Source organism: Glycine max, chromosome 4, assembly GCF_000004515.6.
Source record: "Glycine max cultivar Williams 82 chromosome 4, Glycine_max_v4.0, whole genome shotgun sequence".
Taxonomy (NCBI): domain Eukaryota; kingdom Viridiplantae; phylum Streptophyta; class Magnoliopsida; order Fabales; family Fabaceae; genus Glycine; species Glycine max.
This window is the reverse complement of record NC_016091.4, coordinates 24,649,390-24,721,478: the sequence shown is the minus strand read 5'-3', so window position 1 is coordinate 24,721,478 and position 72,089 is coordinate 24,649,390. Positions and strand designations below refer to the sequence as shown.

Genomic DNA, 72,089 nt, shown 5'->3' with positions numbered 1-72,089 from the left:
TTTTACAAAAGGTTTGTCCCATATTTTTCTATACTTGTAGCACCACTCATTGAGTTGGTGAGAAACCATGTTCCTTCATGGGAAGATGCCCAGGAAATGGGTTTTCAGACCTTACCTTACTTCAACATACCAAACACCACTAATACATATGTTTTTGTTCTTTTTACAGGTGTCGAGGGAAGGAGCCCAGAGTATGAAGAACCTCAAGATTTGAGGTCAAATCCTTTCCAAGGTGGAGGGAATGATGCAATCCTACCTCACAAGGGCATTGGATAAAAGACTCCAAGTAGATTGGGCCAGAGATCCAAGGGAAGGCCCTAGGGTTCTCATGAGCCTTAGGGTAGATTTTGAGCCCATGGGCTAAGTATGAACCCTCTTATCTTTGTAAATATTAGAATAGGTTTTTCCTTCGTTTGGGCCTTGTATTTTGGCCATTCTAGTAGTATGGGGTTTTAGCCTTGTATTTCGAGGCATTTTGAGTAGTCTTTGTAGTAGGGATTTTTTTTGTATTTTCATGTATTTTGTCATGGGGATGAGCTTAGCTATTATAGGGGGTGTGTAGCTAAGCTCCAGCTTCTCATCTCAAGGAGGTGAGCTTAGCTATTAGAGAGGTGTGTGTAGCTAAGCTCTAGCTTCTTAAGGAATCTTCTTAAGGAAGCTTGTCAAGGAGGTTAGCTTAGTTATGAGAGGGGTGTGTGTAGCTAAGCTCTAGCTTCTCAAGGAAGTTTTCTAGAAAGCTTCTCAAGGAAGCTACCTAGTCTATAAATAGAAGCATGTGTAACACTTGTTGTAACTTTGATGAATGAGAGTCTTGTGAGACACAACTCAAAGTTCAACTTCTTTCCTCTTTTCTTCCTTCAATTTCGTGCTCCCCCCTCTCTTTCTCTCTCTCTTTCTTTTCCTCCATTGAAGCATCCTCTCCAAGCTTCTTATCCAAGGCTCATCTTGGTGGTGAAGCTCCTTCTTCCATGGCTTATTCCCTAGTGGATGGCGCCTCCTCTCACCTCTTCTCCTTTGTCTTCCACTGCATCTCCATGGTGGAAAATCACCATTAAAGGACCTCATTGAAGCTCAAAGATCCAGCCTCCATAGAAGCTCCACAAGCAAGCTCTGATACCACTTGATGGAAGCTGAAAGGGAAAACAAACTAGAGTTTCATTCAAATCCAAAAACATTGTTTCAACTACTCAACCTTTACAATTACTACACATGGATTTGTTTGGCCCTTCTAGAATCATGAGTCTTGGAGGAAGTTACTATGCCCTTGTTATAGTTGATGACTATTCTAGATACACTTGGTCATTATTTATCACTCATAAGAATGATGCATTTCAAGCATTTAGAAAACTTGCAAAAATGATTCAAAACAAGAAAAATCTCAAAATTATATCTATTAGGAGTGATCATGGGGGTGAATTTGAAAATAAAGAATTTGAATTATTTTGTGATAAGCATGGCATTGAACATAACTTTTCTGCACCTAGAACCCCTCAACAAAATGGAGTTGTTGAAAGGAAAAATAGATCTTTGGAAGAAATTGCTAGAACCTTATTAAATGACACTCCTCTTCCAAAATATTTTTGGGCTGAAGTCGTTAATACTGCATGCTATATCATGAATAGGGCTTCAATAAGACCCATTCTAAAGAAAACTCCATATGAAGTATTTAATGGTAGAAAACCTAACATTTCGCACCTTCATGTTTTTGGTTGCAAATGCTTTGTATTAAACAATGGAAAAGAAAACTTAGGAAAGTTTGATGCTAAGTCAGATGAAGGAATTTTCCTTGGTTATTCCTTGCATAGTAAAGCTTATAGAATAAATAATAAGAGAACTATGACTATTGAAGAATCTATTCATGTTTCCTTTGATGAGTCTAATGCTATTCCTCAAAGAAAGGATATTCTAGATGATATTGCAGAATCTTTAGAACAAATACATATTTATGGACAAGATTCTAAAGGAAAAGGGAAAGGAGGCAATGAAGATCCTCCAGAAGAAGCCAAATCAAATTATGAACTTCCAAGAGAATGGAAAGCTTCAAGAGATCATCCCCTTGACAACATTATTGGTGATATCTCTAAAGGGGTAACAACTAGACATTCTCTTAAAGATTTATGCAATAATATGGCTTTTGTGTCTATAATTGAACCTAAAAATTTAAATGAAGCCATAGTAGATGATCATTGGATAGTTGCTATGCAAGAAGAACTAAATCAATTTGAGAGAAACAATGTGTGGGAACTAGTAGAGAAACCTGAAAACTATCCCATCATAGAAACAAAATGGGTATTTAGGAATAAGTTAGATGAACATGGCATAATCATTAGAAATAAGGCTAGATTAGTTGCAAAAGGATATAATCAAGAAGAGGGAATAGATTACGAAGAAACATATGCTCCAGTTGCAAGATTAGAAGCAATTAGAATGCTTTTAGCTTATGCATCCATAATGAATTTTAAGCCTTATCAAATGGATGATAAAAGTGCTTTTCTAAATGGCTTAATTCAAGAAGACGTATATGTTGAACAACCCCCAGGTTTTGAAATGTCAGATAAGCCAAATCATGTTTATAGATTGAAAAAGGCTTTATATGGTTTGAAACAAGCCCCTAGGGCATGGTATGAACGTCTAAGCAAATTTCTTTTGGAGAAAGATTTTTCTAGAGGAAAAGTGGATACCACACTGTTCATAAAGAGAAAGCATGATGATATTCAGTTGGTTCAAATATATGTTGATGATATAATCTTTGGATCTACTAATGATTCATTTTGCAAGGAGTCCTCTCTTGATATGCAAAGCGAATTTGAGATGTCGATGATGGGAGAACTAAATTACTTCCTGGGGTTACAAATCAAGCAAACTGAAGAAGGTATATTCGTCAACCAAGCAAAATACTGCAAAGAATTAATCAAAAGATTTGGGATGGAAAGTGCAAAGCACATGGCTACACCTATGAGTACTGGTTGTTACTTAGATAAAGTTGAATCTGGTCAGTCTATAGACATGAAACAATATTGAGGTATGATTGGATCTCTTCTCTATTTATCTACTAGTAGACCGGATATCATGTTTAGTGTATGCATGTGTGCTAGGTTCCAATCCAACCCCAAACAATCACATTTGAGTGCAGTAAAAAGGATCATAAGATACCTATTAGGAACAATCAATTTAGGATTATGGCATCCTAAGAACTCAACATGTAACTTAATAGGATACTCTGATTTTGACTTTGCTGGATCCAAAACTGATAGAAAGAGCACAAGTGGGGCATGTCAATTTATTGGATCTGCTCTTGTATCATGGCATAGTAAGAAACAAAATAGTGTTGCTTTATCTACTGCTGAAGCGGAATATATTTCTGCTGGCAGTTGCTGTGCTCAAATTTTATGGATGAAGCAACAACTATCTGACAATGGAATCCTTCTTGATCATATACCCATTAGGTGTGACAATACAAGTGCAATCAATCTATCCAAAAATCCAATTCAACACTCTAGAACCAAACATATAGAAATTAGACACCATTTCTTAAGAGATCATGTTCTGAAGGGAGATTGTGTTCTAGAATTTGTTGATACAAAGAATCAGCTTGCTGATATCTTTACAAAACCTCTCCCTAAGGAAACATTCTTTGTCATTAGGAGAGAATTAGGCCTCTTAGATGTTAGTGATTTGGATAAATAAGGGTTGATTGGTTGATTGAAACATTCGTGTTTGCTGGGTGCTTGGGTTTGATGTTGCCCCGCACTTTGGCTTTTTTATGTTGCCAAAGGGGGAGAAAAATTCAAGAACTTAGAAATCAAGAGAACTTAAAGAAAGGGGGAGTATAATCTCCAAAAGAAAAGGGGAGTATTTGTATATACTACTATCTTGATTTCAAGACTTGTCATCATAAAAAAGGGGGAGATTGTAGAAGCAAAGCTTCAAGAATTATTTTGATGATGCCAAGGAATTTCAAAGATCATTAAAGATGAATTTCAATGATGAAGAAAGCAAGTTGTCAAGCAAAGCAAAGATCTCAAGATAAGAATTAAGATAGACTCTTAGAAAAGTTTTTGAAAAGCACAACTGATTGCCCAAGTGAGTTTCTATCTAAACAAAAACTTTTCCAAGTATTTTACTCTCTAGTAATTGATTACCAGAGGTTGTAATCGATTACTAGTGGCCACAAAGCTTTTTGGAAATGTTTTCAAAGTTATTTTCAAGTTTTCAAAGATGTAATCAATTACCAGAGCTTTTGAATGTTGGACATTTGAATTTTGAATAAAATTAACTGTGTAATCGATTACGCCAATGCTGTAATCGATTACCAGAGAGGATTTTTGAGAAAATCTGCTAAGAGTCACAATTTTTCATTGGATTTTTGAATGGCCATCAAAGGCATTTAAATACGTGACTTGGGCACAAATTTTCTTCAGTTTTCACTGTTCATAAAAGACATAATCCTCTCAAACAAAAATCTTTTATCTTCAAAAATTCCTTGGCTAAACACTTGTGCTATTCAATAAGGAATTAAGGTCTTCATTGTAACATCTATCTCTTTTAAGAGAGATAATTTCTTCTTCTACTGCTTACTTCTGAAAAGGGGCTAAGAGACTGTAAGTCTCTTGTTGTAAAGCATCTTAGCACAATGGAAGGGTTGTCCTTGTGTGTTTCAGAAGGTGTAAAGGATTTGTGAGATAGGGGAACTCCCAAGTGGATTTCTTGGGGACTGGACATAGGCAACGAACTTTGCTGAACCAGTATAAAAACTATGATTGCACTTTCTCTTCCCTTAAACTCTTTTATTTATTGTTGCTTATTGTTTCCATTCAGTAAGTTTAATTTGAATTATTATTTAGGAATTCATTTTAAAAGGAATCTTGGGACTTGGGTTAAAATCAAAGTAGAATTTTTAATTAGGGAATAGTTTGTGATATCTTAATTCAACCCCCCCTTCTTAAGATATCTGAGGCCACTTGTCCAACACAATCATGGATCAATAGGAATTTTTTGGGAATGGTTTGTTTGGTGGGAAGTTTGGCTTTGGGCATTTCGGCCTTTTCCTTTCCTGTTTATTTTTTCGTTTAGCGCAGCGCGAAAGAGATGCGGGCACAAAGACTTGGTTGGTAACCAAGAAGGGGAGCTTCATGTGTTTCAAATCATGGTTTCTTTTGTTTTCTTTCTTGCTTGTGACAACTTTGTACATTATTCACACATTGTCTGGTCCAACGGCCTTTCTGTATATTTCTCTTTTGCTTTCTTTCGATCTTTGATCGGGAATTTTTTCTTTTTCTTGTTTTCCTCCAATCTTTGATCGGGGATTTTCTCTTTTTCTTTTGCTTTTTGAAGCACATTCATAACATAACAGTAAATGAAACTTCTTTTTTGGGAGATCCTTCTATTCTTTCTTCTGAGGGTAAGGGTAAAAATTCCTATCCTGGGTCAAGGTTTATGGTCGAAGGGTTGGGGTTTTGGCTAAAGCTTGCGGAAGTCAAGACATGGCATATGTCAGGGTATTTGCTTGGCAAGCGGTTCAGAGATAAGGTAATTCCCCACATTATTTCCATGACACACATATAACAATGATGATTTAGAAATTCATGCAAAACTGATCATACATGCACCTGTGTGGACACTCAAGCATCAAGTTTTGTGGTCATGTAACACTAAGGCTTAGGGTTCATTTTCCCTTTTCAAAATCAACCTAGTGTTTCCAAAAGATGCTCTTTTATCAATTTATGCACACATCCGAGTCCATTTAGGCATTCGGGAAAACTTTCATAGCATTCACCCTTCTAGTGTACACACATTTTTTTTTTTCAAAATCCACTTGTGTTTTGACCGGTGAATTTTTCCAAAGAAAAATTGGCAATTATTTCTTTTCAAAAACGTGTTGGCCTTTTCTATTTTTTTTGGTTGATTGATTAATTATTTTTTTTCTTTTTAGCTATTTCTTTCAATCAACTTTCCTCAAGCAAAGAAAAGATTAAAAACAGTTTACAATTCGGGCATAGTTGGTATCCGAGATTACACTTTATCGAAAAAAGCATGCGAATGAAAGTACACAAGACCTCTATTTTTGGTGTTTCAGAAAAACCATCGCAAAGTACATACAACAATATGCTAGATGTGGTAAAATTACTCACAATGAGCAACATATAATTGAAAGCAATAATGGCATGTTCAGTTGAATCACAATGGACATAATAACTGGAAGCAGATAACATCAAATCACAACGGAAATAACAAAATAATCGAAAGCAATAATGTCAAATCACAACGGAAATAAAAAAATAACCGAAAGCAATAATGTCAAATCACAACAGAAATAACAAAATAACCAAAAGCAATAATGTCCAAATGAAAACAAATCACAAATTTGGCGACTCAGCCATATAGCTGTTAGTCCTCTTATACGACTAACTTTTGTATAGAAAACTTTTACAAAATGTATATATTTTTCCCAATTTATGGTTCTTTTTGTAGGATTGCAAATAAATTTTGCTTTGTTTTTATCTGTGCTTAGTAGAAGCCTTGTGTATGGAATTAATGTCAATTTCTCAACAATTTCAGGCAAAAAGGAGTTATTTTGAAGAAGTGCTAAAGTTGATGTCTTGCTAAGCGAGCTCAATGCGCTTAGCGAGTGTCATCTACTAAGTGAGGCATCAACACGCTTAGCAGATAGGAGGAATTTGGAAGGGAATCTGTTAGGCAGGCACGCGCTCAGCGCGTTATCAGCTCGCTCAACAAGTCGTTTGTCACCTTCTAGGCTTAGCGCGAGTTTGGCGCTGACCGAAAATTCACTTACTCGCGCTAAGCGCAAGAATGGTGCTAAGTGGGATGTTGAGGTCAGTGAGCCCTTTTGAAGCCTGGAATAGCAAAAAAGAGAGAGAGAGCGCTGAATAGCCATAAGAGATTGAAGAGTGAAATACACAAAGGCAAAGAATAGAGCAAAGTAGCCAAGTTTTGATCTTTTAGAAAGATTTGTGAGTTTTTTGAGTGATTATGAGATTCCTAGAGGTGGAGGAGACATCCCCACTCCTTTGTAAGCAAGCAATTTCTCTTAATTCCTCTTCTTCAGTGTAAAAGGAGATTCCTTGCTATGGAAGGCTAAATCCTCAGTTAGGGATTCTTGTTGAGTAATTGATGTAAACTCTTTCCCTATCTAATTAAGGTTGTTTTTATATGTTCATTGTTTCTATCAGTACTTTATTATTGCATACTTGTGGCTTGATCACCCTTATGTGTGTACTGTTAGGGGCTTTGGCATTGAAAGATGTACTATCTCCTTAGAACTTGATAGAGTAGGATTAGGTTACCGTATGTCTGGACATGGAGTGCAGTAATTAAGTTTTTATTATGCTGTGATCATAAAGTTGTTCAATTAAGCTAAGTTCAACAAGAGACATCTACGAACGAAATTTAATTAGAATTAGGCTAAACTCACGAGACATCGTGTTTAGTACTTGAGCCTTCAGCATAGAACACAAAAACATCTTTAATTAGAGAAACATCCTTAATTGCATCAATTTGCTCAGTAAGAGGACCCAACACCTTTAGATATCTGCTTTCACACTTACTTGCTCACATTTATTGCTTTGTAATTAGAATAGAACATACTTTTACTTTCATTCACAATCATGATTTCTGTTTGCAAATGCATGCTTATTGAACAAACCTTTACCAAATGAACAAGTTCCTTGAGTTCGATACTCGGTTCACACCGTTTAATTATTTACTTGACGACCTGGTGCACTTGTTGGTAGATTTTGCATCCACACAAACAAGTAGTATCCCGGAGTGCGAACAACAGCTCTGACTCCTCACAGGAGGAAGTCCACCATGTCGGCCATGTCCTCATCCTCTTGGGCTTCATCTCCACCTCCGGAGGTCCCCGCGGGCCCCGCTTATGTCTCAAAATCGGTCTCATCCCCAGGCCAAGCCAGGCCACCATGGCCTCGAACTGCTCGGGGGTGGGCCAAGGGAAAGGACTGGGGTCCTGACTCTACTGGTGCATGTTGTAACGATAGAATGTCTCGTTTAGTTGCCTCTGCCCTCTATGATTAGCCACTTGCTGGCTAGTCACGTGATGCATATACCTGTGCATATGGAGTTCTATCCTTTGCAAGCGATCAAAGATGGACCTCAGAGACGGTACCTCATCTTGAGGCGGTGGTGGTGCATCTGCAGCTGGCTGTAGGTCCTCCTCTAGCTGTTGCAGCGCCTGGCCCTACGCCTACCTGGGGTGCAGTATTTCTCGATGAAGGCCTTGTTAATAGGCGGCTGGATGACCTTGTTGGGGGCAACAGACACTTTGTAGAACTGACAGAGGCCCGTAATCAGAGCGGGAAACCCTAAGGCCTTGTTGGACTTCTCCGGGTCCACGGGGTGTCTTGTAGGTGCAATCCCTACAAACTAATAAATAGCATCAGATATAAGTTGGGCCACGTGCACACTCACCTGTGTCATGATGGCATAAACCAACTGACACTTCGGTAGGGGGAGGTTAGAGTTGTGGTCACTGGGCACGATGTTGCTAAGTAGCAACATCATCTATATCTGTGTGAGGGTGGTCATGCTGGTGCGCATGATCTGCACCCGTCTCCCTGCGGTGGTCCATAGCAGCTAGGCGATATCCTTCTCATCAAAGCCAGAGGCCTGACTCCTCCTTTAGTTGTACTCGCATTGTTGGCCTTCTCCCAAGATCAGTGGGTGTCTCAGGAACTGACTGAGGGCATCTCCATCGAAAGGAATCCATTGGCCCCTCACCCAGGAGCTCATATTTTGGACCCCCTCCTCGGTAGGCTAGGCATTAGCATTGAACTCCATGACTATCTCCGGATCAAATTTAGCCATGGGTGTCACAAGCGGTGCCCAGTGCCTGCAGGCTATCTCTCCCTGAAAGTCAGGAAACTCATCGTCCCTCAACTGGACATGTCTCTCTCTGAGGAATGACCATCCCTTGATGGTCTCCAAAAGTTGCTGGTGTTCCACACTTCGGAACCTGTGCCTGTCGAAGTCCCTGTCAGCTTATGAGGCCGGATTGGAACCCTCTCCAGTAGTGTCCTTCTTGGACCTCTTCACGGGGAGCTTTCTCGGGGCCATCTCCTGTGAAGACACATTTGTAAAGTCAGTTTACAAGGAAATACCATTTTAAATAATGGTAGCTATCCCTAAGCACATATTCGAGCACCTATCCTAGCTTTTACAAGCTATCTCTAAGCTCAACAATGGTAGCTACCTATGCCCAAGTCAATTCCATAAACAAAATTCATAGAATTTTGCTCAAATCCCATTGAGGCATTTCACCGAGCACTTGGTGGGCGCACCTTTAGGCATGAAAAAGTGGGGAATGGGGGCAATGTGGCATGCCCATTCACTTCAGAAATCACAAAAAGCCTAAGACCACCTTACACCACTCCTTAATTCGAGCAGAACAAGCACAAATCCAAGCACATATGGTCTCACGAAATGGGCAAAAATTGAACAACTAAAGCTCTAACCTACATCAATGGAGAGCAAAAAAATGAAAGAGAATGCACTTACTTGTAGGGACGAAGCAAAACGCAATGAAAGGAAGCAAAAATGTGCAAATGATAGCCTAGGGCTGCTGATTTTTGTGAAATCCATCGCCTTAACGTTCTTTGAATGTGGGGAGGAAGTTTTGGGTGAAGAAAACTTCACTTCTGCCCCTTTTAAGCCATTTTCGTGCAAAGGGTGCTCGCCCAGGGGAGCGAACTCTGCATTTTTTTTTGCAAGAATTCTTTGCAAAATTTTGACTATCCTCCGGGTTTGCGCTTGTTTTATTTTAATTCCTAGGATTATGAACAAACTAGGCATATTCAACTATGACTTAAGAAACATAGGTTAACAAATAACAAGTAGAAATTTAAAAGGTACAAGGCTTCTTCTTAGTAGCGCTTCTTTAACGTCTTGAGTCGGACATGGGATAATGATCTGTTGATCACGGGCCTAGCACCTACTTGTACCTTCCCCTAAGTCTCTGAATACAAGAAATGACACTACACAGTAAAATATGACTACGCTACCACTTACAAGAAATTACCAAATCTTTGCTTATCCTCCGACTCATAGGATGACCAAAATGCATATGCATGCATGCTCATGATTAGGCAGTTCAAGTGTAACAATTTAAACAAATGTTTATTATGTTCAATCTTACTTAAATGCTTGCGGCACCCCTATAGGTTGAGCAAGATGGCTCAGGATTTAAAATGAGTATGCATTTTAAAGCAATAACAAACAGAACACAAGGGTTGAAATGCAAACCATCAATCTGATGTTTATTAAATGTTGCGATCAAAGTTTACAAAGGACAGGAAAACTTTGGGGAGCCTTAGAGTACAATCATGTATTGTTTCGCCAACTGCCCCAAGCACTAAGCATAATATCGTTTAACGATATCAGCATTCACGGGTGAAGGTAACTCTTCATCGTCCATGCTGGCAAGCACCAGTGCTCCTCCTAAGAATGCTTTCTTCACGATGAAAGGTCCTTCATAGTTTGGAGCCCACTTCCCTCTATTGTCTTTTTGGGCCTGGGGTACTTTCTTCAAGACAAGATCCCCTTCGTTGAACTTGCACAAGCATACCTTCTTGTTGAAAGCATTCTTCACCTGTCTTTGATACAAGTGCCCGTGGCTCATAGTTGCTGTTCGCTTTCGGCAAGTGCACCGGATCACACAAGTAGTATAAAACGGTAAGAACCGAATATCGAACTCTCGGGGAACTTGTGTTATTTGGTAAGCTATTTCAGCAAATAGGTGTCTTGTGTGTAAAGATAAGTGTGAATATGAATAGGTGTATAAACTATCTGTGCAAAAAGAAAGAAAATCATGCGAGAGAAATGATGTGTAAAAACAAGTAGAAAACACGTTGGCCTTCCTAATAGGTGCCTGATGCTAAAAAGATATTCTCTATCTAACAATGCTCATGTATTCCTATGGTGTCTCTTGAGATACTAAACTTCGATTCCTCATGATAGTTTAGCCTAATCCTGATCAAGCATCGTCCGCAGATTCCTCTTGTAGGACTAAACTCAACCAGGACCGCATTAAGACACACATACACAACTAAATTATCGCACCCCGATTCTTCGTGATAGTACGACGACTTAGCCCTGTACTATCAAGGACTGTAGAGTCAGACCAGTTTCCACTGTTGAATGACCCTAACAAAGCATGCATCTACGTGATCATGGTAAAGGCATACTAGAGTGAAAAGCAGATAGCACAGAGAACACACAAAACAACATTAAATAGATATAAATATATTTACATCAGGTACCTACAAGGAAGATCCAATAGAGGATTTAGCTTTCCATAACCAGGAAGCCTTCTTTACAACAAACAGAAGAACAAGATGAAATATTACAAAAATACAAGTGGTGAGGATGTCTCCTTCACCTCTAGGATCTCACAATCACTCACAAACTCATCTCAAGCTCTCAAACCGGCTCTTACTTCAAGCTCTAGTCTCTGCAGATCTTCACACATCAAAATCTCTCAAAACTCTCTGGAACTTGGACCTTTCTCTCTCTAGAATCTCTAGACATGCAAAGCTCTAAATCCCAGTCCAAACTCTCTCTCTCTAAAATCTGATTTCAGGCTTAAATAGGTGGCCTTGTTCATGCTCATGCGCTTAGCGCAATTATGGACCACTTAGTGCACATTAGTGAATTTTGGCTTAGCACGTGTCTTTCTCGCTTAGCGGATGGACTGAAGCAGTGCGCTTAGTGAGATGAAGCGGTGCGCTTAGCGAACCTGTACAACTCATCTTCTTCCAGAGTCTTCCTCGTGCTTAGCCCATGAGTGTTGCGCTTAGCGGACACTCGCTAAACCAGTAGATTGACTTAGCGAGAAGGTGAAAAATAGCACTTTTCAAAGCTTGCCTAATTAACCTGAAATTGAGAGAAAATGATTATTAAACACAAAAAATGGAAGTACTAAGTATTTATTACCTATACATAGCAGAAAATACTTATAACACTACAAAATAACCATAAATTGGAAGAGTTTGATACAATTTACACAAGTTTTCTACACAAAAGTTAGTCATATTCACCGACTAACAACTGTCAATCTCTTACGTTCTATAAGATTGAGCTGATCAAAATGCGCTTGGGCCCACTGTGATTCTTTCAACCTGAACTCTGCCATAATCCTTAAAGAGGGGACCTCTACTTCAAACGGCAGTACGACTTCCATTCCGTACACCAACGAAAATGGAGTTGCCCCAGTTGATGTGCGCACTGAGGTTTGGTAACCATGCAGCGCGAAAGGGAGCATCTCGTGCCAATCTTTGTATGACACTGTCATCTTCTGAATGATCTTCTTGATGTTCTTGTTGGCCACCTCAACCGCCCCATTCATCTTGGGCCTGTATGGCGTGGAATTGTGGTGTTGGATCTTGAAATCCTCACACATTTCCTTCATCATCTTGTTATTCAGGTTGGTGGCATTGTCCGTGATAATCATCCTGGGCAACCTATACCGGCAAATTATCTCCTTCTTGATGAATCTAACCACCACGCTCCTCGTCACACTGGAGTATGAAGCAGCTTCAACCCATTTGGTGAAGTAGTCGATCACAAACAAGATGAAGTGATGTTCGTTTGAAGCCCTAGGCTCAATGGCTATGATCACATCTATTCCCCACATAGAGAAGGGCCAGGGTGCTGCCAATACGTTCAAAGGCATGGACGGAGCATTGACATTGTCCGTGAATGCCTGGAACTTGTGGCATTTTCTCACATGGATGCAACAGTTGCATTCCATGGTGAGCCAGTAATAGCCTACCCTTATAATCTTTCTGGCCATGGCATGCCCATTGGCATGAATCCCAAAGGACCCTTCATGTACCTCCACGAGCATTCGCTCGACTTCTTTAGCATCCACACATCGGAGCAAAACCATATCATGATTTCGCTTGTACAGGATACCTCCGCATAGAAAGAAACTAGCTGCCAACCTCCGCAACGTCCTCTTGTCGTTGTCAGAAACCCCCTATGGATACTTCTTATACTCTACGTACCGCTTGATGTCGAAGTACCGAGGTTTACCATCTTGCTCCTATTCTATCAAGCAGCAATGTGTTGGCTTGCTGCGACATCTAAACTCGATGTATGGCAAGTCTCCATGTGGGGTTAGCTGAAACATGGATGCCAGAGTGGCAAGCGCATCAGCCATCTGATTTTCCTCTCCGGGAACATGGTGGAAGGAGACGTCGTCGAAGAACTTAGCCAGTTTCTTGATGTAGGCCTGATAGGGTATCAACTTGTGATCCCTAGTTTCCTATTCTCCCTGCAACTGGTGAATTACCAAGGCTGAGTCTCCGTACACTTTGAGCAATTTGACGTTAAAGTCAATTACCGCTTGGATTCTGAGGGCGCATGCCTCGTATTCAGCCATATTATTCGTGCAATCGAAGCCCAATCTGGCCGTGAAGGGAATGCATTGGTTTTCGGGAGAGACCAAAGCCGCCCCAACCACATGGCCTAGGGCAATGGACGCGCCGTCGAACCACACGATCCATTTATCTCTGTCCTCATCCTCCACCTTCTCCCCGAACAAGGCCATGATGTCTTCATCTGGAAACTCTAGATGCATGGGCTGGTAGTCATTGAGAGGCTACTGAGCCAGATAGTCTGCCAAGGCGCTTCCTTTTCTCAGCTTTTGAGTGACAAAGACAATGTCAAACTCAGATAGCAGAACCTACCATCGAGCAATCCGTCCTGTAAGAGCGGGTTTCTCAAAAATGTACTTGACTGGGTCCATCTTGGATACCAACCAAGTATGGCTTAACATATACTGCCTTAGACAATGGGACGCCCATACCCAGGCACAACACGTCCTTTCCAGCAGAGAGTAGTTCATCTCACAGGTAGTGAACTTTTTGCTCAAGTAATAGACAACCCGTTCTTTCTTTCTGGAATCGTCATGCTGCCTCAGCATGCACCCCATTGACTCATCCAACATCGTCATGTATAGGGTAAGAGGTCGCCCGAGCACTAGTGGAATCAGCACAGGAGGGTTCATAAGGCATTGCTTGATCCTACCAATTGCCACTTAACAGTCGTCGTTCCATCAGACCGACTGATTCTTGCGCAAAAGTTTGAAGAGAGGCTCACAAGTAGCGGTGAGCTGCGATATCAACCTTGCTATATAGTTCAGGCGCCCCAAGAAACCTTGGACTTGCTTTTCGGTGCACAGCTCAGGCATCTCAAGGATGGCCTTTACCTTTTCGGGGTCCACCTCTATCCCTTTCTAACTTACAAAGAAACCAAGAAATTTTCCCAACTTGACCCTGAAGGTGCACTTGGTGGGGTTCAATCTTAACTAGTACTTCCGTAGTCTCTCGAACAACTTCCGCAAGTTGACGAGATGTTCCTCCTCGGTCCTACTAGACTTGGAAATCATGTCATCCACATAGACTTCAATCTCTTTGTGCATCATATCATGGAATAATGCTACCATAGCCCACCGATAGGTTGCCCCGACATTCTTGAGCCCAAAGGACATCACCTTATAACAGAACGTTCCCCACAAGGTGACGAACATAGTCTTCTCCATGTCCTCTGGCGCCATCTTTATCTGATTGTAACCCGAGAACCTGTCCATGAAGGAAAACAAAGAGAAATTGGTTGTGTTATCTACATGGACATTGATGTGTGGTAAAGGGAAGTTATCCTTTGGACTGGCTCGGTTTAGGTCGCGATAGTCCACACACATCCGTACCTTCCCATCCTTCTTAGGGACCGGCACAATATTGGCCACCCATTCGGGGTACCGAGCCACTGCCAAAAAGCCAGCGTCGAACTGCTTTTTCACCTCTTCTTTGATCTTTAAGGACATCTCGGGCTTCATCCTTCTTAGCTTTTGTTTTACCGGGGAACAACTGGGATTCAAAGGTAACCGATGTTGTACAATATCGAGGTTCAAACCGAGCATATCTTTGTACGGCCAAGCGAAGATGTCTTGGTAGTTTCGTAGAAAAACCACCAATTCATCTCTGACCGGTGTGGTCATGTCCGTACCAACCTTTATCTCTTTCCTTTCCTCGCCAACACCCAAGTTTATGATTTCCATTTCTTCTCGGTGCGACTTCATTTCTCGGTCTTCCTAAGCGACCATCCTTTCTATCTTCGAGGAAAACCCCATATCTTCATCTTCTCCATCCTCGGCTTGGCTTGCTATTCGTTCAAAATCGACGTCAAGGTCCTCGGTATTAGTACCTTCACCGGACCCATCGTCAGATCTGTACCATTTAATCTCAATAGAAATAAACATGCAGATGAATGAGAATGGGTGAAGGTGCAAGAAAAAATGAAGGAAAGATCTTATATTATATATCTGATAGCAAAAAGACATAACACCCTAACAGGGAGAAAACCCTAAAGCCTAGGCCCAGTTGTAGGGTTAAAACTAACGAATTACATTATGCCCACCATGAAAACTTTGTGTCATTCAACAAATTGCTAGTTTCCTAATTGGAAATCAGGAAGGCACGATTGTACCCAGTTTGAATGGTCTTAGAGGGCTTCGTCGTGTATCATGGCGACTTGTTTTTCACACCTCCACCCCGTTTTCATGAAACTCTTACTGATGTGACATGGATGGGCCTCTTTCACTTATGGCCTTTGATGTTGGCCCATGCCCCTGCTTCTCCTCTCTAGGGAGTTTCTTCTCACATCAGGACGCGTGGGCCTATAGCCTAATCCCAACCTCCCACGGTTTTCCTTGAATTCTACCAAGCTGGCCATTCCATTGTTGTTCCGTCCTAAACCAATTTTGGGCTTATACCCATGTCCTAACATCACACAGGCCACCATCATCATGGCGTCGGACATGTGGGGTCGCATCGGGAGGGATTCCACTGAAGTGTTGTTCACTACCTCAAAGGACTGAAAAGCCGTCTCCAAGGATTCTTCTGCAGCTTCAACATACGACATAGAAGAAGGGCAGCTTACTAAAATGTCCTCTTCCCCCGAGACAATGACCAAATGCCCTTCCACCATGAACTTCAATTTTTGGTGGAGCGTCAAAGGGACCACCCCAACCGAGTGAACCCACGGCCAGCCCAAAAGACAGTTGTATGTCGAATTAATGTCCATCACTTGGAAGGTGATCTGGCAAGTGTGGGGTCCGATTTGAACTAGGAGATCAATCTCCCCTATAACCTTTCAGTAGGTGTCGTCAAAAGCCCGTACTATCATGGAGCTCAGCCTTAGATGTGACACATTGAAAGGCAGCTTGTTCAGTGTACTCTTAGGCATGACATTAAGCGATGAGCCATTGTCAACGAGTACCTTAGCCACAATGTGGTCTATACACTTGATGAACACGTGTAGAGCCCTATTGTGTCCCCGCCCTTCGACAGGGATCTCCCCCTCGGCGAAGGTGAGGTAGTTATTAGTCGTGATATTGCTGACGATGCCCTCGAAGCCTTCCACAAAGATATCTTGGGCCACGTGGGTCTCATTCAAAACTTTAACTAGCAACACCCGGTGAGGTTCAGAACTCATGAGCAGCTCTAACATAGGGACCCTAGCTGGGGTCTTGTTGAATTGCTCAATCACTTTGAACTCACTCTGTTGAATGATCCGGAGGAACTCGTTGGCTTCTTCCATGGACATTTTCTTTCCGTCGAAGTCTCTTCCTTTCTTAGCGAATCTCCTAGCTGGAACATCCTCATCTAGAGTGGGGCTCACTTTGTTGGTCTTTTCCGTGACCACCTTCACTTTTCCTTTGGCATCTGTGGGTCGCACCGATGGGTTAGGTGCTATGAAGACATGACCGCTACGGGTCACACCACTTAGGCCGGTAATGTTGGTAACTTTGGCAAAAGGTAAGTCAGTGTCGTTGGCCTCCTCTTTCTTTTCGCTTAGTTTCTGAAGGGCGTATCTCCATGGGACCGCCTTGTTTCTTCTATAAGGGAATGGAGCAGGTTTGCTACCCAAAACCAGGCGAGGGCCTCGGGGTTTCTGGGAGGTCACATCCCTAGTGAAGTGAATCACCAAAGGCTTAGGTCTAGCGGGGCTTTCTTTGTTCGCCAACTGTATGTACACGTGTTGTTCTCCCTTGTTCCCTTTACTGATCTCAAATCGTCCTTGGTCCATCATTTGCTGTAATAGCTCCTCTGCCATTGAACATGTCTCCATGTCATGTGATGCACCCAGATGCATCAAACAGGAGTCCCCTTTGTGCCCATCAAAGGAAACGATGCCCACCTCTTGCAATGCTTCAAAGATAAACCTTCTTGAGGTTACCCCGTCCTTCATTTGCTTAGGCCTTTGCAGCCCGCATGCCTCTATTTCATTTACCACCGGTCCCCCATGATTGGCGAGTGGATTTGTCTTCACATTTGGACCATCTTTTTGGAATGTTAGCCATCCCGCGTCAATCAAGCTTTGGACTTTATGCTTGAGGGCCATGCACTACTCGATCGAATGCCCCGGAGTACCCCTGTGATATGCGCAGGTCGCATTGGGGTTGTACCACCTTGGGAAAGGAGACTGGTAGATTCTTCTGAGGGTCACCACTGCGAACTGGTTGGCGATTAAGGATGGCAACAAATCCCCGTATGACATTGGAATCGGAGCGAACTCCAGAATCTTCTCCACTAGAGGATTCCTCCCCCAATTGGAACTCATGCCAGGATTGAAATCACTGGCGGGACAAGGCCTTGCAGGAGCCGGGACTTGAGCGGGGGCTCTTTGTGGTGGGGCAGATGTCCTTTGCTAGACGGGTGCCAAGTTGGAGGAGTTTTTGGCACTAGCCAAAAAGCCGGATGGTGCTGGGCATATTGATGAGTATTCTGAGGGGTTGATTGAGGTTTTGGCCATGCAAGAGCCAAGGTCACGGCATGAGCGTCCCCTTCTTTCCTCATTGCCCCAGTCAGTCCGAATCTTCTGTTGCTTGTGCTGGCAGGGCCGACATAGTCAAATTTTCCCCTGTAGAAGCAAGGCTTCAAGAAGATTTTGATGATGCCAATAGTCAAGCATATCAAGCAATCCAAGATATTCAAGTAAGATTGACTAGGTAGATTCTTAAGTTAGATTTATAAGTTAGATTTGAAAGCACAAAGATTTGGCCAAGTTATTTTTCTTTCAAAACAAATGATTTTAAAGTTTTCTCTCTAGTAATCGATTACCAGAGACTGTAATCGATTACTAGAAGCACAAAAGTTTTCTAAAAATCATTTCAAACATTTTTTCAAAGGTTTTCAAAATGTGTAATTGATTACCAACATATTGTAATCGATTACCAAAGTCTTAAAACATTTAAAATGCCTTCAAAAGATTTTAAAAAGGATTTTTTAAACATGTAATCGATTACCAGTTCATGTAATCGATTACCAGTGCTTTAAAACGTTTTAAAAGATTTTTGAAACCTTGTAATTGATTACACAAACCTTGTAATCGATTACCAAAGACTCTGAACGTTGGAAATTCAAATTTTAAATTATGAGTCACTACTGTTCAAGAAAAATAATTGTGTAATCGATTACACCGAGATTGTAATCGATTACCAGTGAGTAGTTTCGAAAAATATTCCCAACAGTCACAACTTTTCATTTGAATTTTGAAAGGCTATCAAAGGCCTATAAATTAGTGACTTGGGAACGAAATTGGTAGAGTTTTGCTTGTCCAAAATGTCTTATTCTCTCAAAAGATGATGAGAGTTTTTCATAGCCCAAAATGTCTTATCCTCTCAAAAGATGATGAGAGTTTTTGGGCTGAGAGTTTTTGATTGCCCAAAATGTCTTATCCTCTCAAAAGATTAAGAGAGTTTTTGATTGCCCAAAAAGTCTTATCCTCTCAAATGATTAAGAGAGTTTTTCACTAAGTTCACCTCTTGATGCCTTCTATCCTTTTCTCTTCTTTGGGAGTGATGTTTAGTATGTGAACTATGGCGCCCTCTATAATAGTCGCTAAGTTCTTCACTTAAACTCTTGCAAGAGTCATGACTACTAAAGGAGGCATGTTTTTCTCTTTTCATTTCTTTCATTATTTTTCTTCTTTCTTCCTCTCTTATTTTTTCTCTTTCATCTTGACTTATTTCTTCCACTCTTTTTTTACCTTTTTCTTTTCTCTCTTGTTTTTCTTTCCACAACTTAAGGGATCTCAACTCATCTAATATCTTATAAAGGGGTCCTTAGGAGTAGAACCCTCACCATTAACACTAGATGAAGAATGAAGACTCATGTTGGTTCCTAAAGGTAAAAGAAACTATGGGGGATTGAAAACAAAAGGTAAAAGAAACTATGGTTGAAACTAGCCAAAATAAACACTAAAAGAGGTGTGAAAGATAAGGTAAAAACTAATTGGTAAAAGGCAAGCTATCTAGGCGGTTTGACAATGGAGGGTAAAGGAAATAAGCTATAAAAGTAAGCAAGAAATTAAAGTGCAAGAAATGCAAACTAGGCGGATCCTAAGAGTGTTTGGATGACCTCATTTAAGGTTCCCAACAAAACACTCACTATCCTAAGGGAAAATTGCCTAAAATTATTACACACAAATGGAAGTAGGGTGACCTAGCGGAGGCTCCCAACTTACTTCCAATGAAAGCCTTTTTGTTACAAAATTTGAAAGCAAAGCAAATTGCCAATTACAAAATTACAAAGAAAAAAAGTCCTCAATTGTGGTGGCTATTCTCTCTTTAGTGTTTCACTCAATTTGGAGTGCTTCTTATTCCAATAGCTCTTAAGGTGGTTGGCCCCTTGCTTCTTGACTCAAATTCTTCAAGATATGGCACCAATCCTCCTTCCCAATTCCCTATATGGCAACTCATAAGCAAGGAAACAAAGAGACAAGCAATAACCAAAGACCAAAAAAAATGAAATGAAAGCTAAACTAATAGAGTTTTAACAAGACAAATTTTCAAGGATTATTCAACAATTAAAGCAATGAAAAGCACAAAAAATCAAGCTAGGACTCAAAGAGAAACTTAGAATGGCTCTAGAGTAGAGTAGAAAAACTAAAAAACAAAAAAGACTCAAGAAACCTCTAGTTTTGGCACTTGTTTTCCCAACAATTTTCAATTGAAATTTCAGAACTTGGATTGGTATAAAATAGGCACCAATTATAGAACAAATTTTGAGCCAAAACAACAAGCACACTTTCCTTTCACTTTTTTTTTCCTGGACACTGATTTTTCTGCCAACTTGTGTGATATTTCTTATTTTTTCCTTCAATCCAAATCGCTTGGTTCTTTTTTACTATTTTTGTCCAGATGTCTAGAAAATTCAGTAAAACTTTCAGCTCAAAAAACATCGTGACCAATTCCCAGTAATTTATACAAGTTCATATGTTCAAGCTGCCATCACTAGCGATTTCAACCTAGAAATCAAGAGTAGTGTTTAGTTTCTTAAGGCTTGGATAGTTACAATTTGTGTTTGCTTATGCTCAATTATCTTGAATAACAAAATTAAAGAGAGCTTAAGACTTATTTGATTCACAAATCCAGCCACAACTCAGCACCACAACTCAACTTCATCATAGGCATCATGTAGGAATCTTAGAAAACAAAAAAGAGTTCAACAAGACTACTTCTTGGAATTGATTTAGAACATGTTATGAACTAAATAACATGCATGAATTAGACTCAAAATTAAAAAGATAGGATAATAATGACAAGAATACATGAACAAATGTATCTAGAATTCAATAAACAAAATAAAAATTCAACACAAACTTAGAGCATAATGTGACAATTACTATGACTAAACATGACTCTAAGACAACATGGATTAAGTGATTTACACTTAGATTTTTGTGTTTTTTTTTTCTAATCAATATTTTGGAAGAAAATTTAGATCTAAGGTTCAGCACAAGAATATTATGAATGAAAAATGATAGAACCTAAAATCAACACAAAAACACGATTCAAGAGTAGATCTACAAAATTTGAACCATAGAAATGCAAGAACAAGTGTAGATCTAAGATTTAATCGGTTTATTTCTTTTTTTAATCTACTCTAAACAGCACCAAACCACAAGAAAATGGAGGATATACATGGAGAATAAGATTAAGAACAAGGAATTAAAGAGAATTCACCGAACAAAAAGATAGAGGAAGCAAAAGAACATCACCTAGATGAAGATGCTCTTGATACCACATGATGTAAGCTCCATTGGAGCTTGTAGGCCTAGGATCTTCTTCATCAATGGATTCCTTTGCTTCTTGGAAGATGAATGGCAGTGGAATGGAGAAGGAAGGGAGAGAGGAGACGCCACTTCAAGGAGAAGATGAGTCTAGAAGAAGCTCACCACCATAGGAGGCCATGGATAAGAACTTGGAGGAAGAAGGAGATGAATGAAGGGAAAGGGAGAGAAGAGCACGAAATTTTGTGCTCTAAAAGAGCTCTTAAATCTGAAGTTAATATTCAAATGATCAAAGTTGAAAAAATGCACACACATGACCTCTATTTATAGCCTAAGTGTCACACAAAATTAGAGGGAAATTTGAATTTCAATTCAAATTTCACTTGAATTTGAAATTGAATTTGTGGAGCCAAACTTTGGAGCCAAAATTTCACTAATTATGATTAGTGAATTTTAGTTATGGTTCAGCCCACTAATCCAAGATCAATTTCAAGATTCTCCACTAAGTGTGCTTAGGTGTCATGAGGCATATAAAGCATGAAGGACATGCACAAAGTGTGACTATATGATGTGGCAATGGGGTGTAGTAAGCAAATGCTCACCTCACCCTCTAAAATTTAATTGGATTGGGCTTCTACCAATCCAACTAAATTTATTTCCAACCACACACATCAAGTATTCACTTAGTGCATGTGAAATTACACAACTACCCCTAATACAAAAACTAGTCTAGGTGCCCTAAAATACAAGGGCTGAAAAATCCTATATTTCTAGGGTACCCTACCTACAATTTGGAGCCCTAAATACAAGGACCAAATATAATGACATCCTAGTCTAATATTTACAAAGAGAATTGGACCCAAACTTGGCCCATGGGCTCAGAAATCTACCCTGAGGTTCATGAGAACCCTAGGGCCTTCTTCAGCAGCTCTAGCCCAATCCTCTTGCAGCCTCTTGCTCATGGCTCTAGTGACTGGTCCCTTCCTAGGGAGGATTGCATCAATAACCCTCACCTTTCACCTTTTGATGCCATGATTCAAACAAATGGTGAAACGCATTCCTTGAACATGAGATCCCTTCAAACTTAGAGATGCTCAAAATCTAGAACAAGGCCCATATATTCGGATGCAATTGGGAGGGACATAGTTTCAGGAAATTAAAAATATCAATTTGAAAATCAGAAAAAGGAATATGCACCCCTATAAGTTTGAAAAAAGAAATGTACATCGGGAGAAAGTCATCATATGTCTGACCAAATATTGCCACATCGACATCATTAAAAGACTCACCCCACATTTTCCTTCTGACCTTAGGAGCATATCTTGCCATCGCCACTAGGGGCCTCAGCTGTCGAACCCCTAACATTCCTAACTTGTGTGATAGGAAAAGAAGACCCCCAGATGACCAATCACGCTTGGAGTTATCAATGATTAGATCTCCTAAGCCTTTTTATCAATCCAATGAAGTGCCTCATGCCCGAGTACCTTGATCTGTCTCTATTTCCCTATCAATAATAGGGAATTTATCGTTAGACTGAGAGCCTAATCATGGCCATCTGGGTTAGAAGAACGACCATTTTCTAAACCTATTAACTGCCTCTCATCCATGAGAACTTCCAAACTACTCTCTTAAGAGCAATCAACCCCTAAAGATTGCAACAATGATTGCATTTTCTTAATAGCCTCTTGAGGAATCTGATGCAAGCTTGCTTGACAAGCTATTATGGAGGTTGGATCATTGAGCTTCATTAAGGTCCTTCAATGGTGATTTTCAACCATGGATATGTAGCAGGAGATAAAGGAGAAGAGGTGAGAGGAGGCGCCATCCACTAGGGAATAAGCCATGGAAGGAGGAGCTTCACCACCAAGAGAGTGCCTTGGATAAGAAGCATAGAGCGGAAGCTTCAATGGAGGAAAAGAATGAGAGAGAGAGCGGGGCACAAAATTGAAGGAGAAAAAAGAGGGAGAAAAGTGGAATTTTGAAGTGTGTCTCACAAGACTCTCATTCATCAAAGTTACAACAAGTGTTACACATGCTTCTATTTATAGCCTAGGTAGCTTCCTTGAGAAACTTCATTGAGGAGCTTCCTTCAGAAGCAACAGCTTAGCTACACGCACCCTTCTAATAGCTAAGCTCACCTTCTTAAAAAGCTTCCTTGAGAAGCTAGAGCTTAGCTACACACCCTTGTAATAGCTAAGCTCACCTCCTTCAGATGAGAAGCTAGAGCTTCACTAAACACACCCATCTAATAACTAAGCTCACCCATATGCCAAAATACATGAAAATAAAAAAAAAGTCCCTACTACAAAGACTACTCAAAATGCCCTGAAATACAAGGCTAAAATTCTATACTACTAGAATGGCCAAAATATAAGGCCCAAAAGAAGGAAAACCTATTCTAATATTTACAAAGACAAATGGACCCAACATTGGCCTATAGGCTCAAAAATCTACCCTGAGGTTCATGAGAACCCTAGGGCCTTCTTCAGCAGCTCTAGTCCAATCCTCTTGGAGCCTCCTGCTCATGGCTTTGGTGACTGGTCCCTTCCCAGGGAGGATTGCATCATAACCTATTTTGATACCTCAACATCATGAGCATGGCCAACATCATAACCTATTTTGATACTTCAAAACACTCAATTTGGAGTGCTTCTTAGTCCAATAGTTCTTAAGGTGTTTGGCCCCTTGCTTCTTGACTCAAATTCTTCATGGGATGGCACCAATCCTCTTTTCTAATTCCTATATGGCAACTCACAAACAAGGAAACAAAGAGACAAGCAATAACCAAGTACAAAAAAATGAAATGAAAGCTAAACCAATAGAGTTTTAACAATACAAACATTCAAGGATTATTCAACAATTAAAGCAATGAAAAGCACATAAGAGCAAGCTAGGACTCAAAGAGAAACCTAGAATGGCTCTAGAGTAGAGTAAAAAAACTATAAAAAAAAAACTCAAGAAACCTCTAGTTTTGGCACTTTTTTTCACTCTACTTTTCAATTTAAATTTCAGAACTAAGATTGGTATAAAAGAGGCACCAATTAGAGAACAAATTTTTAGACAAAACAACAAGCACACTTCCCTTTCACTTTTTTTTCCTGGACACTGATTTTCCTGCCAACATGTGTGATTTTTCTTATTTTTTCCTTTTATCCAAATCACTTGGTTGTTTTTTTCTAATTGTTTTACAGATGTCTAGAAAATCCAGTAAATATTTCAGTTTAAAATTCACAGTGACCAATTCCCAGTAAGTTTTACATGTTCGTAAGTTCAAGCTGTCAACACCAGCGATTCCAGACTTTGATTTTTTAAGCCTGGTAAATTGATTGCCTTAGGCTTACTTTCAACTTTTCTATGTATGTTAAACACACTAGGCTTGTTTACCAAAGTTTTAGGAGTTCAACATTCACTTAGGATCAAAATTTCAGCCAGCAATTTAATCACTCAAACTCAAATTGACAATAGACACAAAAGAAGGAGAACCTATTCTAATATTTACAAAGACAAATGGACACAACATTAGCCCATGGTCTCAAAAATCTACCCTGAGGTTCATGAGAACCCTAGGGCCTTCTTCAGCAGCTCTAGCCTAATCCTCTAGGATCCTCCTGCTCATGGCTTTGGTGACTAGTTCATTCCTAGGGAGGATTGCATCAGAACCTATTTTGATACCTCAACATAAGCATGGCCAACAACAAAGTGTGGAACCAAAGAAGTAACCTTGACAATAGGGATAAGGTCAATGGTGAGACGTTGACTCTGGGCCACAACCTTGACATCATGAGTAGAAGTTCCTTTTGATGTCGCAATGTATTGAGGGTTAGCACGAGCTACCCTTGCCAATTCTAAACTATCCTCGTAAGAGTGGTGTTAACCGTGACCTTTTAGATAGGATATAAATTTCACATGCATTAAGTGCACTATTTGATGTGTGTGTGTTGGGAGATAAACTTAATTGAATTGGGAGAAGCCCAATCCAATTAAATTTTGGACCATCTTAAGGGGAAGATGAGCATTTGCTTGCTACATCTCATTGCCACATCATATAGTCACACTTTGTGCATGCCCTTCATGCTTTACATGTCTCATGACACCTAAGCACACTTAGTGGAGAATCTTAGACTTGATATTGGATTAGTGAGCTGAAGCATAGCTAAAATTCACTAATCATAATTAGTGAAATTTTGGCTCTAGATTTGGCTCCACAAATTCAAGTGACATTTGAATAGAAATTCAAATTTCCCTCCAATTTTTTGTGACACTTAGGCTATAAATAGAGACCTTGTGTGTGCATTCTTTTCAAATTTGATTATTTGAGAATTACACTTCAAAGTTCAGACCTCATTTGAGACACAAAATTTCATGCTCCTTCTCTCTCTCTCTCCCTCCCTTCATCTTCTTCTACTATCAAGCTCTTATCCATGGCTACCTATGTTGGTGAGCTTCTTCTTGACTCTTCTTCACCTTGAAGTGGCATCTCTAATCATCTTTTTTCCTTCTCCATTCCACTGTCATTTATCTTCAAGAAGCAAAGTACTCCATTGATGAAGAAGATCCAAGGCCTACAAGCTCAACATGGAGCTACATCACTGTCATTGAGGAACAAGCTTCATTCCATGCTTAGCCATATTAGCATTATCAATCACAGATCAAACACCCTCTTCCCTTAACCTAGGGGCAAAAGCGCCACCCTTGATAGAAGTAAAAGGGGGAAATGCACAGTCACTGGAGCGATAACCACCAAAGAGATTGACAATGGAATAGAAACCTTGATCATGCCTTGAAGATTCCTTCGAAGAAGTTCTCCAGGAATACATCTTTACAAACACAAATGCATAAATTCACAAAGCAGAAAAATACAACAAGAAAATCACACCTGAAAATAAAAATCATAGTAAATGATAAGGGAAACAAAAGGAGGCAAGAGAAGTACCTTGAAAAAAAAATAAGGAATGAAGGTTTGAAGAGAATCAAAGATGAAGTACCAAGCAAAAAAACCTACAAGCAGCAAAACTCGCAAAGAGGAATGAAACGATGAGAGTGAAAGGAAATGCAGATAGTTAGTAAAAAGGAAAGTAGAAAAAAAAAGAGATTTTTTTGGACATGCACTTCAACGAAAGCGCAAAGATCACCTTAACAGGGCACATACATGTTACTTGTTAATGGAGACCAATAAAATAGTTCTGCTCTCCCATCATTAACATTTCAAAATCCTTTGCATGTTATGTACTTATTCTTCACATAGAGATTTTTTTGTGGATCAAAATATGATTTCATCAATATAAACTTGAACCAACAAAATATTATGAGAGGATTTTTTAATAAAAGGGTATTTATCAACTTTTCCTCTCTCAAAATTGCACCAGTATAAATCAAGTATTTCTACTTCTTTCCATAATGGTTTATTAAGCACTCTTATAACACTTTCTATCACCTTTTAACACCAAGTGTTTATTTGAAAAATTATTTTAGGAACTCTAATTTATTTGTCATTGAATAACCATACTGCTCTTCATTATATATTTGCTTTATCCTTAGTGGATGACCTGTATTTAATACATTATTATCTTTTATATCACAAAAATTTTATATATCTTTGATATATAGACTATTCAGCCCCCCCCCCCCCCTCTTTTAGTGTGTTTCTTGTTGTTTTAACACTTTGATACAGTTAATGCCTAAAATATAGGACATGGGAACACCGCATACACATACAAAGATAAAGACTAGTGAAATGGAATATGAGTAACATATAATAAAATATCAAAATTGATGCTCTATTCATCTTTTAAAACAAACTTTATATGTTTTTACAAGTGTCTAAGTTGTGTAAAGGTGTCAACAAAAGTACCCAAGCCAACAAAAAATCATTTTTAAATTGAAAACCTAATAAGAAGTCTCAGACAAGTGTCAAACAAGTGTTTGGGTGTGTCAATGTTAGAAATGTGTCCAGCATGATGACTCTTTGAACAGTAGAGGTGTTTGTGCTTCATAGGATATAGTACTAGCTACAAAAGAAAAGCACATGCATTTTTCTTTACTATTTCTTTCTCCTCAAGAAAGTGACACATCACTGATAGTTTTGAGACAATGGTCATCTCAAAGCATGCTATAATATCATAACAAATCTCTTCACTAAAATCTATAAAAGGAAATTGAAGCTTTACAATAATCACATGAAGAGAAATCAAGCAAGTGATATATTGAAGTGTTGAAATTTTGATTGGACAATATTTTCCTATGACAAAAGTTTCATTCTTTGCTTAGAAAAGTTTGATTGTATTCGCGCTTAAGTGGTTGTCCATTCTTTAAGTGTTTTGAATCTGTCCATTCATGTCAAACCTTTGTTGTTTGTGAAAGCAAAGAGTGACTTAGTGTTAAATAATACTTGGGTGTTCCTACATTCAAAGGGAGTCTAAGGGAGTGCTAGAAGTGATCTAAAGAATACTATTGTAGCTAGGAGTGGCAAGACAAAATACTTGTTTGTAACAAAGCTTTGATCAGTAAAACCCTACACAACATTGTGAAGGAGAGTTGGATGTAGCTCAGGTTGAGTGAACCAGTATAAACTTAAGTCTTTCCACTTTGCTCTTGAGCTATTTAACTTATATTCTCTTGTGCATATCTTGTCACATTTAGTCACACAAGTTTGCATTTAAAAATCTCTTTGAAAATATCTATTTATAGAGCTGGAAGATACTCTAAACTTATTTTGACGAAGTTGGTTTTCTGTTCAATGGACAATACAATTGAAACTTTATTTTTGACATACTTGTTTGAGAAAATCACACTCTTTGCAAAAAGTTTTCCATATTCATCTAACACACTGTTCAACCCTCCCTTTAGTGTGATATTTTTTTATTTTAATTAATTGTAAATAAATCATTTAGGAGGAATATAAAATGACATGCAATATTATTTACTCATCAATATACATAAATATTTGTAATGCCAAAAATATCCTTTTTATGAGTTACCAAAAACCAAAGATATTCTTCTTATGTTTGACAACAAATTCCTCCAGTGACTTATCTACTTTTATATATATAAATATTTAAATTTATGCTAAAAAAACAATTTGATTCATCTAAAATATGTCCCCTTAACTATAAGCAAGGTCAAGGTTCACCTTTTGGATGGAAAAAATATGGTTGAGATGGGAGACCGCAAAAGGTGGCCATCCAGGTTCTTTGATGGAGATTGGTCATCAACAAAATAGGATGATACTCCACATCAATATCATGGGTACTGTTAGTCGTCTTATACAACTAACTTTTGTATAGAAAATATTTTCCAAAACTTGTATAGTTCCCAATTTATGGTTATTTTGCAGTGATTTTGTAAACAAAATCCTATTTTATGGTTAAAGTTGTCTCTAGAATATTTCTATTGGATTTAATGATGAAATCTGTACAATTTCAGGTGAAAAAGAGGCTAAGTCATGAAGTGCTAAAAGTGACAGTTGAGCTTAGCTCGTCGGCGGGCTAAGCGCGCATCCACCGCTAAGCGCAGCTTCAGCGCGCTAAGCGCGAGATCAGTGCGCTAAGCACTGCAGTTGTCTTCAGCCAGGCTCAGCACAAGACTGGCGCTAAGCTCAAATCCACTTACTCGCACTAAGCGTGAGGGTGGCGCTAAGCGCAACATCACGAATTCATAGCCTATTTAAAGTCTGCCTTGTGCAGAATTAGGGTACACAACTTTTATAATACCCAAGGCACAGAATTCCACAGAGACCATAGTGCCTATTTCGGGAAAAGAGCTCTGGAGGCAGCAAGAGGAGCAGCTTTTGCAGAGATACCTAGGTTTTGTAATCTCATTATTATTATTAGGGGTTTTTCTGTAATGGCTTGCTAAACACCCTTGTTGGAGATTTCTAATGAATAGCTTATGTAATTATTTTAATATCTAGTTGATTGTATTTCTTGTGTCCAATGCTTCTTTTAGTGCTTAAATTCTGTATGCTCTTGGTCTGGTCAACCATTTGTGTGCCTAGTTAGGTGATTTTAGCATTGGGAAATGTATTGTTGCCTTAGAACTTGAATGAAGCAGAATTGAAACTTAGTCTTACAAGAGGGATCTGTGGAATAAGTTTTGGTTTTAAATATGTTGTTACAATAATGTTGTTTCGTCTAAGTCTAGCCCAAACAAGAGGGATCTGAGGACAAAGCTTAGGCTAAATTAGTCTAAACTTTCGTAAGCTATTTAAGCTAAGTCTAGTCCAACAAGAGGGATCTGAGGATGAAGCTTAGTTTAAGTTAGTCTAAACCTAGGAGGGCTATCTAAATTGAGCCTAGTCCAACAAGAGGGATCTAAGGACGAAGCTTGGATTGATTTAGTCTTACTAGGGATTGAGGTTTAGTAATTTAGGCTACAACATAGAACACAAAAGCATGATTGATTAGAGAAACATCTTTATATGCATCAGCTGGTCTGTTAGAAAGACCCAACACTTCTACCTACTGCTGTCAATTTTATTTACTTGCAATTTTTACTGTTTTTAGCCTAGACTTAGTTTAATCCTGTTTTAAATCATCAATTATCAATGTTTCGTTCAACATTGCCTTATTCCTAAATTTAACCTTGTCTTAGACTAGTTCCTTGAGTTTGATACTCGGATTCATCCATTTTAATTTTAAATACTTGATGATCCAGTGCGCTTTCCGGCAAACCGGATTTCCCTTGAACATATTTGCATAAATAAAAAGTGGACCAAAAAGTAACTGCAGGGGAAATCCAACAAAGTATTTATGGGGCCGTTGCTAGGGAACTAGATTTAAGAAGAGTTTAGTTCAGTTTTACGACATTATTTTATATTTTTCTCTTTAATTCATTGATTCTTTTTGTTCATACTTTAGTGACCGTATATTCATTGTTCTTTTGAACTGGATAATTGTTGTTCTGTTTTCTTGTATGCAAAGAAGATCTACTACAGGTGATTTGTTTCCCATTGATTTGGAGATTAACGCCACCTGTAGAAGGCGTAATTCAGAGAGAATCAGAAAATTTTTGCAGGATCTAGAAGTAGCAGCTACTCCAAAAGAAGAACCTTGATCTTCCGAGGCATCTTCTAGTTTTCCTATTGCAGGGCATTCTCATATAGAACCAGTTGAAGATACAATCATGGCTGAAGAGCCAAGAAGAGTAACCCTGGAGGATTATTCAAGTTTTATTGTGCCACAATTTTTCACTAGTATTGCACAGCCAGAAGTTCAAGCTCAGAAAATTACATATCCTCCTTCCTTGATATAGTTGATTCAAAATAATTTGTTTCATGGTTTGCCCAATAAAGACTCTTATGCTCACCTAGCCACTGCTAGTCGGATAATACGACTAACTTTTGAGTAAGAAACTTGTGTAAATTGTATATAACTCCTCCCATTTATGGTCATTTTGTAGTGTGTTGTAATTACTTTTTGTTAAATATAGGTAATAAGTACTAAGTATCCCCATTTTGTGTATTTAATGATCATTCCTTTTCAATTTCAGTCTAATTAAGCAAGTTTGGTGGAAGTGCTGATTTTGAGCCGCTCGCTAAGCCAATTCTCTGGCATAGCGAGCCATCCGCTAAGCGCATCAATTCATGGCTAAACGCGTAGAAGATTGTTAGTCGGTGAAAACAACTAACTTTTGTGTATAAAACCTATGTAAATTATATCAAATTGTTCCAAATTATGGTTATTTTGTAGTGTTACAAGTATTTTTGTTAAATATAGGTAATAAATACTTAGTACTTCCATTTTGTGTGTTTAATAATCATTTTCTCTCAATTTCAGGTTAATTAGGAAAGCTTTGAAAAGTGTTGTTTTTCACCTTCTCGCTAAGTCAATCTGCTGGCTTAGCGAGCGTCCGCTAAGCGCAACACTCATGGTCTAAGTGCGAGGAAGACTCTGGAAGAAGATGAGCTGTACAGGTTCGCTAAGCGCACCGCTTCATCTCACTAAGCGCACTGCTTCAGTTCATCCACTAAGCGAGAAAGGCATGCGCTAAGCCAGAATTCACTAACGTGCGCTAAGCGGTCCATAAGTGCGCTAAGCGCACGAGCACGAACAAGGCCACCTATTTAAGCCTGAAATTAGATTTCAGAGAGAGAGTTTGGATTAAGATTCAGAGCTTTGCATGTCTAGGGTTTCTAGAGAGAGAAAGGTCCAAGTTCCAGAGAGTTTTGAGAGATTTTGCAGTGTAAAGATCTGCAGAGACCAAAGCTTGAAGCAGGAGTCGATTTGAAAGCTTAAGATGAGTTTGTGAGTGATTGTGAGATCCTACAGGTGAAGGAGACATCCTCACCACTTGTATTTTTTTAATCTTTCATCTTTGTTCTTCTCTTTGGGCTCTCTGATCCTTTCTTTCATAGCCATCTTACCCTTGACCACGTTACAAGTCCAATAAAGTCCATGTGGATCAAGGAATGACTAATTTTGCTTTTAAGTTGGAATTCTGGAATCAAACCCGCACACGCTTATGATTGTTGAAAAAATATATAAAAAAAGGAGAATCCTCGAGGTTTCGTACTTGCACATTTGAGAAGAAAACTCATTCGACCAGGAACTAAGGGAAAATGCCCAAAGAGAATTGTGATAGTAGGGTACATTTGATGTTAGTCGCTCATGCAGATTCCTTAGGATTTCTTTTGAATCCAAGGGTGGCCTTTGTTGTATAAATTCTTTTGGGATCAGTTCATGTCATCAAGTTTCGGTGGGATCGACATACCCTTGGCATCACTCTATGACCTTAAATCAGGAAAGTTTCACTTGGTCACATACCAAAGTGTGACAATCCATTGCCATCCTTCAATGGGGCACATGATCGATCCCAAAGCCTTATGTTTTATTGTTGTGCAAAATAATCGAAGTTTTTAAAAAAGAAAGGGGAAAACCCTAGGATCAACATTTCAATTGATTGGTTAAATGTCAAACGACTCCATTGCCGTCACTCAAAAATTATCAAGTGACTAAATCAAGCAAAACATACACTTTGAGAGAATCCCCGAAGAGATTTGCAAAAAGATAGGATGAGGTTTCATGAGTTATCACATCTTTCAAAAAAGAGACAATCAATTTGTGTTTTCCACAAAAGGAAGCAAAAAAGATCAAATCAAAATCAAAATCACAAAATAGGAAAGAATGTCATGAGCATTACAAACCTTTTGCATTACTAGCATTTCAAGATGAAGGTTGCATACATCTACATCCCAAAAAAAATTCATGTTCATATTAGGCTATAAGTGCATAGATTTCTCTTTATATATGAATTTCTCAAATCAAATGTCCTATCTTTTAAGTTTAGGATGAGAGGCCCTCTAAAAGAGTGAATCTCTTGCTTTCTCATAAGGTTGAGCCCTTTGGTACTAGTGCCTATTGGCTTGTTTCATAGGAATCAAAGTCCTCGCCTTTATCTTTCATAGGACTCAAAGTCCTTGCCTTTATCTTTCATAGGACTCAAAGTCCTTGCCTTTATCTTTCATAGGACTCAAAGTCCTCATCTTTATCTTTCAAAGGACTCAAAGTCCTCTGTCTTTATGCTTTCATAGGACTCAAAGTCCTCTGTCATTTACATTCAAAAGACTTCAATGTCTTCATTTACATTTCAAAAGACTTCAATATCTTCAAACATTTACGCTTTCAAAAGACGACAATGTCTTCATTTACATTGAAAGACTTCAATGTCTTCAGTCAATTATGCTTTCAAAAGACTACAATGTCTTCATTTACATTTCAAAGAATTCAATGTCTTCAGTCATTTACGCTTTCAAAAGACTACAATGTCATCATTTACATTTCAAAGACTTCAATGTCTTTTGTCTTTTATAGGACTCAATGTCCTTGTTTGTGCTTCATAGGACTAGACGTCCTCTGTTTCTATGCTTTGAAAAAAAAGAAAGAAAAAAAGACTTCAGATGTCTTCCACTCTATAGAACTTCAATGTCCTCATGTTTTCTCAGCTTCACTTCCTTGGTTTTCACCAGCTTCACGGTCAAATAGTAAGATCGCTCGAACGAAATTAGTGTCCTTATCTTTACTTCCCTTTTATTTCCAATAAAAGATAAGTAAATAGGAGCAACTGGCATACCCTAATTTCATTCGGGGACTATCATTTGTTGATCTTTTGATCCTTGTTGGTTGACTTACGGTGTTAAACACCAGTTACAATGCAAAATAAATGATCATTCAATGTTTTGATCAAGAATGCGAAAGATACTGAAAGGGAGGGGCAAAAGGGTCATTTCAGAGGGGGTTTTGAACCCTGGCTCACCTAGGCTAGCCTCTGGATCGCCTGGGACCCCAAATGGCTTAAGGGTGAAGTAACTAGCTCACCGGGGCGAGCTGAGCTCACCTGGGCGAGCAAGGTTACTTCAGGTTGAAGCAACAACTTGCCTGGCCGAGCTGCCATGACCCCTAATGCCATCTTTTGCTATAGAAAGGCATGAGGTAGGTTGAGCAAAGGGTTCCAAGGTCCACCATTGAGAGAAATCAGAGAGAAAAAGAAGAAAGAAGAGAAAAATGTGGCTGAGGTGCCACCGAATTGCGACCGTAATCGACTTCTACATCGTTCTTCATTCGTCATTTGGTTAGTGTTTGTCTTTAAGGATTTGAACATGATGTATGGACCCTTAGAGGTCCTCTTTATTGTTTTGTGCATCTTCATCTCCTTCTCCTATCATTGATAATCGTTTTTCTTTTGTAAAGTAAGTTTTAACCGATCATTAGTGCTGCAAGTTATCTTTAAAAAAGGTTGAAGGTTAATAAGCAAAATCCAAAATAAAACCAACTCATAAACTTCTTCATTTCATCAAATATTGCTTGAGATCATTTCAAGGTCCAACGCCTTAAACGACTTTTATTTGCAATTAAAATCCATCTTTCAAAAGACATAAAATCAATGTAACACATAAATTTTCCAACTTAAAGAACTACGTAGGTCTGAATTCCTCATCGCACCAGAGGATATGTAGGAGCAAGGGCAACACCTTTGTCGACCCCAAAAAAATAATAAACATAAAAAGGGAAAATACATAATTTTGAAGTCATGTTTTGCATAATAGATTAATGGCTACCGTCCCTTGTTCATTCAAAATCCACAAACCTTTGCCTTTTTTGGTTTTTCTAACGTTTTCCTCGAATAAACGTTGGTGGCGACTCCACGCATTTTCTTCGTGAGAAGACGCACTTTTTATCCCGCCTTGCCCTCCCATCGAAGGGTAGGTTGCGACACCTTTGATGTTAGAAGCACCAAAGTTCTACTACACGACAATCATCAGCCCCTTGAACATAAGGGCATTCTTCATTTACTCATCCAGTTCAATATTGAAAATCTAATACACACCTTGCTCCCAAAGAATCTTGTTGACTAGGGGTGAATATAAGATATCTTCATATCCACCCAACGTATTGGTGGTGTGAAGAATGTTGATGTAAATTGTGTGAGGCAGGTCAAAAGGGATGTTTTCCATGAGATAAAAGAGGATGAACTTGTGCAAGTCAGATATAGAGTCCTTGGACCCTACCTTGTGCAGAAAGCTTTTGTTATAGATATTTTGCCAAAGTTTTGCTTCCTTACACAAGAAGTTGTACTCAACCTTCTTCTTATCTCTTACCTAGGAAAGGTTCTCCTTGTATAGGGCCCTAGGAACATGGTTCACATAAGTCTTCTCCCAATCACTATGATACTTGGTGCCTTTCCTAATACAACCAATGACCTATGCAATGGTCTCCATAGACAGAATGAATGTCTTTCCAAGAAATCTGTAAATGATGTACTTCCTGTCTTGAAACTCAAAGTTCCTCTAGAACATCCTGATCAATTCTGGATGTATGGTTTGAGGCTCTTTGAAACAACCTCTAACTCCACAACTGAGCAAGGTAACATGTTGACACGGTCTTATTCTCTCCAAATAGCCAATGTCAAAGAAATATTCAATTGAATAGTGGGCTCATCATTAGTGACTACAATTGTAACGCCTTGAAATTTTCCTAACTATAAATCAATGTTTAAATTTATTTATCATGTTATTTTCTTTTTATTATTGACTTGGATGAGTTGAGTTATGGTATGAATTAGTCATGTGAGATTTCCTTGATGTGGATTTTGAGTTATGTGGAGTTTTATTGATCTAAGTTGAAATTATGAGATTTCAAATTTTATCTAAACTTGTTCTGGTAAACCTGTGATCCTGGATTCGTTAACCGTTGGATCATCATCAAATTTGGATTGTAGGTTTCCAACCCATGTCCCCACAGCTAGACCATTGGGATTTGCAAAAGGAATTTTGTTTATCTCTTCCTTAGTGCCAGAAATGTGCTAAGTGCAATTCCAACCTCAAAGTGAATTTCACTAAACGTGAATTGTCGCACTTAGTGCAAGAGGAATTGTGCTCAGTGCGAATTATCATGCTCAACGCAAATCTCAACCCTAGAGAAATTCCGCTAAGTGCAAAAGGTCACACTTAGCGCCAAAAGTGGACCCTCGCTTAGCAAGACGAGCTCGCTAAGCAAGATCTACATATTATAAATATATTCTTTGTAACGACCCGCCTTGTCATTATGATATCACCACTCTAAACCGCGTAAATTTCAATTTTTAAATGAAAACTTCATTAATTTTTGTATGAAAAAAATCAAAGTAAATTTTTCCCGATATACATTCACCAAACAATGCACAATTACTTAGATGAATATATATATATATATATATATATATATATATATATATATATATATATATTAACTTAGTACACATCATTCACATAACTGAAAGTAAATTAGTTCATACTTATAATTAAATCTGATTTGCATCCTCAATTCATAAAGAATTAGAATTATAGAACAAGTTACGGAGCAGTTGATTAACAAAATACAACTTTCTCCCAAAATAATCCCAATGTCATCGCGTTGGCTTGGCGGCTCCACAAAAGAATCTCACTTCATGTACTCTATTGTTGTCCATCTACTCCCACGAACAAAGGTTCATGATCATCACAAGTACCAACCACATGGTACAAAAATTGCAAGGGTGAGTTTATTATAAAAGAAATTAACACAAAAATCAAATGACCATGATTAGTAAGAAAACATTAACAAATACCATAATCATACACAAACATCTATTAGTCCAACATACACTCAACAGGTAGTCATCATCCGTCCATAATTCCAGTCAATCATGCTCAGTATAATGCATGCACCTGACCTCAACTCTCAAATGCAATGTGGTATCATTCGTCAGGAAATAGCCTAAGCGTGTCCACACGACACTTTCACTTAGGAAAATTAGGCAGCAAGTCTCGAGGTCATCCTGTCGTGCATAGGAAACCCCCCCCCCCCACCCCATGGTGATCAGTCTGAATCTCAAGGGAGTTTCAAACCGAGTGACATCCCCCAGGTACAAGTATTTCCCCTCATGAGAAACTACAAGTACTTACTAACAAAATTTATACTATCATCATGCAATATGAAGTATGAAACATGGGCACCATCAATGCATTTACTGTGGATAATTAAAGATTCTAAGCCATCCCTCTCCAGAGATGCTTAAAACTCTTTAATCACTTTATTTCCCCCACCAGGGATATCCATCATGGTCACTGCACCCCAATGTACATACACAACATACATCATCACAAGGACATTTTCAACATCAACAACATCTCATCTCAATGTCATTCTCAACATCAACATCATCTCAATGTCATTTCAAACATCAACATCATCTCATCTCAATGACATTATCAACAACAACAACATCATCTCATATCAAGATAATCATCAATAATAACATCATCTCGTATCAATATTATCACAAACACCAACATTGTCTCGTATCAATTATTATCAATATCATATTCAATAACAACATCATTCTGTAGCAACATTATCATAACCATCAATGTCACCTCATATCAATTAATATAATCAATAAAAATATCATCAGTAAATCACATTCCGCTCATACATACATATATATTTCATGCTTTGGATTCACACTCCCCAGGTCTTCAAACAACACAAGTCTAATAAAAACAATAATGTCATTTATCAATAACAGACATATCACATCCCATTAGTCAAAAACATTATTTTTCTTCAAAACCAGCATGCAACAGGGATAGGCATACATCCCCATAGTTAGGCTCCCTGACCCAATGGTATCAAAAGTCATAAATTATAATAAACTTCACTCACTTATCATGAGCTTTCTGTTAGTTCTCTTTATGTCGCTCAGAGACCTCTCTTGTTCACGTTCGACGATCCAAAAGCAAGGTTCTATATACCAAATCGAAGGAAATTTAGTATAGATTTCAAAAATAAGGTTAATAACAACATTTGGGGTCAATTGCCCCTTTCAAAACATAAAAGGCTAAGGGGTGTTTCGGATTCTACCAAAAGGAGACGTCATTTTGAAATTCCAATCACGCCAATACGACCGGGGTTTAGCGAAGGTCACAAAAATAACATCAATTTTATAAAAAGATAATTTTTACAACGTCTCATTTTCAAGGGTTTTCAAAGGAAGTGTAAAAACACCCTATTACAATATGCAAAACACAAGAGACACTAAGAGAAGCTCAAACTAGCTAGGAGAAAGGCTTAGAAGTCAAGATTACCTTAGAGAAGCTACGAAAGAATGGATTGAGAGATTTTTCTCCATTGAATCCTTGAGGTGGATTCTGAGGATTCTGCTCCGATTAAAATGTTTCTCTCATTGTGGTGGTGGTTCGGCGGCAAGCAACGGTGGCCACCGGTGGTCGTGTGGGTGGTGGAGGGAGAGTTGTATGGCTTGGTTGGGGGTTTGGAGAGAAAAAGAGTGAAAATCATGTTTTTCACGCTAAAGAATGTATTTATAATCTACAGATCTCGCTTAACAAGCTTGTCTCGCTAAGCGGGAGTCCATTTTTGTCACTAAGTGCGACAATTCGCGCTCAACACAATTCTCTCTCAGGTTGGAATTGCGCTTAGCGTGCTTCGTGTGCTAAGCAAGAGGTGAAATGTTGTTATTTTTCAAATCCTAACGGTTGAACCATGGGGATATGGGTTAGAAACCTTCAGTCCAATTTTGTAGACGATCGATTAATGAATTCAGGATCATGACTTTACTGGAATAGGTTTGGATAAAATTTAAAATCTCATAATTTCAACTTAGGTTAATAAAACTCAACATAAACTCAACATCCACATCAAGCAAATCACACATGACTAATTTACACCATACCTCAATTCATTCAAGTCAATCATATAATCAAATAACATGATAAATACAATTAAACACCAATTTATAGTTAGTGAAATTTTAGGGCGTTACATTTTTCAGCGTGAAAAATAGGATTTTTCACTCTCCTCCTATCCAAATGCCCACCCAAACCCTAAAACCTTCTTCTCCACCACCCACGACCACCAGTGGCCACCACGAGCCGTTGTTGCTTGCCGTTGAACACCACAGGGAGAGGAACATTTTAATCGGAGCGGAATCCTCAAAATCCACCTCAAGCATTTGATGGAGAACAAGCCCTCAATCCTTTTTTCGTAACTTCTCTGAGGTATTCTTGAATTCTAAGCCTTTCTCCTAATTAGTTTGATTTTTTCTTAGTGTCTCTTGTGTTTTGGGTATTGTAATAGGGTGTTTTTACACTTTCTTTGAAAAATCCTTGAAAATGAGACATTGTAAAAGTTACCTTTTTTATAAAATTGATGTTGTTTTCGTGACCTTCACTGAACCCCTGGTCACATTGGCATGACTCAACAACTAATGTTGTCTTTCAGCTAGATGCAGTCCCAGTTTTAGTCGCAGATGCAATCATAGGGACTTGCACTGCCTCTTGAGCCTTAGGTTGGTCCTTCTGCTACTTGTATCATCACAAAGGAAAGTTGTGTCAATCCCTCAAGGCAGGACCCAAACACGAGTGACTCAGAGAAATGTGGGTTGTATGTCGATGAAAATCCTCCCCGCCTAGTTTCCCTTGGAAGAGTTTATGAGGGGTCGACCATCATTTACAACATCCCTTTGGGCAATGATCAAGTCAAGGTCGATGTTGAGGAAGTTCGAAATGTTGATGCTCGCATTCCTATATCCACTCAAGAGGTTCAGTTAGTGGGGCAAACACTTAATACCTTCCTTGCTTGGGCGACACATCTTGTAAAGCATTTGTCAGAATATGTATTTCATTTTGTTGCTTTTAAGAATTATTGAAAAAAGGATTTGTTACAATTAAAGTGTTCACTGTCATTCACTTATGTTTATTAATTCTGTAGGATAAACAGAAAACTGAAGGGCCAGCAAAACTTGTAGATAGGCTGGATCCTGATGTCGATCCCCTATACCTAATGACATTGACCATCTCGCAGCTTTTTCTCAAGCTGTTGTAGGTGTCTTGGGATGCTACTGTGTTTGGGGTGTATAATGATAACTTTCCGTGGTACATAAAGCATGGAGATCTTTCTGAAATAGCATGCGGTGGTCAATGTCTGAGCATCTCTATTATACAATTGTGGATTCTGTGAGCCACTTTACATTATTGTAAATTAGCTAACTGATTGTTTTAAATTCATACATAATTTACTTTATTTTAACAACAATAAACATATGATTGAGACAAGTATGCAAGCAGGGAATGCCTCTGTGTATGGATTTTTCAAGTCACAGTCCATATAGGGATCTAGACAATCACAATTTGAATCAGAAAATTATATTAAGAATTGAATGCAGAATTCACAGAGGGATGTGTACCTAGAGCCTAGTTGAATGGGTAACTTAAACTGAACAAATGAATTTAAATAATGTATGCACTATAATAACTTAATGTTCTCCACTGTAGTGCACCTTGGCAAATGGTTGTTATATGTCTTAAGGACAATGTTGTCATCTGGTTTTCTTCGTTGCACAATAGGCCCAACAACAACTTGAAATAAATTATTAATTAACAGGTCAGTTATATTTTGTAATACATTTACATTATCATTAATTGGGAACATCAATATTTTAATTGAACAATACGCATGCATGTTTCTCTTGAATAGTGCTTTGAAAGGATTCGACGATAGTCAACAAAGTAAATCCAAGCGTATTGCTAGATGGATTGTAGTTAAAGTAAGTGATTTAAACAATGTTTGTTGCCTTAAAAATTAAATTTTATCACTTTGTACACTAATTTTTGGTTAACTTTGAATATCTAAATATCCTATTCAAATTAGTGTAATAAGCAAAAAGGAAATACTGAGTGTGAGTACTACGTAATGCATTGAATATCAACGATAGTCTTATGAGGTTTCAAGGATAATTGGGAAATGGCAAGTGTTTACTTCAAACCTAATTCAATTTGTTATAATTGTTATTATTTATACTTATTAACTTATGTTTTATTATATCATGTAGTATTTTACTGATCCAAGACTATTGGAAGCAGCGAGAATGAAGACAATTCACATTCATTGGACAAGATATTATCTAAAAGTTTAAAATGAAATAGTAGGTGTTTATGTAATTTTTGAATTGTAGAGTTATGTTAATTTAGATTAGGTTACAATTGATTTTATGTATTGATTTTTATAACTTTAAATATTTCTTTTAATTCATAGTAAATATTCAATTATTATGGACTGTCTGGTAAAAAATGTCTGAAAACTATTTGGATTGGTTTTGTTTTCCAAATTACAGGTTAATTTGGGATAATTAAAAACAAAAATAGGATATTAAAAAAATTCCAAAAAACAACATCAGTTATCATAAAATCGATGTTGTTTTTTGCTCACCAACATCAAATTTTCTAAAAATCAATGTTGCGTTTGACTCACAATTACATCAATTTTTCTAAAAATTGATATTATTATGTACATGTTTTACATTTTTTTGTTATTTCTTATTATGCAACATCATTTTTTAGAAAACCGATATTGTGTGGTTTAACTTAATATCAATTTTAGTAAAATTAATGTTAACGTTATTACTTTTAACGTCAGCAGTTTAACATTTGTAGTAATGAACCGAACTCGTGAATGCCCCTACTTAGAAAACAATAGTTGGTTAAAGTATTTATAAATTTAATTGATTTTGCATTTCATTGATATTATCTCTATCTCTCTTGTATTTGTTATATAATAGAATCCAAGATTCAAATGATAAACTAATTATTACAAAATATAATTTCATATAATTCTTAATTATATATATATATATATATATATATATATATATATATGAAATTCGATGACAGCATAAGAAGCATTTTGTAATTAGGGAGCATGTGAGAGGGCCTTTACTATTGGCCACGAGTATAGACGTACATCTAAAAAACCGCAAAGGCATAGAAAGAACAAAACAACATTTTTTACATGGAAACCTCCATTTGACGTTGTTCTTGGCCAAGCGCCAGGCCAATCGCCACCGTTGTATCGATAAACCACTAAAAAAGCAAACAAAAATAAAATAAACCATCCTTCGCCATCCCTTCCCATTCCATATAGAAGCATCTCATTCAACAAATGCATCTAATAAATTAGTGCATCAGATCGAATAGTTTTTTTTCCTGAATTTGATCTGAGCAAAAACAATGGACTCACCGTCGTCATCAACAACTGGAGACACGAGCAAGGTACCGATAAAGTCATCATCATCGATCGTGGAGTCATTGCGAGGATGCGGCATTTCAAGTGGCACTCATGTGGATAAGGAGGAGCTGAGGAAAAATCTGACGATGCCAAAATACCTTCGCTTTGCAATGCGCGATTCTATCATGTTCAAGGACCCCACCGCCGGTGAGAACCTTTGCATTCGTAGCAAAGACGACCACAAAGCGGTGGCACCGTCCACGCCTATGATTGTTTTCATCAACCCTCGCAGCGGCGGTCGCCATGGCCCTTTCCTCAAGGAAAGGCTCCAACATCTCATGAGTGAAGAACAGGTCATTATCTCATTATCTCTATCCTTCTTTGCATAATAATTAAACATGATTACAAGTTTTGTTGTTTTGGTTTGTTCTTAAATTATAATTTTAACTCAGCATTGCCCTCTTCTTTCATTTCTGACCATACCAAGTTTGAAATTAATAATATCAATAAAAAAAATATATTCATATTTTTTTATACTATCACTTATCATAGTCATCTTTATTTGGATGATTTTTTCCATATATACTAATAGTAAATTAAAACAAACGAGAAAATAAATTGAATGTAAGATTCTTTTATAAACAAAATCAAATTATGTATTTGAAATATTAGAATAGTTAAACGAGAATTTCTATGAAAGAGTAGAATAAGTTGATTTTACCTTACAAAAGGTATAATTATTTTATGTAATTATTATAAGTTTATTAATTTGTATAATAATGTATATCATTACTAATTAATTTACTGTGTAAAAACCAATGTTTATCAATTGAACTCACATCCTAGAACCAAGTTTCTAGTTTACTTCTTTTCTTTCTATTTTTTTACTCTATTATTGGGTTAAAATATTTATTAATTTTGTCACTCTACTGAAAAATTTAGTTGGTTTCTTATTTAAATATCATATTTCATCTACAAAATTTGAATTTAATACAACTCAAATCCACCCCGAACTGTAAATATGTTGGTTTACTTCTTTTCCCTTATAGCTTTGGTTCAGAATCTGACAAAGTGAATGCTATTGACCATTTGTTTACAATTTTGATTTTTCTTAGTATTCCAAGTTACTAACTAAATGCATGATCGTAATATATGATTGTTGCATTATTGTTTTTTTTTTTTTATGCATTGATGTTATTATGGTTGATATGAAGTTCACCGCAGGTTTTAGACATGTTAGATGTGAAGCCTCATGAATTTCTCCAATATGGGCTAGGTTGTTTGGAGATGTTGACCGGTCTTGGTGATTCTTGTGCCAAAGAAACTCGTAAAAGAATAAGGATTATGGTATGTTCTATTTCACAAGTGTGCTTCAATATGCTTTTGTTTTCACATGATAAATGCACAATTCTTGGGCTTACTGAACCTCACACGTTAACTAATTAATTTATAATATAAAATCTCATAGTTTGGTCTTCCCTCACTATGCATACATATTTAGTTATAATACAAAGTTAAAGTTTAGTTATTTCATTCTCTTTTCTTAGTGGGTAGATTCAAATTCATCTCTAGAAAATTTTGTTGGCACACACACGTCACTAAGAATGTAAAAGCTAAATTTGGTCTCTCCAAATTACAAAGGCTAGCTAGCAAGGGACATGTGCGAGAACTATATGACCAACATCAAAGGTTCTTTTAGATAAGGATAGGGGGTTTTCAATCCCACAAAGAAATGTGTTTGTCAGCAAATCCCACAAAGATGAATTTCGGACTTTACTTTTTTCCACTTTGACATAAAGTTAAAAATAAACAGAAGTGATAGACAATTGAGTAAAAATAAGTTAATTCATTGTTTTAAATTAATTTTGGTATGTGTATGTATCTCATATATGGTGGGTTGATGATATTTGGACATCCCATACCTATATATTAAATATCTTACATATATTTTTATTTATTTTCTTTCTCTTATTAGGTGTAGAATAGAAATTTTTGTCCAAGTGTATTTATCCATATATGGCGGATGAATCTATGTATTGATTTGATAGGTAGCCGGAGGTGATGGTAGTGTTGGTTGGGTATTAGGATGTCTCACAAAACTTCACGAACAAGGACGAGAACCTATTCCTCCAGTAGGGATCATACCACTTGGTACAGGCAATGACTTGTCTAGGAGTTTTGGTTGGGTAAATTCGCATGCTTGGAAATTGTGTGTTAAATGAATGTTGATTATAATGTCAAATAATATTTACTTTTAATCTATTTGGTATTACCAGGGTGGTTCATTTCCTTTTTCATGGAAGGCAGCCATTAAGAGAACTCTTTACAAGGCTAGCATCGGTCCAATTTGTCGTTTGGATAGGTATATATTATCTTACAGTTTTGCACGTTGAAGTATGGTAGACTTCTTTAAGTTGGCCTTTACAAATTATATTTTTTTTAAAAAAATTACCTATGTTGATTAGCAAAGGAGTAGGATTATATAAATGTTGTGGCACAACTATGAAGAAATTATAATATAATGATTTGTTCTTGTGATCCTCTTATTCTATTGTAAATTGTGAATTGACTACAATAATATAGATGATAATTTCTAACCTCGGGTTACAATTCGCATATATTTGAGTAAATCTTCAATTTAGTTTCCAAATTTATATGTCACTGGTCCTTGAAACAATAAAACAAAACTCAAGTAAGTTTTTGAAATTTTTTAGAATTCTATTTTTGTTTTGTTTAATAAATATGAGGTATCCCTTGGCCACAAAACTTAGGACTAATCCATCGAGATACCATACTGAGATCTAGTTAAGGGTCTGACCTTTCTTAACATATTTTTTCCCCATAAATACGAATCAAAGATCGAAGCTCTGACCACATACTTAAGAGACACGGATATTTTTTTAATCATGGCACTCCATCTTGTTTTTAGGATTTCATTCAAGTCTCTAAAATTAATATTTTTTCTTCTTCTCATATTAGTCCCTAAACTTTTTCGATTAATATTATCACTCAAGTCACAAACAAGGGACCAAAATGAAAAAAAAATTTAAGGAACTCAAATTAAATCCTAACAAAATTATAGAGATTTATTTGAATTTTTCTTAATTTTAAGAACTAAAGTGATAACAAGATACAAATTTAATGACTAAATTCACTATTTACTCAGCATATTTTCTTATACTCTTCAATTTTTTGTGTTTTTAATTCTAGTACTCAAAGAATGGTATGAACACACTAAATAGGGAATGAGATACTTATATGCTAAGCTAATTGAAATTATTTATTTGGACCAACTTACTCCAAGAATAATCCTATATCCTAAAAGAGTTACTCGTCATTCTTAATATTTATTTTCTTAAAATCTACGGGTTGTAACGAATAGTTAATCTTAACAATTAGATTTAAAGAAAATCAATGATTAGGATGAAGAATAATTTTATATATATATATATATATATATATATATATATATATATATATATATATATATATATATATATAAAAGAGAGAGTGTATATATATATAGAGACTACAAGATACACATATATAAGTTCCCTACTTCAAAATGTCGTGTAGCTTATAGGATTTGATGTGTTAGTAAATTAAACTTTTACTTAGAAAATTTTCCAAATTTTAATGCTTCATTTGTAGTTCATATGTTCCTAAACTGATTTAATTTTTTTAGTGTGTAAGGTAACACTGGTTTAAAGTATGTTTTGACTTTCTTATTGCTTTGCATGTTTCATGTGGTAAGCATGACTGCAATAAATTAGAAGTTCATAACACATATTTATGCTAACAAGGATGACTTTTATTAATGTTTGGTTTCCTATTATTTTTATATATTTTAATTAATGTTTTCTTTGCAATGATGTCCCCAATGTTATGATTCTGATTTTATATTATAATTTGCAACCTAATTATATTTTTATATATTTTAATTAATGTTTTCTTGCTTTAACCTAAATTTATAGTAATTGTTCATATTTGTTTTTTTTTATAATTATAAAGCAGCTATGATTGTGACCTAAACAAGAACTACAATTTAAAACCATGATTGTAATTCACAAATCAATTAGGCATAACTTTTCTGCTATTATATTTCTTTTATGCAGTTGGCGACTTTCACTTTCAATGCCAGAAGGTACAATAATAGAACCACCGCATTCTTTGAAGCATACAATAGAGTTCACACTTGATGAGGTTTTGGCCTATTTTTTTTTGTCATATATTTATTTTAACTAGTCGTACTATTAATTAGGTAGGCTTCTTTACTAATTGTTGTTTTTGGCAAGTAGCAGTGTTGAAAAACGCATATGATTTTGACAGTGTTGGGTCTAAAAAGAAAAAAAGAATTGGTAATGCATTTGGTTTAACTGAGATTAAACTATTATTAAAATGATATTTTTTTTATTTTTTACGGACAAATGTTAAATTTAAATTATTAGTCTTTTGTTAGTAAAAGGATTTGAACCCACCACTTTTCCGTTTTCTTCTTCCTTAACCATCAAACCAATCCTACCAACAAACCAATCTACCTTTCTTTCTCTCTCTATATAAATGAGAGATAAAAAACCCTACACTTTTGCCCTTGTGTGCTTTATACCTTATACACAAATAATATAAAACACAATTATTGAATAAAAATAAAAATTAAAAAAAACATATTTATGTCTTACACAAAAGTATAATGAGTCTAATTAATAAAAAAAATCTAAGCTATACATATTATTAGCAATTAGAAATATTAATTAAAAATAAATATAGTTTAATTTGATTTGTGATATTTCAACACAAACAATTTATTCGAGGAATAATTTAATTGAAAAAGTTATTTTAAGAGCCATTTGTGTTTAAGATAATTGTTACAAAAGTTAAACAAACTCATCCATCTTGGAATTGGTTCTAGTCATGATAAACACTTTGTCAATGAATTAATATAGAGGACTTTATATAACTCGTGCAATTGAAGTAATCATAATCTTGTTCGTCAAAGAGAATGACATAATTTTGTCTTTCTTTAATGTGAAATTCACTTGTCAATCTTCTAAATAATTGCTTTCATTGTACTCACATGTTTATAATGACTCGACATACAAGTATAATGCTATTGCACAACATTTACTTTTTTTATAAGATATTTTGTCATTCAAATTTTCTAAACTCAATATCTTAGTATATTTTTTTTTATGTCTAATGTATAAAGTTTCTTGTGACCGAAGGGCTTAGAATTTGAGGGAGAATTGTCTGAGAATGTTATATGTTACGAAGGCGTGTTCTACAATTACTTCAGTATAGGTACTGTTGGCTTTTATGTTCGTAGTATGTTGTTGCCTAAAATGGGTTTTTTAAAACATGTTAGAGGCTTCTTTTCATAGTTGGTATTAATAATCGAGACTTATGTTGTTGTACTAGAATATATGTCTAGGTAGCATTAATAAAATACCAATTACTCGCTTCTTGACGCTCATATATAAGGGTAATTTAAGAATGCATTTTTCAATTGTTATAAAATGCTACTTGAATTTTGAAGTCCTAACCTTTCCTTTAAGATCTATAATTTTTTTAAATTATGGTTTTAGAAGCTCAAGCAAATTACTTAGGTTCATGCAATTGGGATATGATTCATTGAAGAGAAATAAGATTACGTATATGCCTCATATTTTACGTTTTTCTTTTCCAAATGAATTTACGTATGCGTGAATAAATATACCATCTCTTACTTTTATATAAGAAATAAATTAATACATTTTTGTGGTCTTATAAGAAGTATAAATTCATTTTCATATGTATTTAATTATAATTTTTTTACACTTAATTTTCTTTGATGTCTATTAATGAGACTCTCACTCATTCTTCGTGCAAGTAAGTGTGTTATTTCATGAATTCAAAATAATTTGATTAAATATAACTAATACTTAAATCATTTAATTTTATGGGTATTTTAGGAATAACATTTTAATGTATGACATTATTAATTAAAATTAGCTAATTATTTTATCGATATTCATTAATTAGTTATTTGTTTGTTATATGATATGGTATGTATCTTGTATTATTGTATTAAATAAAGAATACATGAAACTGTGTAATGTAAGAACTCTGAGAAATAAGATTACCAAATATAGACCATTAGATTGTATTTGAATATTGCTCATGATTAAAAAAAAGATGTTCATGAATTTTATTAGTATTCTTTTCATTATTAGCTAACTTTTAATCTTTGATCATCTATCCTTACTTTTATAGCCTATATTTATAGGTTCTCACATAAAATGAAAAATGTTATTTGAAGTGAATGAGAGTTACTAGTAGGGGGTTCAATAGCGACCCTTGATTGTTATGATTTCTTTTGATATTGATTGCTCAAGATGATTCTGGTTATTAGAAATTTATTGGGAGTAAGAAAAAATCATTATCAGACTTGAATAATCTTAAGAAGCATAATTAAAATTTGTCTAAGTGTTAAGAAGTTGGTCTTCCAAAAATATTTGTTAAAAATGTTGCTTTTGGTGGTGAACAAAAGTTGATTTTATTGATACAACATACTTAAACACTACTTTTGAAATATGAACTCAATTTTGCCTGACTTGAAAATTTTCAGTTATATCAAATACTTACAAAATTCATTTCAATAATCAAAACTTAATTTTCCTTGAGAAATACTTGGTTTTCAAAATAAAAAATGGTTCAAAAGCTACAGATAGTAAGGCAATTGTAGACAACTAAGAAGCAAGGTAAGGATATTGCATACAAAGTTTGTGTACTAATTTACTCTTCAATCCTTGGACTATATCTAGTTCCTACCTCAATAGGATTTTATCTTAGTAGTAACACTTGATTACAAAGGTATTCTTTCTAATCATGTCTCCACAAAGTTCCTAACTATGATTAAAATGATAATTTCTTTTTGGTTATGTATTGTAACCAAACTTAACTATCTAACTCAACACTTAATTAAGTGTGTTGTAACCAAAATATAATTATTACAATATAATAAAGTATTACATTACAAAAGTGTAATACAATGGGCAAATAGTCTATTGCTCTATTCTCCTAATAGACATGAATTTCATATTTTTTTTCTATAAAGAACTTCATCGAAATGAACTTTTATGTTGCTAATCATAAAAATACTTTTAGTGAATAATAGATGAAAAATATCTTTTACAAAAATAAAAAATCCAAAATTCTTGCAAACAAACTCATGAATTATCCACTTTGGTGTTGATTTAGGATGGATACTATTTTTAGGTACCTTATATGAATTTCTAATTTTTATTTTAGAGCAATAATTATTGTTTTTTTTTCTCATTTTACAGGAATGGATGCCCAAGTGGCTTATGGTTTTCATCATTTACGGAATGAAAAACCTTATCTTGCACAAGGTCCAATTACAAATAAGGTATTGATTGACTATTAAAAGTCATGACGGTGAATATGTTTTATAGACAATGTTCCTTCTCAATATTGCTTAATTTTAGAAGATGAAAAAAAAGAGACATTCCATGAAATTCTTATGTTTAAATAGCATATCAAAGACAATAAGATTTATAGAAGGGATCGACAATTATCTTTTTAGTCCCTAAATTTTTTAGGATTTTTGTTTTTAATCTCTAAACTTTGTATTGTTATTTTTAGTCTTGACTGTTTTGTCCTAAATTTTTTATAGAAGGGGCTAAAAATTGAAGTGAGACCGCTATTTACTAGAAGAAAGGTTGAATAGTGACACCAACATTGATCAAGCTAATTTTTTCATCACAAGCATGCTTTGCTTTTGATTTTTGTTCTTCTCAAGCTTCTTGCTTGGAAATCAAAAGATTCAAAGAAGTAATAACTTTCCTTCAGAAGTAATTGGATAAAAGAATATTCTAAGTTAAAATCTTCAAAGTAAACTTGTATTTTACTGCTTCAGAACTTACTTTTAAAATCTCAGATTATGTTAAATAATAAATTTTGTTGCTTAAAGTAGTTGTTGCTTTTAAATGATAATATTGTTTCATGAAAAAAATTTGATAAAAAATTAGAGTTATACTTTTCAAAATATTGTTTTTCTAAAACAAACTTTAAGCATATAGCAGCAAGGATAAACAAGATGCACTAAACAAGGAAACAACACACCAAGGAATTATACTAGTTCATCCCAACCTTGGCTATGGCAATACCTAACCTATAGGTTTTCCACTAAGACCAATCATGGCATTCTTTCTTTCTTGAAGTATCCACTTGCTCCTTACAACCAATAATCTCCTAGCCTCTGGAGGCTCCACCTGGGTATTACTTTTGAAAAGCCTCTCTTGAATTCATCCTAATTATTCTTTCACAAAACCTCTTTAGGCTTCACCCTAAGTCTTCTCTTCCAGAGCCTCTTCAAGCTTCCTTTTAGTATTCTTTCAAAATTCCTATTCAGGCTTTACTTTAGTATTCTCTAAGGCTCTGCAAACTCCTCTCAAGTTTTCTTTCAAAAAGACTCCAAGATTTATACTCTCAGTAGCAATTGCTATTGGACTCACACAACACCTGTTGAGTTCCCATTAACCTTCAGAAGTAGCAGTCCCTTGACTACCCTTCTAAGTTATTTCCCTCTAAACCTTGGGGGTGGACTCACACTTTTTTGGATTTGTCACTATTGGCTCCACCTAAAGTGTTTTGACTAAGGAAGTTCCATAGAAGTGAGATTGGAGCTAGCCTTTGTTGTGGAAACATTTGCCTTATCTTTTGGAAACATTTCCTTGCAAGTTGCTTCAACTAATTTGCTCAGTATATAGAGTGAGATTGGAGCTAGCCGTTGTTGTGGCTGTTGGAGATTGAATTCAATTTTCAAATGTTGCATGAGTTGTCCAACTTCTTATAGCTAGTTGTTCTTCGCATCTTCAACCTTTATCATATAACTCATTTGTGTTGTTTTTTTTTATCTCTAATCTTGCTATGGTGTCATCCAGCTTGCACTCTTAAATATATACATTGAAGGAATATCCATTGAGATAGATTCGTTGAGTGCTAGTTATTCTCTTAGTGGTTTCCACATGGTTTCAAATTTCAAATCATGGGAAGTCTTCTAGAGATTAATTCTACAACTTGTCTTCTTGAGATGCATTGTTATTGTAGTTCAATGTACAACAATCTTCTTTCTACTTGGTGGTTGGTTCTTTGTCTAGGAAATTTTTCTTCCTTTGGTTCTTATGACTTAAAAATTTATCAAAGATCACTAGGAACTTACAACATTGTAATTAGAGTTGTCCAAGCACTGATGCATGTCATCACTAACAATCTCGCAGTGAAACTTCTTATGATCCTTGAGCCATGTGTATCTTTTGATATCTACCCCTTGACTTAAGTTATCTCCAACATCATGCTTCTGATCATACACAAATTCTAATATCTATGCTTAGACCTAGAAAACATGACATCCTTTCCAGCTTCTGAATAACTCTCTTTTTGGTAGTCATGCTTCTGACTACAAAATCTATGCCATGAAAAGTTTTCACTATAGACCTGTGATTCACAATTGTGCTATGCTTTTGAATATGCCATATCTTATTAAAGATCACTTTAAAGCAACCATTAGTTGCTAAGTTCAGTCACTCGTGGTTTTGCTTCATAGTGATTTGTCATCATTAAAATATTAGCTTCTAGAGGGACTTTGTCTCACCAAAAGTAAGGATGGAGAAAAATTTAAGAGACTAAAAGTAAAAATGAAAAAAGGTTAAAGGGCTAGAAAAAAAGTTCAAGGACTAAAAACAAAAATTCTAAAAATTTTAAGAACTAAAAAGATAATATACCCTTTATAGAATTAATGTAATACCAAAATCACAAATATGCTAATACCAAAATTACAAGATGTGGTTTGCCTATTGTTGGGATCTCAATGACTAAAGATATGGTCAATGTAGTTTTTATAAAGCATGGACAATCCTCACCTTACAAGTAGGTTTTTTGGTACTAAGTTAGACTTTAAGAAAAACATTTAAGATGTTATTAGAGTCTATCTTAGAAAGATTATTGAGCCACCTGCATTTATGCTCTAAATGCATATTCCAAACTGTGAGTGGTATTGTTATTAGGTCACCCGTCTACGAACATGGTGTGGCATGGTTGACAAATAATGTTGTTCCTTAAGCATTTGGTCATGGGTTCGATCCTTGGTCTATGCATATGGAAAACATCCGTTGGGAGAAATCAACCCCTTAAATGGATCTTAGTATCATAAGGGATTAGTCCTTGGATCTTTGTCGAGGGATACCTCGAGTTTACCCTAAAAAAATGCCACCCATCCATATTTGTCCACACCATAGATGTTAAGCCTTGTGTGCAATGGTTTTGTTCAAAATTAAGATCCTATACATCGACTAGACATAGGGTTAAATAGTCTTTATCAAACCATGCCAGTCCTTAATTTAAAGGTTGATTTTACAAGGTTGAGTTAGACATGAAAAACATAGAAGAATCAACTAGAGAGTAAGTCATATTGAACTTTGAGGAGGATGGCTGGGATGGAATCCAATGTAATGTGGACCAAGTCATATTCAATATGATGATGGTTGGTCAGGCCTAACCAATGTTTTAAAACTAGACTAGTTATTGAATAATAAAGATATGGGCTCAAGATTCAATGGTTAAATTGTGATTGAACTAGTAATAATTAAAAAATATATTTTTAAATTTTTAATATTATGCTAATTAAAATTAAATAAAAAATAACTTAATATATAACAATTTCATCAAAACAAAACAAGTTTTTCACTTTAACTCTTATTTTCTACAATCTAGCCCACTTCACAATCCTTAGACATAATATAATTACTTCAGCATACTACAATCAAATTACCCTAAAAACCATAAGACATCTTTGGTTCTTGAGATGGTGGAACTTAGTTGTCATCAACTATTGACTACAATCCCAACTTCCACTTTTATAAATGAATCACCTTTTACATTGTTGTTGTTGCTATTTTAGTTGTCGAGGAACTTAATTCCAATACATCACATGGTGGCTCCTAAAGGAGAGACTTGTAAAGGATATGAGAAGACACTCTTGAGGGGGGAAATAATTTGTTGTTTCATAATCTTTATCATTTTTATGCCACTAATAATCACTAAAGTTTGTATCTCAAGCATGAGAATTAAAGGGATAAATCTCCTTTGCTTTTTATTCTCTTGGGCATAACTCATCTTGTTCTTGAACTATTTTTTATGCAGTTTTTCTGGTGAATTCTTTTAGAACTATTCAAAATTGGTGAACCACCAAATTTGTTCATTTTTTTATTTTTTTTTAAATTGGTTCAATGGTTTTTACTCAATTTTCATGCAGTTCACAAACTGAATTTGATACCTTGGTTCCTAATTTGACCAATCAAACTGATTTTCCCGATTCAATTTTGACAACCATGGGCCTAACCTCACAAACTGTTAATAGTTTCCCATGAAGCATATAAGAATTAACAAAAGGATGAGGACATATTGGACTTTAAGGATGGCTTAGATGGGATCAATGTAATGTGGACTAAATCAAGTTTAATATGCAGAAGTCGGTGAAGCCAAAATTTGATGATAGTTGGTGAAGCATTCCAGAGTTAAACCATAGAAAAGCAAAAACATTAAAAAGGTAGTATGTTACTCTAGTTTCTTCATTGATGACTCTACAAAGGTGGAAAAGTTATTAAAGTTATAGGAACGCATGAACTTTTTTCAAATAAACAAACATATAAATGAATTCCCATGTGATATGAAGGAAAAAATATATGTTTTATATGTGGCAGATTTGATGATGTTGTACTTTCAACATTAATCATAGCTACCTAGCTAGAGTTCTTTCTTATAGGCATAAATTTGGCCCAGTAATGGCATCATTTAAGTATAGTCCATTGTACTAAAATTTGATATTTAGAATCCATTTTCCATTGTTGTTTCCAACTTGTTAGTGGAGAGAGGGAGCACATGTAGAGTTGGTGAAAAAAAGCACTCAACCTTTGATGTGTTTAAGGAATCACATCCAACCTTGGGTTAGACTACATGGAGAAGAAAATAGTGTGACAAGCTTCGAAGGGCATTTTATGAAGCGACCTTCGCTCAAACACATATTGGATGAAAGAGAGAATGGTGGGGGAGATAGAGTTGAGCAACACAATGGACAATGATTATTGATATGAAAAAACAATTGAAATTCTGATACTGGGGACAGATGTCGTACAGGATGTCACGACATCACGCTTCAGAACATGCAGATTGTATTTGACAGTGTGAGCAGTTTAAACGAGTAAATAACACAAGAGAATTGTTAACCCAGTTCGGTGCAACCTCACCTACATCTGGGGGCTACCAAGCCAGGGAGGAAATCCACTAAAATAGTGTTAGTTCGAAGATCTAACAGCCACTGTTTACAACCTTCTCACCTAACCACTACCCGTGCAATCTCTACCTAAGAGCCACTCTTAGATATGAGAACCCCTCTCACTCCCTCTCAATCACTCTCCCGTGTTTACAATTAAATCAAATACACACCAGAGATTACTCTCTGAACAATAGAGATCAACTCCACACAAACTATAGAGATCAACTCTACACACTCAGGTCCAACACTTGATGTTAGGATAACATCAAGGTGGCTCACAAACCACTCAAGTCCCAAAACTCACAAAATAACTCTTCAATCCCGGACTTGGTAGAAAACTCGTGCAGCCTTCATGTTTATATAGCAGTGTGCGTATCTGGGCTGCAACTACTTGCGCTGGATGAGATCTATCTTTTTCCTGAAAATCTGCACTTAAAGATCTAAAAGATACAGTTTGATCTTTTAGTTTTTATCTTTAATCTTTAATCCCTGAACGAACTATTCAAGTTTGTAATTCGAACTTTAATTATCTTTTAATTCGTCCCTAAAGATAGATCGCCAAATCTGTTGCTAACTGCGCATTAATCTGTTAAAGATATAACAGATTTATGTGTCCAGTATTTTCGGGCCAGATGTCAGGACATCGTGTCCGACATCTTGGATCCTGCAGCTTCAATTCTTCATTTGACATTTTATCTTGCCTTGTGCATTGTGCAGCAACTCCAGTATTTTCGGGCAGGATGTCCTGGACATTGTATCCGACATCGTGGATCCTGTAACTTCAATTCTTCATTTGACATTTTATCTTGCCTTGTGCATTGTGCAGCCCGATCTGATTCCTTGACATAACGTTGGACATCATGTGCAGCAACTCCAGCTTTCCTTCATTGTCTAAGTGCTTATGTTTTAACAAAATCTTAGCCAATCTTTTAAAACTCAGTAGAGCTAAGCACTAACAATCTCCCCCTTTGGCAAATTTTGTCTAAAACATACTTAGACACTTCCTGAGCAGGTACGAGCAGTTATGCAAGTGGGATCAGCAGCTTTCATTATCAGAGTAATCAAGCACAGCGGTATCTGTAGTGGTGACAGCAAAATTCTGCAAGTTGCAAGTCGTTTCCAGGATGTCAAGACATCTCACGTGACATCAGCTTTCTGCTCCCCCTGTCTCCATGCTCTTACTGCAGCATCTTCTATCAGCTACATCTTCTATCAGCTACTAGTCTTTTCCAGGATGTCAAGACATCTCATGTGACATCAGCTTTCTGCTCCCCCTGTCTCCATGCTCTTACTGCAGCATCTTCTATCAGCTACTAGTAGCTTTCATCAGTCATCATCAGCAGCAGCAGTCTCCCCCTCAAAATCATATACATACAACTCCCCCTCAAAATCATGAATCATGCATAATACTACTATTGCATACATAGTATCCTACTAATCATGCATATCATAATACCATTACTCCCCCTTTTTAGACAGAATTTGACAAAAGTAGAATGCATGAACTTAAGGTGCAAATATTACAGACCAATAGTAATCAATTGTTCAAAGGGACATGCCCCTATAGCCAGTAAAAGTGAGAAGCAAAAATAAAGGTCTGATGATCATGGGGTGGCTTCAGAATCATCATCATCTGATTCTGTATCTTCTGCTGCATCTTCTTCTGTGCCATAGTTTTGATTCGTCCAGACCTAGTAATGGGGGTTTTTCCCTTCCTGCTTTGTAATCTTTCTGCAATGCCAGGTGCCAACCTGTTGGCAATGGGTTCCTCATCAGATTCTACTTCTTCAAGGTCAATGAGGTCACCTGGAGTAGGTTCTGGTGCCCGTGGTGCAGGGGTCTCCTCTGTGGCTTGATCATCCTCCTCTGTTGATCTCTCGTTGCTGGAGGAAGAGAGGACTTCAGCATTTGGGGTGGAAGATGTTGGAACATCTTTCTCAGCATCAGGAACAGAAACATTTGGGGTGGAAGATGTTGGAACATCTTTATCAGCATCAGGGACAGAAGCATTTTTCAGAATGTTACTCACAATACTGCGGATCTTCTTATCCATCTCTGTGTCTACTTCCCTAGGACTTGTTGCAGGGCTAGGGTTTTCAGAAATCTTCACTCCCTGTTGTCTTTTGGGGACCAGTTTCTCAGGAACAGGGGCTTGACCAGGAATCATTTGTATGGGTTGGATATGGAATTCAGGTTGTTCCTGGTTTGATGGTGCTTTGGTGGATGAAGGAGATGATGGTACAGTAGGCGAACCAGGTGATGAAGTATCTTTTGGTGAGGTAGCCATGGAGAAGCAGAGCTTTTGAAATGGTTTCGTGAAATTCCGAGAGGTGTTGGGGAATGCTGATGAAAACAAGAATGCCACGAAAATATAAATTTGAATGAAGAATGTAGAGGGGCGTGTGAAGCAACGGTCGAATCTGTTTTGGCCCAGTAATGAATGTGCTATTAACGTTTGAGCACATTCAAATAGAAGTAATTGCTATAAGTCTTCTAGCAGACAAATGCCCAGCTTGCCCCTCAGTTTTTCAAACTGATTTGCATCCAATGCCTTTGTGAAAATATCTGCTATTTGTTCCTCAGTGTCAACATGCTTCAGTGTGATCACTTTATCATCAACAAGATCTCTAATATAGTGATGTCTAATGTCCATGTGCTTGGTTCTGCTGTGTTGAACAGGATTTTTAGAAATATTAATAGCACTCAAGTTGTCACAGAACAATGTCATGACATCTTGTTCGACATTGTACTCCTTGAGCATCTGCTTCATCCAAACTAGTTGTGAACAGCTGCTTCCTGCTGCAATATACTCTGCTTCTGCAGTAGATAGGGACACACAGTTCTGCTTCTTGCTGAACCATGAAATAAGATTGTTGCCCAGATAGAAGCATCCACTAGAAGTGCTTTTTCTGTCATCTGCACTTCCAGCCCAATCAGCATCACAATACCCAACCAGCATTGAATCTGAACAATGACAGTACATAATCCCATAGTCACTGGTGCCATTTACATATTTCAGAATTCTCTTTACTTGATTCAAGTGACTCATCTTAGGGTTGGCTTGATATCTTGCACAAACACCTACTGCATAGGTGATGTCAGGTCTGCTAGCTGTTAAATATAGTAAGCTCCCAATCATGCTTCTGTACAGACTTTGATCAACACTGGTGCCAGCTTCATCTTTTGACAGCTTCAAGTGAGTAGGTGCAGGTGTTCTTTTATGGCTGGCATTCTCCATCCCAAACTTCTTGACAATGTTCTTTGCATACTTGCTTTGTGAGAGGAATATGGTGTCTTCCATCTGCTTCACTTGGAGTCCCAGAAAATAAGTCAGCTCTCCAACAAGACTCATCTCAAATTCAGATTGCATCTGTTGGACAAAATGTCGAAGCATCTCATTCGACATCCCTCCAAACACAATGTCATCAACATATATCTGTGCTATCATCAAGCTTTCAGCATCTTGTTTGACAAAGAGAGTCTTGTCAATTCCTCCCTTCCTATACCCTTGCTGAGTAAGGAACTCTGTTAGCCTTTCATACCAAGCTCTTGGAGCTTGCTTCAATCCATAGAGAGCCTTCTTGAGCCTGTATACATGATCTGGATGAGTTGGATCTACAAATCCCTTTGGCTGCTCCACATAGGCTTCTTCATTCAGGTATCCATTCAGAAACGCGCTCTTCACATCCATTTGGTACAGCTTGAATTTGAGGATGCAAGCTACACCAAGTAACAATCTGATGGACTCAAGTCTAGCAACAGGAGCGAAAGTTTCATCAAAGTCTACACCTTCAATCTGAGTGTAGCCTTGAGCAACAAGTCTGGCCTTGTTTCTGGTTATAACACCTTCTTCATTGGTTTTGTTCTTGAAGATCCACTTGGTGCCAATCACATTAGTTCCCTCAGGTCTAGGAACTAGCTCCCAAACTTCATTCCTTTTGAATTGCTCCAATTCTTCTTGCATAGCATTGATCTAGAACTCATCAGTCAGTGCCTCTTTCACATTCTTGGGCTCAATTTTGGAGACAAAACATGAATTGGAGACAATCTCAATCTCCCTTGATCTTGTGGTGACCCCTCTGTTTGGATCTCCTATAATCAGCTCCTTGGGGTGCATCTTCTGGATTCTGATGGAGGGTCTCTTGTCAGGTTGATTGATGTTTGGTTCATCTGTAGCAGAATCAGAGTTTTCTGCATTTTCTGCACTTTTAGCTGTATCTGCTACATTGTCTCCCGATGTTCTGACATCTTCTTCGACATCCTTCTTTCTTGCTGGAGTTAGATCATCAACAACCACATTGATGGATTCCATCACAGTTCTGGTTCTGGAATTGAATACTCTATATGCTCTGCTGTTTGTAGAGTATCCCAGGAATATCCCTGCATCACTCTTGGGATCCATCTTTCTCCTTTGCTCTCTATCTGCCAAAATGTAACATGGACTTCCAAAGATGTGGAAGTGCTTGACAGTTGGCTTCCTCCCTTTCCAGATTTCATACAGTGTGGTTGGTGTCCCTCTTCTAAGTGTGACTCTGTTGTGGATGTAGCATGCTGTGTTCATGGCTTCAGCCCAGAGATTATAGGGAAGTTCTTTGGCATGAAGCATGACCCTAGCAGCCTCTTGCAAAGTCCTGTTTTTCCTTTCAACTATGCCATTTTGTTGTGGTGTAATGGCTGCAGAGAACTCATGAGTGATGCCTTCAGATGTGCAGAATTCAGTGAACTTGCTGTTTTCAAACTCTCTGCCATGGTCACTCCTGATTCTCTTGATGACACAGTCTTTTTCTCTTTGAAGTCTTAGACTCAACTCCTTGAATACTTCAAAGGTGTCTGATTTCTCTCTGATAAAGTTGACCCAGGTAAATCTGGAGAAATCATCCACAACAACATAGGCATACCTTTTTCCTCCAAGGCTTTCAACTTGCATAGGCCCCATCAAGTCCATGTGAAGTAGTTCCAGCACCCTGGAAGTGGTCTAATGTTGAAGCTTCTGGTGGGACATCTTGACTTGCTTTCCAATCTGACATTCACCACAGATTCTGCCTTCTTCTATTTTCAGATTGGGAATGCCTCTAACAGCACCTTTGTCAATGATTTTCTTCATACCTCTTAAGTGCAGATGTCCAAATCTTTGATGCCATATTTTGACTTCATCTTCTTTGGAGAATAGACATGTGGAGGAGTAACTGGTTTCTTGAGGTGTCCATAGGTAACAGTTGTCTTTTGATCTGCTGCCCTTCATTAGAACTTCACTCTTCTCATTTGTCACCAAGCATTCTGACTTTGTGAAGTTTACATTGAATCCTTCATCACACAGCTGACTGATGCTGATCAAGTTTGCAGTCAGTCCCTTCACCAGCAGTACTTTGTCCAGACTAGGAAGTCCATCATGGACTAGCTTTCCCATTCCAGTGATCTTTCCTTTAGAGCCATCTCCAAATGTCACATAGCTAGTGGAGCAAGGTTCAATGTTCACCAGGAATTCTTTGACTCCTGTCATGTGTCTGGAACAGCCGCTATCTAGGTACCAATCTTCCTTAGCTGATGCTCTAAGTGAAGTATGAACAACAAGACTAACAGTCTTGTGTTTTGGAACCCACATCATCTTCCTTCCGCTGTTGCTGCTTTGAGTTCCATGATGTGGATGGCCATGTAGATGATAGCAAAAGGGCTTTATGTGACCATACTTGCCACAGTAGTGACACCTCCACTTCTTTCTTTTGCTCTTTTTCTGCTGCGTTCCATGATGTCGAGACCGATGTTGTGACATCGTGGCTCCAGTGCTGTTTTTGGCAGGAACAAATCCTGTCATGGTTATTCTGCCAGCAGATTTATGATTAAACCCAAGTCCTCTCTGGTTTCCAACATTCTTCCCAAGCTGTAGCACCTCATCAAGCACATCTGAGCCTTTATTCAGCATCTTTATTGATTTGGTCATGTTTTCCAGTTTAGAGTTCAGAAAACCAACTTCTCCTTTAAGCTCAGAGATTTCCTCTTCATGTGCCTCCTTCTCAGCCTCCAGATTTGCAATGACCTTCTTTAGTTGTGCTTCTTGCTGAAGGATCTTCTCACTTTTGATGCATAGTTCTCTATAGGATATAGCAAGCTCATCAAAAGTGATTTCACTATCTGTATCACTTGAATCTTCAGCAGATTCAAATCTTCCAGTGAGTGCATTCACATCTCTGTCAGAATCACTTTCTTGTTCACTCTCTGTATCATCAGACCGACATACAGAAAGTCCTTTCCTCTGCTTTTTGAGATGAGTGGGACATTCATCTTTGATGTGTCCATATCCTTCACACCCATGGCATTGAACTCCTTTGCTGTGACTGGGCTTTTCATCTGACTTTTTCTGGTATTCACTACCTTTCCTGATGTCGAAAGGGATGTTCCGGACATGTGGTTTCTGCCTCCTGTCCATTCTGTTCAGCACTTTGTTGAACTGTTTTCCAAGGAGCACAACTGCATTAGTCAGACCTTCATCAGTATCCAGGTCATACTCATCTTCTTCTCCTTCATCATTGGACACGAACGCCATGTTCTTGCTCTTCTTTTCAGTTCTATCCGAGAGTCCTAGCTCAAAGGTTTGAAGGGAACCAATGAGTTCATCTACTCTCATGTTGCAAATGTCTTGGGCCTCCTCTATTGCAGTGACTTTCATGTCAAATCTCTTAGGCAAGGATCTGAGGATCTTTCTCACCAGCTTTTCATCTGTCATCCTTTCTCCCAAGGCAGTGCAAGCATTGGCAATTTCAAGAATGTTCATGTGGAAGTCATGAATACACTCTTCCTCCTTCATCTTCAGATTTTCGAATTTTGTAGCCAATAGTTGCAATCTGGACATCTTCACTTTGGAGGTTCCTTCATGAGTGGTTTTCAGGATCTCCCATGCATCCTTGGCCACTGTGCATGTGTTGATCAGTCTGAAGATATTCTTGTCAACTCCATTGAATAGAGCATTCAAAGCTTTGGAGTTTCCAAGTGCCAATTCGTCTTCTTCTTTTGTCCAGTCTTCTTCTAGCTTCAATCCATCAGTGGGCTTTCCTTCTGTGTCCAGCATCTTGGGATGTTCCCAGCCTTTGATGACAGCTTTCCAGGTTCTGCTATCCAGTGATTTGAGGAAGGCCACCATCCTTGCTTTCCAGTATTCATAGTTGGTTCCATCCAGAATTGGTGGTCTGTTCACTGGTCCTCCTTCTTTCTCCATGTTCATCAGAATTTATCTCCCTAGATCTCACTCAGTGATTTCGAGTGCCGGCTCTGATACCAATTGAAATTCTGATACTGGGGACAGATGTCGTACAGGATGTCACGACATCACGCTTCAGAACATGCAGATTGTATTTGACAGTGTGAGCAGTTTAAACGAGTAAATAACACAAGAGAATTGTTAACCCAGTTCGGTGCAACCTCACCTACATCTGGGGGCTACCAAGCCAGGGAGGAAATCCACTAAAATAGTGTTAGTTCGAAGATCTAACAGCCACTGTTTACAACCTTCTCACCTAACCACTACCCGTGCAATCTCTACCTAAGAGCCACTCTTAGATATGAGAACCCCTCTCACTCCCTCTCAATCACTCTCCCGTGTTTACAATTAAATCAAATACACACCAGAGATTACTCTCTGAACAATAGAGATCAACTCCACACAAACTATAGAGATCAACTCTACACACTCAGGTCCAACACTTGATGTTAGGATAACATCAAGGTGGCTCACAAACCACTCAAGTCCCAAAACTCACAAAATAACTCTTCAATCCCGGACTTGGTAGAAAACTCGTGCAGCCTTCATGTTTATATAGCAGTGTGCGTATCTGGGCTGCAACTACTTGCGCTGGATGAGATCTATCTTTTTCCTGAAAATCTGCACTTAAAGATCTAAAAGATACAGTTTGATCTTTTAGTTTTTATCTTTAATCTTTAATCCCTGAACGAACTATTCAAGTTTGTAATTCGAACTTTAATTATCTTTTAATTCGTCCCTAAAGATAGATCGCCAAATCTGTTGCTAACTGCGCATTAATCTGTTAAAGATATAACAGATTTATGTGTCCAGTATTTTCGGGCCAGATGTCAGGACATCGTGTCCGACATCTTGGATCCTGCAGCTTCAATTCTTCATTTGACATTTTATCTTGCCTTGTGCATTGTGCAGCAACTCCAGTATTTTCGGGCAGGATGTCCTGGACATTGTATCCGACATCGTGGATCCTGTAACTTCAATTCTTCATTTGACATTTTATCTTGCCTTGTGCATTGTGCAGCCCGATCTGATTCCTTGACATAACGTTGGACATCATGTGCAGCAACTCCAGCTTTCCTTCATTGTCTAAGTGCTTATGTTTTAACAAAATCTTAGCCAATCTTTTAAAACTCAGTAGAGCTAAGCACTAACAACAATCAATAACAGGATATGAATGTTGCATAGGAATACACGTATGGTTTGCTCAACTTATAAACATTTGGGATGAGGCTGACCAAAAAGAACATTAGATGATAAAAAACATCAAGTTATTGAAAGGATGAAGAGACCCAAAATTGTAGTTAAACAAGCTTTTCTTAAATTCATTTGTGCATGGCCAATACTGGGCATCAAAAAATTATGGCTACCTCTTTTTAGGATTTGCTAGGGTTTTGGTGACAAATTAAATAATCCATTTATCCATTATCTTGTCCATCCATCTAAAGTCCAATTATATCTATCCATTTGTTAAAAAAATATTGATTTTATTGAATAAATCATATAATTAAATGGATGCAAAGTAGCCTATCTTTTTAATTTTCATATCCAATGGACCATTTAATTAACATGTATTGAGTCATCCCCAATCTAACATATTTTTTCATATTAAAATTCTATTAAATCATTTACACCCATTTTTTCATTAATAGGGATGTTTCACAAGTCAGTTTGGTTTGGTTTTAAGGAATAGAATTTGAACCAATCAAAGTTGTTTTGTTTGATTTAATTTGATTTCATTAATAAGAGTGAAATTACTTGTTAAGGTTGAGACAAAGATACTTTGGTCTAGAATGAGTTCAAGATACTCTGGTTAAGGCTAAATTGAAGTTATTTTAATCGAAACTAAGTAAAGGATACTCTAACTAATGCCAAGAACAAGATGTTAGTCCAGGCTAAGTAGACAAAATATGTATTGACCCAAGGCCATACCTATGATGTGTTGGTTGAGGCTAAGGCAAAGATGTCCTAGTCGACACAGACAAATATGCATAGGATGAGGTTGACTAGAATATACCTTGACTGAGATAGAATATGTGTCTTTGAATAGTAAAATAAAGGCTTTGTTTTATGGAGTTAATGCACTAGCCACAAGAGTCTTATATTTCTAAATTATGAAACTCACAATATTTAGTTTCTCTATTTCCATCATTCTCCAAATAGATTCCTTAATTTCAGTGTCATTTTCAAGAACTATATATTTGTCATATTTTGGTGAACACTATTCTTATATCATTTTATTATGTGTTCATGTTACATGGTCAGACAATTCCACTAATTTGTATTTTGACAAAGTGATGTCATAGATTCAATCGTAACAATAAATATTGGATTGTGACCAATATGTTTTTTGTTTTGATTGTAGATTATATACTCTGGTTACTCCTGTACTCAAGGATGGTTCTTCACACCATGCACTAGTGATCCAGGTTTTAGGTTAGATATATCTAAACTAAAGCAGTCCTTCCTTAGCATAAATTAGGAAAAATACAAGGTTCTAGTTATGGTTTTTCTTCTCATTCTAGATTACCTTGTGAAACCCATTTTCTTTAATAAGAGAAATATTATGACTTGTGCAACAAAAAATTTTGCCTCCCATTTTTTATTATCATAAGAGAATCATAACACAAGTTTACAAAATTTATCATCTACAAAAATTCTAACATTTTTGGAGACTTTTTTCTTTTACTTGTACACAGACAAGTTTCGTGCTTTGATAATTTATTATTTTAATTTAAGGTTAAACTATTTTACTTGATTTTTATAGTTGTCTCCATATTAAGTTAGTACGTGAACTACAATATATATATATATATATATATATATATATATATATATATATATATATATATATATATATATATATATATATATATATATATTTTATGATAATGTGGCTTTTGTTTATGGATTTCTAAATGGCCTAATAACTATTTATTTAGTTCCACGAGACTAAATTATTCAACAAAAATATCTTGCAATAGGGGACTTAAGAATATTTTGCGAATGCATGTCAAAAAGTTCAATTGCCCAGAATGGGAGCAGGTTCCAGTTCCTACAAGGTATATCTCATTAGATAAATTTGAAAAGTACATATTAGTTTGTATACTGATTAGTGCTTCAAAATTGGCATCATTACCTTTTACCATATTCTAGTTGCCAACAATGGATGTGTGTTTCTCCCATATTCAATGTTCAAACTCTTTTCTTTTTTGTTTTCTAAATTTGAAGCTCTTATAGTATACATTAGTGTGATAACAATTGTTCTTATGGTTTCGTTTTGGGTTTCTCTCTTTTAAATAAGGTTATGTCCTTTGCTTTCAGTGTAAGAGCAATAGTTGCTCTAAACCTTCATAGTTATGGAAGTGGAAGAAATCCATGGGGTAATTTAACACCTGAGTATTTAGAGAAGGTATTGAACTACTTTTTCCTTTGATAATTCTATGTGCATTGATGGTTGAAAGTATTATATATTACAATAATAAGGAAAAATACACAAGAGAATGAAGCATGAAAGGATAGGTAGTTTGGTATGTGAGATATAAATGTAGTTGGCAATGAAGTTGTAATTAGATTTTATATCACTTTTATGCTACCATAATTTGTGTTATTTACATCAAAAGCATAAAATATTTATTGTGATAATTGAATCCAGAATATCATAAATAAGATTATGTGTAGCATTTCTATATCAATTAGGGATGTCAAAACTAATACATTAAAAATGGAATATATTGTAATCCAAAATTTTAAAAATGGCTGCTCCCATAAACAAACTTGACCATCAATATCTTAATATAATGCATTTTTGAGTATTTTTATATTATTGTATTGGTATCTGCTCTTCTTTTCGCTCTCTTATTTGCTTAATGATGATATTATTGTATGCCATGTCACTTAGGAAATTACCCATTCACCCATTGATTTTTGATAATTTTAAAATAAATGTGAATTGTGCTTGATAAATTTAATTTTTGTTTTGGTCAATTTTTAACTGTCTATAAATGGGACACTTTTTAATGTGTTTCTAGAGAGGCTTTGTTGAAGCACAAGTTGATGATGGACTTTTAGAAATATTTGGTCTAAAACAAGGATGGCATGCATCATTTGTCATGAGTGAACTTATTTCTGCAAAGCATATAGCTCAGGTACCATATTAATTTGACGTATTTTATTCTTTGTGATTTGGGTTGTGTTTTTTACTTCAAAATTGTAAAATATATGAACTCAATTTTTTTAATGCTTAGTTGAATTTTGAAATATAATGATTTTGGGTGGATAGATTCTAAATTTCATTGTTCCCAACTTATTGTATTCAAATATTTTTTTTTTTAGAAATGTATTTTAGTTTATCACCTTCACTTCCATATATGGAAACTATAAATTGTGCATATAAATTTGCAATTTTTTTTATTTGTTCACATGAGCTTGACAATCCTTAATATACCATCGGGCCTTGGGCCTTGGGCCACGACTACTAAATGGAGTAATTAAAGCACTGCCCTTGCACAAGAAAAACCTTGGTTAATGCCAATATGACCTATATCTATTCCCAAATTTTTGAATTTACTACATAATGTTTTATCTAGCTAGTTTGAATATGACAAAAGGCAACCGACCTATTTGTTTGTTTGCTAACATAAATTAGTTTTCTCTCATTTTGTACTAATTGATAACTTTGATCAGAACTATTATTATTGTTATAAATATATACGACTGTTATCATTAGCATCATTTGGCATGTGTGAAATTGAATGTAGAGGTCTAATTTTAGGCAACAGCTATTCGATTGGAAGTCAGAGGTGGTGAATGGAAAGATGCATTTATGCAAATGGATGGAGAACCGTGGAAACAACCAATGAGCAAGGACTTCTCCACTTTTGTGGAAATAAAGAGGGAGCCTTTTCAGTCAGTCATGATTAATGGAGAATAATTTTATCTTGGAAGCTTATTTATTCCTTAACTACCTATCCATGCAATGCAAAATTTTCACTTACTTTTCTATACCCTCCTTGCACCTCATACTATTTTTTTTATATTTATCTCATTTATGTCGCATTACATATTATATTTATCATTTTCTTCCTCTCTTTTCTATAAGTGCATTCACATCCTTTTCTATATGAAATAATTATTTTCTAACAATTTACATAATGTGCAACCTTTTTGAATCCAAGAAGTCTATTATTATTGTTATACCATGTCTAGAAACACATTTGAATTGGTCACTCAAATATTAAGAAATTTGTCTGTAGTTAAGTCTGTCTCATAGTCATGGTAGTTTGCATGTTAATTGTTTGGTGTGCCTACCTATCTTGTAATGATTAACTATATGAAATTGGTATATAATATTCGTAATAATTGTGATTGAAGACATCCTTTAATTACGATTATTTCCTAATCTAGGATGTAGTAAGTTTACCCTTACATGCTTGTGAATGACCGCTTTTGTAATTAACTAGGGAAGATAGTGTGTAAGATTGGGTAGGATACTATAGTATTTATCTCGATATTTATACTTGTCTCCATACTTGTGCGAGTAATAACTTTAATCCTCATCCATATATCCATTGGATACCTATAAATTCATACTAGCACATTGCTTATATGTAAAGTTTAGAAATCAATAAAAAATATTAATTAAAAATTTATACAACTAAATTAAAAATTTCTTCTTAAATCATCCAAACATAATATTAAATAATCCAACCACAACTTTAAATCATTTAAACATACATCATAATTAAACATAAAAACATAATAATTTTTAACGATCAATATTATAATTCTTAAACTTCAATAATCAATACTACATTTTATTAATTAAATTAATAAATAATAAAATATATAATTATAAATTTAAAATATTGTAACTAAATTATTGCATTTATAATAAGTGAAAGAATGGGAGAGGTTGGGTATTATAGCACTCGCACCATTCCCATTAAATTTTGTGGGTAAATACTTGTCCTAGATCCATCCTTAAAGAGCAAGTATTTATTCTACCTATTTATGGATATTTTTGTGGCTATTGTACCGTCTAAGTAGAATTTTCATCTCTAATTGTAACACCCCCATTTTATTGTATTGAATGTTTTATTATTTATCATGTATTTATTTTTTCATAATTGAATGAGAAATGTAAAATTTTGAGAGACATAGCTAGCTCAAAATATTGAGAACTACTCAGTTGTAAATTTTGAAAATTATTTTGGAACAAAGTCAAACAATTGTAAAAATACCTAAATTTTCAATAAAATATAATATCAAGGAAAACATTATAAAATTAATTATAGGAGTGAGAGAAAATATACTTTTAAGCATAAAATAATAATTAAGGTAGTTTAATAAATTTTGACAATTTTCTAGGAGTTATATGATATTCCTATGTTAAATGATCAAAATATCCCTAGTCATTAGTAAAAATTCCAATAGAATTGTTTTACCATAAATAAACTATAGAAAAGTATAAATACTATATTTTTAAATAAAAATGGACTAAAATAATTGTTTAAAAGATTTGACATGGGTATAATTTTTCTAATAAGAATCGCCTATTTTCATAACAAATTAATAAAAATTATCTTAAAAATTATAAATTTAAGACCTAGTACCATGATTATATATGGAGATATATTAAAACCTTGGGGCAAGTCATAATATGATGGTGAGTACTGCAATGTCATAGTGTTTCTTATTTGCGTGGCTAAGTGTTTGATTAAAATACAAAAGAAAATAAATTTTAAATTATTTAATAAACTCACTAATAAAAAAATTGCATGAAATTCCATGTGTTTTGTATTTGGGGGATCTTTAATGGTTATTGAACTTGAATTTGGGCGTTGGCACATGTAAGAAGGGGTATGTATAGGAAAATCACTTAGATGGCTAGTAAAAGCCCAAAGCCACTCCAAATCTCTTATATGCTAAAGCTTCTCCCTCCTTTCTTGTTTTCTCATTTTCTTCTTCTCTACCCAAGCTTCTATCCCCCACTGTAGCTAAGAGAAAAGAATTCTACACAGTTAGAGGTCTTTCTTTTTGTCTAGAGCTTCCTTGGGTGCTTGCTATTGTATTGGTAAACCTTTATTTTCCCTTTTTTTGACCTCTTTGTTCATTTTTCCAATCCCACCAAGAAGCTAGTGAATGGTTTTTTCTAAAATTTTATTCACGAATCAAAATTTGATTGGAGCTTGCTTTTGTGTTGATTAGGTCGTCCTCCATCTGCACCAACAACCATAGTTAGTAAACGAAATCTCTTGGATCACCATGTTCCTTCCTTTAGATTCTTTCTCAAGAAAGTTGCAAAATTTTAGGGTAACATGTGAAATTTGAATTTTGTTTAGCTTGGAAGCCATGAGAGGCAATTAATCATTCAAAATTTTCAAAAATTCTACATAACCCACTTGGCTTAAGTGATGGTAGTTTACAAAAGGTGAAATGACCTCTATCAGCACTAGATTAAGGTGATGATTTATGTGGCTTAAGTGATGACTGGTAGCTTAGGCGATGACGGTTATGGCTCAAGTGATGTAGGTGAAAAAGTCTGAAATGGCCTCTGTCTACACTAGCACTTAAGCAATGATTGGTAGCTTTAACAAGAAATGTTATGGCTTAAGCAAGGTCAAAGTTGTGGGTAGGGTGATTACTAGGAGCAGTGTGGCTTAAGCGATGATGGTTATGGCTTAAGTGGTCTCCAAACTAATTTCAAATATTTATAGTATTGGTTTGTGAGTAATATAATGATACCAACTTTGGAATTTATGTCTATGTTATGAAATTTACACTTACAGAGAATCATGGATGTTGTGAGGGTAAGGGTTCATAATGTTGAATGCCTCACTAGGTTTATAATAATAGTTAGATGTGCTCTTAATTATCAGGATTAGGTAAATGGTGAATTTATAACATAAGGGAACTTGTGGTGTTGGAAATTGATAAACAATGTGTAATTGATGGATTGTGTTAGAGATAGGGGGAGCAACATGAACAACATGAAGACTAAAGCTTCAAGCTTGGAGAAAAGCTTGAAGATGTTTATTCTTTCACATGCCTAACTCCCTTGAGTGACATTTGTATTGGTTGTTAAATTGAATGTTGCATCTTAGTCCATATCATATCTTTTGTGCATCATGAGTAAGTGAGAAGAAAAGTTTCTAAGTTAGAAGAGTTTCTTTAGAAGGAAAAAATGATGCAATCCTACCCCCCAAGGGTATTGGATAGAAGACTCCAAGAGGATTGGGCTAGAGTTACTAAAGAAGGCCCTGGGGTTCTCATGAACCTCAGGGTCGATTTTTGAGCCCATGGGCCAAGGTTGGGTCCACTCTTCTTTGTAAATATTAGAATAAGTTTTTCCTTCTTTTAGGCCCTGTATTTTGGCCATTCTAGTAGTATAGGGTTTTAGCCTTGTATTTCAGGGAATTTTGAGTAGTCTTTGTAGTAGGGACTTTTTTTTTATATTTTCATGTATTTTGGCATAGGGGTGAACTTAGCTATTATAGGGGGTGTGTAGCTAAGTTATAGCTTCTCATCTCAAGGAGGTGAGCTTACCTATTAGAGAGGTATGTGTAGCTAAGCTCTAGCTTCTCTAAGAATCTTCTCAAGGAAGCTTCTCAAGGAGCCGAGTTTAGTTATTAGAGGGGTGTGTGTAGTTAAGCTCTAGATTCTCAAGGAAGCTTCTCAAAAAAGCTTCTCAACGAAGTTTCTCAAGAAAGCTTCTCAAGGAAGCTACCTAGGCTATAAATAGAAGTATGTGTAACACTTGTGATAACTTGGATGAATGAAAGTCTTGTGAGACACAACTCAAAGTTTAACTTCTCTTCCTCTTTTACTCCTTCAATTTCGTGCTCCCCCCTCTCTCTTTCTCTCTTTCTTTCTTTTCCTTCATTGAAGCATCCTCTCCAATCTTCTTATCCAAGACACATTCTTGGTGGTGAAGCTCCTTCTTCCAAGGCTTATTCCCTAGTGGTTGGCGCCTCCTCTCACCTCTTCTCCTTTGTCTTCCGCAACACCTCCATGGTGGAAAATCACCATTGAAGGACCTCATTGAAGCTCAAAGATCTAGCCTCCATAGAAGCCCCTCAAGCAAGCTTCCATCAAGTAGTATCAGAGCACAAGAGCTTCAAGTAGGTGTTCCTTAAAACTCCATTGATTTTCAGCTTTACCTTCTCCTTCATTGTTGTTTCTTCATTTTTCTCCATGTATCTCCCCACATGTCTTGTGCTAAGTGTTGTTAACATGATTCTTTAGAGTTTCCACCGATTAATCTTGCTATAGAAGCTAGATTTGATTTTCTATGGTTCAAATTTCTTGTTCATGTTCTTGAACCATGAATTGTGTTGGGTTTAGGTTCCTTTGACTTTTGTCTTGTTAATTTTTGTGGCTGAAACCTAAACCATAACATTCTTAAAAAAACATTAAAGTATAAGAAAACCTCAAAAATCTAGAGTGACTTGTTCACCTATTGTAGTTTTGTCATAGAAGGCATGAAACTTGTCACATAAGATTTCTTATGTTGTGCTGAATTTTATTTTTCATGTTTCTTTGTCTAACTCATTTGTTCATGAGTGTATGAAATTCTTTTAGCCTATTATTTTATTTGAGTCAAATCTTGCATGTTAATTAGTCCTTAACATGTTCATGCAAAATTCTTAGAGAGTCTTTGATTGTGAACCTTTTCTTGAACTTTTAGGTTTCCTTATGATTGTGTCTATTGTGAATTTGAGTTTTGGTGATTGAATTGCTGGCTGAAATTTTGATCCTAAGTGAATATTGAACTCCTAAAACTGTGGTAAACAAGCCTAGTGAGTTCAACATACATAGGAAGGTTGAAAGTAAGCCCAAGGCAATCAATATTCCATGCTAAAAAAAAAAATTTGAAGTCTGAAATCGCTGGTGCTGGCAGCTTGGACATACGAACTTGTAAAAATTATTTTGAATTGGTCACTTCGAATTTTAAGCTGAAAGTTATACTAAATTTTATAGACATCGGGAAAAAATTTAGAAAAAATAAACCAAGTGATTTGGATAAAATGAAAAAATAAGAAAAATCACACAATTTGGCAGAAAAATCAGTATCCAGAAAAAAAAGGTGAAAGGGAAGTGTGCTTGTTGTTTTGGCTCAAAATTTGTTCTATAATTGGTGCCTATTTTATACCAATCTTAGTTCCGAAATTTCAATTGAAAATTAGTGTGAAAACAAGTTCCAAAGCTAGAGGTTTGTCAAGTCTTTTTTTTTAGTTTTTTTTACTCTACTCTAGAGCCATTCTAAGTTTCTCTTTGAGTCCTAGCTTGCTTCTATGTCCTTTTCATTGCTTTAATTGTTGAATAATCCATGAAAAATTATCTTGTTAAAACTCCATTGGTTTAGCTTTCATTTCATTTTTTTTGTCTTTGGTTATTGCTTGTCTCTTTGTTTCCTTGTTTGTGAGTTGCCATATAGGGAATTGGAAAGAAGGATTGGTGCCATCCCATGAAGAATTTGAGTCAAGAAGCAAGGGGGCCAACCACCTTAAGAGCTATTGGACTAAGAAGCACTCCAAATTGAGTGAATCACCAAAGTGAGAACAACCACCAAAATTGAGGACCTTTTTGTAATTTTGTAATTGACAATTTACTTACTTTCATTGCTTTCACATTTTGTAACAAAAAGGCCTTTCATTGGAAGTAAGTTGGGAGCCACCAAAAGGTCACCCTACTTCCATTTGTGTGTAATAATTTTAGGCAATTTTCCCTTAGGATTGTGAGTGTTTTCTTGGGAACCTTAAATGTGGTCATCCAAATACTCTTAGGATTCACCTAGTTTACATTTGTTGCTTACTTTCATAGCTTATTTCCTTTACCTTCCATTGTCAAACCGCCAGATAGCTTGCCT

General features: G+C 36.4%; 1 protein-coding gene across 1 annotated transcript; it reads left to right on the top strand.

The window, feature by feature from the left end:
• The first annotated feature begins 41,478 nt into the window (after window positions 1–41,478).
• DGK6 (diacylglycerol kinase 6) lies at window positions 41,479–66,152 on the top strand. The gene is made up of 12 exons (XM_003552000.4): window positions 41,479–41,992; window positions 42,864–42,986; window positions 43,688–43,825; window positions 43,916–44,001; window positions 45,755–45,842; window positions 46,862–46,937; window positions 48,962–49,044; window positions 63,585–63,655; window positions 64,204–64,281; window positions 64,544–64,631; window positions 65,251–65,367; window positions 65,994–66,152. The coding sequence occupies exons 1-12, from the start codon at window positions 41,642–41,644 to the stop codon at window positions 66,150–66,152; spliced, it is 1,458 nt and encodes a 485-aa protein (XP_003552048.1). The 5' UTR covers window positions 41,479–41,641.
• The last annotated feature ends 5,937 nt before the right edge of the window (window positions 66,153–72,089 follow it).

What these genes read in the sequence shown, in the direction of transcription:
- DGK6 (XM_003552000.4), top strand. Translation starts at nt 41,642, where the DNA reads ATGGACTCACCGTCGTCATCAACAACTGGAGACACGAGCAAGGTACCG. An exon ending in CCAATTTGTCGTTTGGATAG is followed by an intron (nt 44,002 to 45,754) that starts GTATATATTATC and finishes TCTTTTATGCAG; the next exon opens with TTGGCGACTTTCACTTTCAA. An exon ending in CACCTGAGTATTTAGAGAAG is followed by an intron (nt 64,632 to 65,250) that starts GTATTGAACTAC and finishes ATGTGTTTCTAG; the next exon opens with AGAGGCTTTGTTGAAGCACA.